The sequence below is a fragment of the Tachypleus tridentatus genome, chromosome 10 (genome assembly GCF_004210375.1).
Source record: "Tachypleus tridentatus isolate NWPU-2018 chromosome 10, ASM421037v1, whole genome shotgun sequence".
NCBI classification, from domain to species: Eukaryota; Metazoa; Arthropoda; class Merostomata; order Xiphosura; family Limulidae; genus Tachypleus; species Tachypleus tridentatus.
This window is the reverse complement of record NC_134834.1, coordinates 156,577,339-156,636,141: the sequence shown is the minus strand read 5'-3', so window position 1 is coordinate 156,636,141 and position 58,803 is coordinate 156,577,339. Positions and strand designations below refer to the sequence as shown.

The 58,803-nt window shown below is 33.5% G+C and overlaps 2 protein-coding genes across 10 annotated transcripts; both read right to left on the bottom strand.

Moving 5' to 3' along the window:
- Window positions 1–10,416: 10,416 nt before the first annotated feature.
- On the bottom strand, window positions 10,417–16,070 carry LOC143228247 (uncharacterized). The gene is made up of 2 exons (XM_076459537.1): window positions 15,438–16,070; window positions 10,417–12,327 (listed from the first exon to the last, which is right to left on the bottom strand). Exons 1-2 carry the CDS (start codon window positions 15,483–15,485, stop codon window positions 11,500–11,502), a joined length of 876 nt encoding a protein of 291 aa, XP_076315652.1. The 5' UTR covers window positions 15,486–16,070; the 3' UTR covers window positions 10,417–11,499.
- Window positions 16,071–30,053: 13,983 nt separating this feature from the next.
- Window positions 30,054–56,693, bottom strand: LOC143230712 (endophilin-B1-like). Of its 9 annotated transcripts, none has more exons than XM_076464738.1 (10): window positions 56,547–56,693; window positions 46,444–46,585; window positions 45,172–45,297; window positions 43,632–43,765; window positions 40,731–40,823; window positions 39,673–39,708; window positions 38,898–38,987; window positions 37,919–38,019; window positions 32,947–33,124; window positions 30,054–32,052 (listed from the first exon to the last, which is right to left on the bottom strand). In XM_076464738.1, exons 1-10 carry the CDS (start codon window positions 56,676–56,678, stop codon window positions 32,041–32,043), a joined length of 1,044 nt encoding a protein of 347 aa, XP_076320853.1. In that variant the 5' UTR covers window positions 56,679–56,693; the 3' UTR covers window positions 30,054–32,040. The 9 variants fall into 9 exon arrangements, with proteins under 9 accessions (XP_076320853.1, XP_076320848.1, XP_076320849.1 ...); XM_076464733.1 differs by having other exon boundaries at window positions 30,054–31,864; XM_076464734.1 differs by having other exon boundaries at window positions 30,054–31,864; window positions 32,947–33,103.
- Between the last annotated feature and the right edge of the window lie 2,110 nt (window positions 56,694–58,803).

Here is a 58,803-nt window from a genome sequence, read left to right as displayed (position 1 = left end):
AGTCCTTTTGACTGTGGGAGCGGTATAATGTTACGGTCAATTCTACTATTCGTTAGTAAAAGAATCGCCCATGTGTTGGCGTTGGGTGGTGATAACTAGCTCCCTCTAATCTTACACTGCTAAATTAGGGACGGCTAGCACAGATAGCTCTCATGAAGCTTTACGCAAAATTCAAGTCTAACAAAACTGCCCCTTTTCATGGTGCCCCTAAAATCTCATTATTATCTTTTAATTCTGTACAAGTCAAATGCTGTATGACAACATGTTATTTGCCGTTTTAAAGGTTAACATCCTCCCTAGTGCATGTATTTCCAAGTGAGTAGTCAATTAGGGCTCACTAAGAGGAGGTTCTAAGGAGACCCAGTCACAATATCTGTATGTCTCTTCAAAATCTGATTGAGTTCGTTGAGAAGAAAGAGTCTCAATGCAGATGCATAATAGTAATTATTTATTCATAAACACAGCTACTAACACAAGACATTAAAACAAAACATGGGTAGGTGGGGTTGTAGGAAGTGTTTTGAACTAATGGGAGAGAGAAGGGGTAATTGAAATCTTAGTGAATTCTTTCATTAGTTTAGGGGTGAGCAACTCCATGGCCACATGCGGCCAGTGGATAGCACAGTTGTGGCTAGCTCAAGTTTAGGATTCAATTTTTTACAGCATTTATTTTTATCGCAAATTTGGTAATCAGTACCTGCAGTGCCTTACGTCATCGCTAATGTCGCGCGCTTCATCACTGACACAGACTCCGCCCAGAAAATAAAGACAATTTAATTGATTCTGGCATTACTGCTGAAAAGAGAATGGCACGTGACTGGAAAAACGTAAAACGAAAAGTTAATGAAAGTTGGAAGTTGAAATTTGCAGTGGTTGAAGCAAATGATAAGCCAGTGTGTCTTTTATGTACCAAAGTTTTTAGGGATAATAAACTATACAACCTTAAGCAACACTTTAACAATTTTCACAACGAATTTGATGTAAAATTTCCAGTTGATAGCAAAAATCGTATGAATGAAATTAGCTGTCTGAAAGCACAACTTCGTGCACAAAAAGGGAGGCCTAGAAAGATTTTTATCATCGATAGAATTAGTTACATTAGCTAGCTATAAAGTAGCTTGGATTCTAGCTCAAAAAAAGAAATCATTTTCTGATGCTCAACTAGTAAGAGAAATATTGATTATGGTCACTGAAACCCTGTTGGAGAATTATGATTCAGAAATAAAAGATGATATTCTTCAAAAGGTAAATAATTTGCAATTAAGTCGAAGAAAAATTGTCCGCAGAATGCTAGAGCTAGCGAAAGATATAGAAAATCAGTTGCTTAAACAACTAAAAGACTGTTTGCATTTTTTTAGCACTAGATGAGTTAACGAGATTCCCACTGTCCCTATCTACTATCTACCGAAACCACAGCCAAGGGAACGGGCTTGGAGAAATCAGCGCGGAAAGAAGACCCTGTTTGAAGTATCCATCAACTTGGAACTGCACAGTTGATATTTTAGGTTGGATAGTAACTTCACGTCTTCAAACGAGGGAAGAAATGTTTGGCCTTTGTGGATTACGAGATCAAACGTGTGGGAAAAACATCTTTGAAAAATTTCTTGAAATGTCAAAAAAATTCAATCTGGATTTTAAAAAAACCGTTTTTTGTTACAGCAGACGGTGCTCCTGCCATGACTAAGTCGAAATTAGGATTTTGTTATCGTTTGAAGCAGCATTTAATTGAAAATAATGTGAAGTCCACGCTGCCGTCTTTCCATTGCATTTTGCATCAGGAAAATTTATGTGGTCAGATGTCTAAAAGTGATGAATTGAAAAATTTGATGGACATTGTTGTAGAAATTGTGAATTATATTAGAAGTGGAAGCTCTCTCATCCATCGACAGTTTGTTGAGTTTTTGAAGAAAAGCAGTAAGTGTACTTTGAGGATCTTACTAATTTTGTAAATGTAAGATGGTTAAGTAGAGGAAAAGTCTTGGAACGATTTACTTACTTATTTCCTCAAATAAAAGAGTATCTTATTGAAAAAGGTAAGATTGAAAATTTCCCTGAAATTGAAACCTTTTCATGACAGTGTGATTTGTACTTTCTGTGCGACATGATGGCTCACTTGAATAATTTGAATACGAAGCTTCAGGGAAGAGGTAAAATAATAAGTGAGCAATCACAGTCTACTCATGAATTTCAATTAAAGCTAAACCTCCTTGCGGAACAATTACAAAAGATTGATTTGACACATTTTGCAAAATTGAATAGTTTTCTAGAAAATAAGGATTATGATTTCTCTGATGCTAAAGATAATCTCCATGTAAACTGGATCAAAAATCTACCTCAATAATTTGAATCACGTTTCTTCGAATTTAAAAAAAAAATGAAATTGATATTTGAATTTTTGCATGATCCATTTCAATTTAATTTGGGAAATTTCAGTAAGGAAATTACATCTTTTTTGTCTTTGGACAAGTGTATATTTGAAGACGAAATGTTTACCATGCGAAGTGCAGAACACATAAAATGTTCTCTCAGAGAGATGTGGCTCACTATTCTGACAAATGAGAGTCTTAGAAATTTAAAGATAGTAATTTCAAAATTATTTTCCATGTTTAGATCCGCATGGGTATTTGAGTTAACATTTTCTACACTAGATTTTCTCAAGTCTAGATACAGATCTGGGCTAAGTGACATAAATTTATAGACAGAGCTAAGATGCTCATTGAGCACAGATATTAAGCCAAATTTCATGAAACTTGTTGATAAAAAACCCCATCAATTTTCACATTGAAGGTTAGTTGAAATGTAATTAATTTGATTAAACTAACATCTTTCTTTTTCTTGAATAGTGTGGCCAACACTGTTTTCATTAGCCACAGCTGTGGCCACTATGAAAAATAAGTTGCCCCCCTGCATTAGTTCATTGTGTGTGTGTGCCCCTTCTCACAGTAAATTAAACTACAACATTAAAACATTAAGTTAAAACATGAAACAAAAAGGTTAAAGCTCTGAAGTGAAAAGTTGAAGTCTAACAAAATCTTCAAGTTTGCTAAACGTTTGAATAAAGAAAGATTTGCAAAAAGGGGAGGTGTCTTTTTTTTTTAATGAAGAACACAAAAAGATCACACAAAGACAGTTTGCAACTCGTCAACCCTGTGGCTTTTGTTCACAACGACTCAAGAGCAAGAGCAGGAAAACCTGGTTGGCCAAAAGAGAAAGCAGTTCCATTTTATGCCATCAAAACTTATCTCTCCCGCAAGAAAATACGGTTAACTGACAATTAGTGAACTTAGGTCCTGATCTAAGATCGCAATAAATTTTGTATATTTACTTGAGTAACTTTCTGTGTCCAAAGTCATCTGTAACGAATCAAGAAATTTCAGATAATTTACATATTAACTAAGGAAATAGAGAATGCATGGTATCATTTTGTACCATAACATTACGACAATATCCATTTCAACATGAATATTCGTATATATTTTGTTTATAGTTATATCAGTTTTAAGTTGTTATGAACATAAGTAAAGATAGCCTCTATACATTTCTAACTTTAGAAAGATTAAAGAGTGGATGTCTTATTCAGATTGTACATAAGGACAGAGGAAGATAATCTATGTTGTGAAATACTGCACTAAATGATTTCTAATAGGATTAAATAATAATCCATAAATTATCGGCTGTGAACTTTTATTATTTTCCATAAATTAAAGGTCAATTCTTTGAAGAACAATATAAATTAAAACAGTTGTTAGTACTCGAACTCTTTATCTAACAGTTGATCTTAGTGCTACATAAGAGAGTGGAAGCTAGAAAATTTACCAGATTATTTTGAGATTATGTACTTAAATAAAGAAATGTTTTTTACACTTCAAAGTTTAGTTTATTTTGAATTTCACTTAAACTTCATGAGGCTTCTTCACACTAGCTTCCATAATGTACCAGTAATAGACTAGAGAGAAAGCAGCTACTTAACGTCACACACTACCAAATCTTGAGCGACTCTTTTACCAATGAATAGTGGGATTGACCGTCACATTATAACGCCCCCCACGGCTGGGGGGGGCGAGCATGTTTAGCGCGAGGCGGGCGCGAACTCGCGACCCTCGGATTACAAGTCGCACGCTTTACGCGCTTGGCCATGTAAGACTAAGAGAGAAAGTGTTTGCAAGTTAATGTAAATCTATGAAGCCAACTTTAATACAAAGAAAAAAAGAAAATTATGCTGAGTACACTAAACAAACTCACTGTTTACTCACAGGACAACTCATGTTCTTACTCATTAAACTAACTTATGAGTGAATTTACTCTCACATACAAGGAAAGGTAGAAGTTAGTTATAGAACCACTGGACGAATTGCAACGTTCTCAACAAGTAAAACTGTACAAAAGTAATGCGCTTATATTTTTGTCAAAGAGGAAGGTGCGAACTTTGGGAGTTTTCACTACTCTAATTAAAACAGCTTTTAATAACTTGCGGAAAATTCATAGCAGCAAACCATATGAAAACTAGTGACTGTCATTGAAGAACTGTCACAAAATTCTGAAAGTCGTTCTGTCTAACAACTACTTAAATTTATGAAAAACCTAAGTAATGTTTTTCTAAAACTGTTGAAAATCTCTGAAATTTTTACTGAAATTTAGGTAAACATATGTTCTTTCAGACCCAAATACTGTCTTATATAAGGCAATAGGCGTTCAAGGTTTTGACGTAATAAAATAATAACTTGTGCCTGTTAGATCAGTTAGCCAACTAGCATTAAAGATGAAGAAGTGGTTCACTTATGTTACTGATTGAGTCTTTGAAAAGAATTACTAGACCTGCTAATAAAAATGCGCAATGTAATTCCTGTAGAGAATCAGATATGAAGGCTCTTAATCTCTACTTAATCCAATTAACTCCTAGGTAAAATTAAGGTTAGAAACTTATCTGAGCAATACATGTTTCAACCCGGAAAACTATAGAGGAAGAAAAAGAAAACAATTATTAGGTGAAATTAGTGTTTTAAAGTAAACTCAGTAGAAAACATATAGTATAGCCCTATACTACAAAACTAAACATCCTTCGCTGTTTACAAAATGTAGTGCCATCTGTTGACGATTGATATTTACTTAAAATTAGCTTAGATTAAAACCGAAGGATGTTTAAAAATTAGACAACAATACAATTTAAATTATTTACATAATAAAGTTTAAAAATCAGGCGCTAATACAGATAGATACAGTGCAATAAACGACATTTTATCGGGTACATGAATACTGTCAATGTTTAAATAATGCAAAAGAACATAAACGATGCGCGAACTTAACGTGTGTTCGGAACAAAATGCTCCCAATAATCATGTCAAGTATCTAAAAATGTAAAACACTGTTATCATATAGCACAAAAGAAAATGTGACGTCATATTATCTTAGATAACACAACACTAGTTAATTAATTTTATAAATTAAAATATACAAAGTAATATACACTTTCAAACCGTATTTTGTCGATGATTTCAAAATCGCGGACACTTAAACTAAACTTTTCTCTCATAAGGAGAAAACTTTAATCCCGCAAGGTTGTGTTATTAAAAATGGTATAGTCTTAGGCATGACGTAATGTGTGATAATAAAATATAACTAACCGGGCTTATTAAACAAAAATAATAAATAATATGACACAAATTTTACGATATATATCGTTTATTACCAAATATTGCATTCTTCAATGACGGTTAAACATTAGATTCTTCAGAGTGTGATAAACATGGATTTATTTGCAGTAATAAAATAATTTCAAATAATATCATATGCTACTTTTATTAGCGAACTGAATTGTACGTTTTTGAAGGTTTAGAGCTTCTTGTTTTGAATGAAAGTCGTTCTCATATGAACGTTAATAGGTTGTTGATGAATGGTTTATTCTTATTTGGTTTATTAATTACACTTCAGAAATATATATTTTTAGTGGTTTATTATATATACGATGATTTAAAAAAAAAAATTATGAATATGTGATCAGTGCCAGATCAAGACGACCGTAAGGCCTGGTACTTTTTGTTCGTAGGCCCTTTTAGCCGTATAAGTTAAACTAAAGATTAACTTTCAAGGAAAACTTTCATGGACCTATAGTTTTCGTAGGCCCTAGGCACTGTGCCTATTGTGCCTAATAAATAATCCGGCGCTGTATGTGGTAACTGTGAAAGGGTTAAGGTCTCTCTATAAACGTGTGTGTGTTTTTCTCATAACGAACTCACATCGGGCTATCTGCTGAGCCTAGCGAGGGAAATCGAACCCATGATTTTAGCGTTGTAAATCCGTAGACTTACTGCTGTACTAGCGGGGCGCTCGCTATAAACGAGAATATTTAGTTGTATAATTCGCAATATAACCTTGTTATATTCCAAACTTTGTAAAAACAAAAGCATTTTAATTAAAAAATAAAAGACGTTCAAATTATGCCCAACAAGAAGAACTGTATATTTTACAAAGCAATTTAAACCATAATTATGGGATGGACATAACCTTCATTCCTCATCTGAAAAAGACGTAACTATTGCTTCATTGACCATGTTATATCAAATTATAACAATAAAACAAAGTAGAAAATGCTTCCAACATCTAAGATGTTTATGACCTACATATATACGCCCCCGCTGGTACAGCGGCAGGTCTACTGATTTTCAACGCTAAAATCAGGGGTTCGATTCCTCTCGGTGGGCTCAGCAGATAGCCCGATGTGGCTTTGCTATATAAACACGCACACACATATGTAAATTACCACGCAGCATTTTGAGTCTTTACTTAGGACGTCATAAAAAAATAACGAAAATTAGGCATAACAGAGAATACGAAGTTGAAAGAATAAAAATAATCAAAACTATTATTCATTAAGTGGAAAAAATATCAACAGAAAAAGAGAATAAAATTAAAAACATTTTTAATCAAACATTTTATTCATCAAGTTGTTTATTTGAAGAGAAAAATATCACGGAATTAACGGGCCAGAATTTTATTTATTGTTCTGTTTTGTTTTTTGTAACCAACGTGTTATTTTTAACCTTTATTTTTTCCTTCCAATTAATTATAATTCAGTTTTAGTTCCGTGTATGTATTCAAATCAAATCGATGGACCGTATTTAATAATTGATATTGTAACCCATGCTGATATTTTTGTAACTATTACAAATCAAAATAATTGTTCATCCTATATAACTAAAATTACTTTTAGGATAAACCACTGTTACTGGTGCGTGTATATATTTTGGGTAAATAATTAGTCGTTTCATAAGTTAAAGATTTGTTCAATTTATTCTGAAAATAAATATATGAGATATTCCCATTTCAAGAACACTCGTACAACCAAACGTTCTACGTAAAATATAAGCTTCCCACAAAATGTCGAAAGAAAAAAATAGTGTAGTGTCATCTTTCAGAACAGTATGATTAAATAAAAGGCTAATTATTTCAGTATCATTTGTGAACAAGGGAACCATCAGTCTTATAATAGTCGAGCTTCGTACTTCATGATTGAGACTCTAATTCGAGTTATCATCGCAAAAGAATCGAACTCGACCATGTATGACTCGGAATTGAACATAAATATAACATAGCATAATATTTATAAACAACAGTGGACTTATCTTGAACTTTCAAACTTCTAAATTAAACTAAATTATTGAATAAATTTTTTTTTTTAATCTTAAAGTCAGCTCTTATCATTCATATAGTTATTAGGCTTCTTCTTAAAGTCACTTAAATTTAATACCTCCGCAACATTTTCGAAGAAAAATAAAACTGTGATTAGAAGGGAAACATATTAGTACAATCAAAAGCTCGTTCGCTAGCACCACCCACATGACTCCCAAATTAACTAGACAACAGTTGTAATGCATTCGTTTTCCAAATATAGATAAATATTTATTGAAATATTGAAATACTTAGCTATGTTCTGTTTTAATGGTAGTTATGCTCAAATAGCACACAACAATTAAAATGCAGTTTTTAGGCTTATCTGACAGGTGAAAGTCAGGAACTTGTGACTTGGACTCGACGGTGATTTAGATGCCAATGATCGGACTTGGACTCTATATTTGAGGACTCGACTACAGATCTGGGAAATGTTTACTTTTTTAAAGAACTCCAACACAAAGTCCTTATAAAAATAAAATAATAAATATAATCACTCGTTTTTTTTAAAATTAAGATACTAATTCCTTCAAATATCTTTAATGATAAAAAATCAACTATATCGAATAGTTAAAATTATAAAAAGTAGAAGTTTTCATTTTTTTCATATTCTTCTTCTTCTTCTTCATGTGTCAAATCTGCGGCAGACATCGACGACCATGGCATGCCAGACTTCTCTGTTGTTCTCTGGGTAGTGGGTCAGAGCACGCTGTGACAAAGGAACAGTAAGGTGCTCCTTCCCTCCGCTAGCCCATGGGAGGTCCTTGGGCAAGACCGAGTACCCATTTAGCACCCCGTGTCAGGGTTACGATGAAGTCATGGAAGGCAGGTTGTGGACGAGTGTGAGGCAAATGACATAGTGTCATTAATGGTGCAACACTCAATCTGGCCAGGCAGATGACTCCAATCTAAGGAACAATGGCTGGGCAGAACGGTCCTGTATGGACACTGCTCCTATAGCAAGTAATTGCAACCTACTATAGGTACCATTTTGCAAAGAAAAACCTATGGCAAGCCAAACTAAAAAATTTTTCATATTAGATAACGAAAAAGATTGTGCATGACATCCGGCTAACTTAATCAATAGAGCATGTTCTAAAGTGATTTAGGTCGTGCTAAACGTTTGTTTAGTATAATTTTTGTAGAGCATGGGATACTTGATACCTGTTCAAACCCCAGGTTGGTCGAAGTATATTTTAGTTTTTCCAATCACTTTAAAGTAAAATCAGTGTTTATTGTAAGATTGTAAAACTCTTTATCTTGAACTCTAACCCCATTTTGAACAAAGTTTTGCTTGAATTTATTATTAAATTATTTTTAATTATTACATAAATATTATTTAAATATCAGTTATTAAATTAGTTGAACTTCTTAATGCATCCTTACGACGAAATTAATTAATTTCCATCGTAAGTTGTGTTAAGTAGATAAGCTAACGTAAAAGTATAGATGCTACTATTTACTTTGTCCATTTAGTTATCTCAGTGAATCACCAATAAGTTTAAAGACATACAACTCTAAAATCCAGGTCTCGACTCCAAGCGGTAAACAGAACGCAGATAGCTCACTGTGCAGCTATGCACAATGAAAACATCACCAGTGTTCATCACCCATTAAAAAAAAAAAAAAAAAAAGAATTTAAGTTTCCAACTTTTTATTGTTTTGAAATTTAAAGCAGACATTTTTATTTTATGCTGCCCAACTTTTATGTTATACAATATATCGTTTTTTTTTAGTTTTGCTCACGAAAATATTGACGTAGGTACGTTTGGTTTATTCTACTTTCGCTATATTAAAAACACATGTTTATATATTTTATAATAAAGAACAATATAATGAATAAGAATGAACAGTTTCTATTCCTAAAAAGACCACAACATTTGTCCACGAACAGCGTATACAAATGAAATGTTGGGTCACAAACATAATCGTATATGTATCGTATATAGTGGTTCCGAATTGTTTTTCACACGGTGTTTCGTATATATTGTACTACGATGGCCCCCAACTGTTTTTCACACTGTCTACTTCGGATGGCAGTCAAGGAACAGGTCTGAACTTGTTGAGCAATACGCTATTCCCCAAACACAGTTTTGTAATATTTAATTATATATAAAGACTACTAGATTGTTGTACCAATTACAAATTTTATAGAACTACAAATCAATCAATAAAAATAATTTGAGGTACTGATTACATAATTTATTTATACTGTGATTTGTTTCAGTTCAAAGCTAACTAAGCTCTGTCCACAGTGGGGAATTATATACCTTTTAGTTTTAATACTGGAGTTTCATAAGTTTACTGCTAACCCAACACGAGCCCTATGTACACTGAATAAGCGTTGTTTTGTATAACAAATATATGAACGTACGCAGAAACTTTTCGGGGTTACAAAGTCAAAACCAAGTGACTATGGACCCACCTATCTACTGTGTCTACCGAAGGAAATCAAACCCCTGATACTTACCGCTGTCTCGCCTGAGAACACACAAGTAAAATGCTAATGCAAGAAATCATTTGATTTCAGAACAAAAAACATTTACAAACATCCTTGAGCCCCATTGGCATAGTGGTGTAACTGCGAAACGCCAGACATCAGGTTTCGAAAGCCCATTGTGTAGCTTTGTGCTTAGCTTCAAATAAAAACAACGATACGAAATTTATCTATTTAACAGCATTTTCCGATTTATTTATTTATTTATTTTACAAAACCGATTTCAGCTTCTAGTTTGTAAGCCCAATAACCAATTTACATTTTGTCATAAATTAATCGCTACACATTTTAATAAAAAACAAAAATTAAGGAACTCCTTGGAGGGACTACGAAGTACACGAAGTAAGCTCCAGATAAATTCTCGGTGATTCGGTCATAAGCTCGAGATCTTAAAACGTTGAAATTCTGTTTTCGATCCCTTATGACGATTACAGCGTGCATAGTCCACTGTGTAGTTTTGCGTTTAACAACAAATAAAACCTCAAAGGAAAACAATGGTAATATCATGTCAAATCGAATAAATAGACAAGAAGCTCGATTCTACAACATTTCAGGCTTGGTTATTGACGAAAAGTAAATAAAAATGGGAGAATATTTTACTAATTCTCACAGTAAAAAGTAATTTGATACACAATAATAATAAAGAAGAATGTAGCTACTACAGAAATTTGAAACATTTCATCTAATCCACAATAATCTTCAAAATTACAAGATGTCTATTAAACAATGTTGTTGTCGTTGTTTTTACTTCATATGTAAGATGACGCAAGCTGCCCATTAGCGTTGTTATTAAGTTTTTCACGCTGCACTAGCTTCGACAGTTCTCTGTTCCAAGCACACCAACGAATAAAACAAAAACAGTATAGAATGAATATGAGTAGTGTACGAAATCCAGGTTAAGCATTAATACATAATAATCATAATTAAGAAATTTACGACTAAATATCACCCATAAGATGAATGATTTATCCTGTATACAGATAATAAAAAATCATGCACTCGTTCTTTCTTAAATTTGTTTACTGTTTTATATAAATATTATTACACTTGTATAACAAAAAGAACAGGGTTAAAGGCCAAAGTTGGTATTTTTTTACAAAGTGATCAACCACTCTTTGAATTTTTATGGTAATTTTTTGGTTTGTTTTTAAACTTCATGGTTGAATCATAGCATTTAATTGCTATAACCAGAAGTCTTATTAAAGAATCGTATAAAATAGTTAACATTCCTTGTTATTTACTGTCATTTGTGTGATGCCAGTATGTAAATCCGCGTTAAAGTACATTTCACAGATATATTCATAATTATCGTAACATCATTGCTTAGTTTCATTACATCACAACTGAAATAAATGAGCAGAAATAATCTTTATACCCTGCGTTTCAAGAATATTATGGCCCTTGAACATATGAAAACTTTTACAAGGCTGGTAACGAGTATAATTCTCTTGACATTTCGGTAAAACTTGAAGGACATTTTGGTTATTATTTTTGTTCAATGGAAAAATTTTCTGAGATTTTAATCTTTCACAACTTTTTGATTTTTCGAATATTTCTTTGCCACATGTTAATACTTCTGCACTTAAATTTTCTGGATTATTGCACTTCTGGTCATGTTCAATGTTCACTTCGCGCTCTGTTGACTCGTAATGTTTAATCATATGGAACTGTTGGTGCTGCGCATCAAGTACACAATTATTTTCTTCTTTGTTTATGTTTATTAATGAATCGTTTTCACTGTCAAGCTTAAGAGCACTCTTATCTGTCCCTGCCTGATTTTGAAGATGTGAAGCTGTGTCCTTTTTTTCTTGCTGTGATTGGTCACAGAAAGAAATGTCTAGCTTTGCTTTTCTCAGTGATACTAGTTCTGCTTCCTGTTTTCTTATTAGTTTGTCTTTTTCCAGTAAAAGTTTCTCGATTTGCTTTTGTTCCCGTTGCATTCCACTTTGAAACAAAAGTAACTGAGAAATTATGCCATTCATTTCTTTGTCTTTCTGTTCCAATACTAAGGTAAGCTCCTGTTCTTTTCTCAGGGCACGAGTTTTCCAGACTAGCACCAGGCGTCGTGTTTTCTGTACTTGTGACGTCATTTGAATCTTCATTTGGCGCAACTCACGCTCCCTTTTCATCAGTCGTGTTGTTAATCGAAGGACGTCAGCCTCGAGCTAAGTATAAAAATAAAGACAAGCGTTTAGAAAATTACAACATACACGACAGCTGAACATATAAGTTAATGAAGTGTATTTACTGTGAAGGTGGAAAAGTTTTTAGCTATTAAATATCAAATAAAACTACAAATTTCTCAGACACCAAAGCATAAACGTATACAACGACGACAAACTCACGAACTATGCGGCCCGGCATGGCCTAGCGCGTAAGGCGTGCGACTCGTAATCCGAGGGGCGCGGGTTCGCGCCCGCGTCGCGCTAAACATGCTCGCCCTCCCAGCCGTGGGGGTGTATAATGTGACGGTCAATCCCACTATTCGTTGGTAAAGAGTAGCCCAAGAGTTGGCGGTGAGTGGTGATGACTAGCTGCCTTCCCTCTAGTCTTACACTGCTAAATTAGGGACGGCTAGCACAGATAGCCCTCGAGTAGCTTTGTGCGAAATTTCCAAACAAACAATCACGAACTATGATGAACTTTAAATATCTCAATTGCTACTACCAATATTCGGCCTAAACATATATATGGCACAATGTAAATCACACAATTTAAGCTACCAAACAGTAAGTTTTTTCGACAACTTTATCTTCCAATTTATTCTATTCTCAAAAATATGACATTGATTTCTCCTTTAATTAACAAATGAATATTTGTGAAGGTTTTATAAACAGTGTTTTCAGAAAGTTGCCTTTGTTGTTTTAACACTCATACGAAAAGTGGGGCCTAATAAGCCCATATTAATTTTAATATTTAATATTTAAATGAAATGGTAATTTCATTTAAATACAAATTTATTAGCCTAATATTAATAACCTTTCAAGTTGCTCTGGGGCCTATTAGGCCCCACTTTTCGTAGGAGTGTTAAGGCAACGCTTCTCAAACGTTTTCCCTATGTGACCCCAATTTCAGAAATACCTATTTACGCTATCCCAGACAGAAACCAATTCACTCACAGGGTGATTTGCATAGCTTTTCAATCCAAAACAAAAGCTTGCCTAATTATATTTCCTCACGCTCCCATCAGATAATGTCTTGATCTCACAAAGAGTTGCACCTACCCACGCTGTCATAATGTGAAAAACATTATTGTGCCCTCTTTAGTTTAGAAACTTGCATACAACTGTAAGGTATTTTAAGATTCCTTAAAACTAGCATTACACGTCGTGCATTTTTTTAAATCACATTTCATACACTATGATGCACGGTACATCAGACAATGAAGCAGTTGATTGTACATAATTCATAAAGTCTGTATTTGTAGCCTAAATGCTTTATGAGCTTAAATGAATTAGAAACCATCATGAACAAAGTAAAATATATAGCGCAGTATATATAGTGTTATATTTAGGTAACGTTTGTAATTATACAGAATTTAAATAATAAAAGCAAAATAATAAGACTTCTAATTTGACAAAAAAAAACAACAACAAAAACAACTTAAATCTGCTTGTAACATAATATTGTTGATTCAGCTGTTACAAATACTAAGGTTACGTATTTATAGAATTAGTTCATACATATACCAAACTATCATGATAATCGAGAAAAAATTATAATGTTTGCTTTTTTTGTGGTTGATGTCAAATCATATTCACTTGAAAATTGCTATGTCCATGTGTAGCGTTGCGTCACTTGATGATTTGTTAAGCCTTTAGGCATACTTAGCCCTTGCCATCGCGAAAACTCGTTATTGTTTTTCCTAGGATTGAATAAAGAAAATGATGTAAATTAAAGCTTTAAAACGAGGTTTTCATTTCCAACAGACTAAAACAAGTGATTAAGATAATTGTGAACAAAGGTTAGGAAAGTTAAATAAATATATATTTAATTATTTATTACTTAAGCTATCACCAACATAGGAAGAGAAAATTATATTTCTATGTATATTTAGATATAATCTGTTTCAAACCTAAAAACGTAAATTTTATGTACTAAGGTGATTTTCTTTCACTTTACTAAAGTAAAATAAGACTATGATATGTCGCTGCAAACGCTCAGACTTGATTTAAAATTGTTCATTATCGATGGAGTCCACATATTTAGTAATTCTATGTATTTGCTTATAAAGAATCGACAGATAAAATGTACACTCAGTCATTTTCTACTGAAAATAGACAGGAAACACCAACAATTATTAGTGGATTTTAGTGCAGTATTGTTGCTATTTTTCTTTAAGTTTTTCTTTTATGTGACTCGAATGCCATTAGGGATACTTTAATATGAAAAGCCATAAAACATTTTACAACATACGCCAAAAAATGCCAATGGCAGTGAATACGAGACCCCCGCTAGTACAGCGGTATGTCTCCGGATGTCCAACGCTAAAATCAGGGGTTCGATTCCCCTCGGTGGGCTAAGAAATTGTCCTCCTGGTTGGGGGTTGTGCAGTACGCTAACAACCTACTCACTTCAAAAAAACCAGCCTGTTACAGAAACCGCAGCGATTGCGGCCCTATGTTCCTTAAGAAATCGAGTGGCATATGATGATGACTGAGTACGAACCTTGTATTTAATTCTGGGTTTAAAGATATTTACATAACTGTACTCTACTAGTTAATAACATATCAAACATATGCTTATTTACTGTTCAATAATTCGGTTTTGAAGACAATTTTACCGACAGTTTTATTTTTGTTAAGCCAATTGTATTTAGTGGTGTAATTAAAACTAAAATTTTCTGCAGGGTTGCGTTTTTTTTCACCCCCTTCTATTTCAGAAAAGGGTCGTTAAAAAAGCATGAGAATTATTTTCCTCTTAGCTTTATCAGTTTTCAGGTTAGACTTCTCGATTAGAAAAAAAAAGGTATAAATCTGACATGCCGTTGATTATACATAATTTTACGAATACTAAGAGAAATTACTGATGGTGAATGTAAACTATTACTGCAAAAGTGCACTTTGCAGTATCAGTCTTGGAATGTCACTGTCTAGAGAGAAAAAATTTAAGAGCTGGGATCACTTTTCATCAAATTAATTCGTTTGTATTTTCGGACATTCTAACGTTATAAGTATACTTTTTTATTACATATATAAAACTAAAACTCTTGACAAAGCTCACTACAGTTGAGAGAAAGCATGAATAATATGCAAAGAGTATTTCACGTACTTACCTCCCAACAAGGACGAGATTCAGCCTCGTTATCCCAAATTTCTGTCATTCTGCAGCTGCTTGAGTTCTATAATATCTTCTGAAACAGACTTGTCAGCTACTGGAACAAGTAGTTGTCTGTAACTTTATTTCAAATACTTCAAAAAATCGCAGGAAGTTTTTGTGAAATATCCTTATTACAGACTTTACTTCATGTTTTGTTCTCGAACTTTCTGAAACAAGTTTTCAGTCTTATTTCGTGATTCTATACTTAGTAGAACTTGACAAGAGTACTATTAGAACACTTGTGACAAATACTAATTCTATTGCGCGTTGTCTTAAGTACGGAAAATTCTTGTTAATATCCTACAACTGAAGGATAAGAACAATAGTTTTGATGTGTGAATACCTGGGCTTTGTACTTTTGTTCTGTAAAAGGTTCAATGTGACCATGCGGGAAACCCGTGACCGCTTCTTGATTCAACGGAGGAACAACTCTGTTCGGCCTTCAGGCTAACCAGAACCAGTCTTTCCACCAGCTGGGATATTCTCAGCACAGCCTTCTACTCAACAGCAGGAATTCTACAGCAGCCCCTACCTTGACCAGACAGGTCGAGACAAGTGTTAAGGTGTGGATACAAGTTCGGTCAGGTGTTATATTAATCCTTTGAACATACCTATAAACGAAGAGTAACCTTTTCATATTTACTTGCATGTAACTGAGCGTACGCAAATACAAGTTTGGAGGCTGTCATAAAATTAAATGATTCCATGACGAAACACAGAAATTAAAAATTAATTAAAGAAACAGCGATATCACATGCTCTATTAATGGTGTACACTGCAATGATAAAACATACATTTACATTATTTGCAAATGAAACAAATAAACGTAGGTTTTGAAATTAGAATGTTAAGCTTTATCTACCAATGCTATCAGAACGTTCAATGGTTTAGAGTTAAATAAACTGGTTGAAACATTATGAAAGTTATAATCTAATAGACTGATATATGGAATGCTTATAATTCTTCAGTGAAGAATTACTGTCACTGGTGTTCATTGCATCATATTAAACACTTAAGTTTTTATCTGCTACAACACTCAGTAGAATTTTCTTATAAATTGTTCAAACACCAGACATAAGTTTGTTATATTTAAGCGTTAGATAAGGTCAAGTATTGGATAGAGTTTATAACCCATTATTCTAGCAGTTCTATATTCCAACATGGGTTTTAATGAATTGTAGATAAGAGTTCATGTTTAGTATTCCAACATTCTATATCAGGTTTAACAGCCGTTGATTTGTTGGCACATAAATTCATTCTGTCAGTTCTGTATTTTAACATTTTGCTAGGCTTAATAAGAAAAAAAACATTGATGTAGGATTTAGTTCGTGTTCAGCATTATTGTATATTGAATCGTTCATTGTCATGTTTAACGTAATTTAATTGTAACTTTTCCTATTATTCCGGTAGTTATGCAATCAACAATTCCAATTTATAGTATTTAAAATATGAAAAACCTACGCGTCCAATCGTACATACAATAAAAAGTATATTGATCAGTCTCACTTTCTATAATTTATTGTTTGGTAGTAAATTAATTAATATTGTTCAGTTCCTCTTTACTACTAAACCATATTACCCACAAGTCCAAATTTGTAGCCTTGCTTAACAGAATCGTTATTTGAAATGTTGCAGAAGTGATTTCATTTCCAGTAATTGGCTACTATGTAAAATGTATCTCATTATTTTTGTTATTTGTGTATTAAATTTAAAGCAAAGTGTTTACAACTATAAGACACGTAGCAGTTGTTAAGAACAAGTATCAGTTACTTATTACACAATCAATTATACTTTCTTTAGTCTTGTATAGAAGTTATATATTAAATTAATTTACTGTTTAGCGCATTTATTTTGTGTCATTTTGAAACCCGAAAACTTGCTTTTCTGTTTAAAATATTTAACGATGCAACAAGTCATGCAGAAGCACAGTTATCAAAAGTTAAAATTAAGTTTTTAATGGTTTGTATAACTTTGTAAGCTAATGAAAACTGCTGTTTCATTAATTAATTAATTCTAGATAAGCATTTGTGCAGTCATGACTATTTACTACAAAATTTCAAAGTAAACTGATCTATTTCCATAAACCCTCATTTTTGTGTACGAACACACATGGTTGTTCTCTCTGTATTTTTAACCCTCCACGTATTTCATACAGTTTACTATCACTAAGGTTCATTACATCATATTAAACACTTACGTTTTTATCTGCTACAACACTCAGTATAAAAATCTGAACTAAAGGTTAAGTGGAATCACTAATTTTTATGCAAAACATTCTTGAGCAATAGTTAGTGGGAGTAACTGAAATATTGGTGGTGTTTTTAATTTTTTGTGTTCATTGTTAGAAACCTTGTATTGTAACCAATAAAGTTGTTTATCGGCAAACAATTTAGTTCATAAACAGTTTAGAAATACCTACTGAAAAGACATTGGCGTCCATTAGCCCCATCGGATTTAAGGTTAAATAACTGCCATTTCGTCTGCATGAGACATAGACTAACAGAAATATCCCACATTCATTAGATTCCTGAAGAACTGGAGTCCAGTAACCCTTAAATCTACGGTCTAACATAGGAATGTGAAATAAGATTATGCCTTATAGACTGCCAGTTTTCCTTTTGTTGACACATGTAAATTTACCAGTGTTGAATTCCCCACCAGAAATTCTCCTAACCGCACTTTAAATTATTTACGCTTTTACTCTTTTTTTTTTTCAGACAAATCGCTCATTACTTCTACGGTATGCTGAGAAATGTTTCGAGTCAGCGCTCTTTACGTTTCCTTCGAAGAATGTATTTTCCTTAGGAATAGTCACACCTATTCAACTCTTTACGGGTGAATATTTGTATGCAATATTTCTGTAAAAAATAAAATTATATGAGTAAACAGAAAAAAACACGTTTGTTTCTATTACACTGTATAACGTTTAGCGTTGTTTCTCTGCATATTTACTACACGCGCATATATAATATTAAATATGTAAGTCTCACATCTTGAAGGTCATAATGATATTTGAGTCAAAACTTTAAAAGTTAGGGAGTTATACTTTTTACCTTTCACTACAAGAAACTCAACCAATCAGTTGTATGTAACTTAATTACGAAACTTTAAAACACCAGCATCGTGTGTTAGCAAATACATCTTAGTCTTATTTCATCCTAACATCTGCAGTTGTACTGGTACGCTTGATTTCAAACCACACTGCATTTTCTAGTTCAATATTCTGTTATGTCTCGACTCTTCTGACAGGCTTTGTGATGTTTTTGTTGTCCTATTTCGCCCAAACATTACACTCAAATAGAGAAATTCCTCGATACAATTTTACCACTGGCTAATTCCTGACATACTTTTACACCACATTCCGCAGCAGTCATGTGTCTAGGTAACCTTCACCGGATTACTATCCGCTGTAGACAATGACCGGAACTTCGACAGAAACTGGTTTTTCATGACGTTATATCCCTACAGATACAGGACATCACCGCGATAGTCTTTAACCTACAAATGCTGACGACCTAATTGGTATGTAATATCCCGATGAAAAAATATACCTTTAACGATATAACTGGACAATTTTTTTTTCCATGTCATCGTGTAACGGTTGGCGTTATTTGCTTCTCTACTCATGTTTACAGGCAGGATCATGAAATTTGGTTTACTAACTAACGTCTGACAAGATAAAATGTTAAAAATTCATAACTTTATTATTGTTTTTAATCATCATTACGTCTTACTAAAATAAATGAAGAAAATCTACGCTGGACTACGACAATAATGGTAATGAGAGAGGAGATGCGTGCGTATGTTTTCTTATAGCAAAGTGACATCGGGCTATATGCTGTATTCACAGAGGGGATTCGAACCCCTGATTTTAGTGTTGTAAATCCGTAAACTTATCGCTGCACCAGCGGGGTACATAGAGAAAGGAGATACAGGAACAACCCTGGAAGACCAACTAGCTCCTTGTTGTCCATATGTAATAATAATATAAATCTAAACAAAAAAACACATGAAACTTTGTCATTAGACAAAATCGCGTAAACGTAGATATATTTTTATTAAAATCACAGTGATAAACGATATGAACTCATCTTAACAAGACTTCAGTTTCAGCGTAAAATAAAATCCCACAAGGAAACTTGGAATTAACAAACACGAGCTTCTTCCTGCACTAGGATACCTAATATGGTATATTTTCTGCATTCAGTTTCATGGTAACTATGATCTTTTTCTTGTTCAATGATTATGTATATGTGTCACTAAGGTCAATTTGGGGATCATTTGGCCCGTACCTCAAGTTTAGACACTCGTAATTTTTTGGCAATTGTTAAACTTTGCGAGTTGTTTTATATTATTGTTTGTTAGTTAAGCACAAAGGTGCACAACGGGTTACCTGTGCTCTGTCCACAACGGGTACCGAAGCCCGGTTTCTAGCGTTGTAAGTCCACTGGGAGTTGTTTTTATGTGTTATCCAAACAAACAAAAAATGTGACACACAGCTTAGAGATGCAAATTGTGTATACTAATTATGTTTCACTTCTGTTGGGCTAATGACCATCCTATTTCGTTTTCATGTGTCATCATTTTTTTATTATTATAGTCAGGGGTCTCAAAAGTTAGAAGTGGTCAGGGCCTTTCTGAGAGAACCTGTGTGGTATGGCATTAGCAACAGAAACAATTTACCCGAGGTCTAAACTGGTATGATAACCACATAGTACATTAAATTTCGAATTTATCCTAAAGTCCAGACCCTAGTGACGTCATAGCTACCTACATCCATGACATGTGTGTATACAGTATTGTTTTCTTTTTAATCTCAGAACGGCTGGTAAGGGTATTAAGCAGAGAACAACGTTTCGACCTTCCCAGGTTATCAATAAAAGTGTTAATGCCCATACAAGCCATTCTGAGATACATTTTTATTTCAAGTGTATTTCTCATCATCAAGCGGTGTCGTTTTTTATTACGTTATTAAAACAGAAATTTGTAAATCACCTAAAATTATTTTTAGAGTAAGCCACTATTACAGAGTAAGACTAAAATTATTTTTACAGTAAGCCACTATTACAGAGTAAGACTAAAATTCCCAAAATTCTGCTGCTATCACTTCTCACAAGAACAAACAAGAAAGTGAATCTAAGTTTTAACATAGTTGTTTGCAGAAAACATATCTTTGTTTAGCATTAAACAAAACCATCTTAACTTAATGTTGCAAGCTGAATCAATAACAGTTATCAAGTGGTATTCCACTCAATGCGTCCGATAGGTAGTAAATCCACGTAAGGTCAAAACCGGACAGTAACTCACCAGATATCAAACTTTACGCAAGCTTCTCTCCCAAAGATCATTTTATTTTCATATAGGTATGCGATTAATCTGGGGGTTGGGGAAGTTTCTGATAAATATACAAAATAACATACGTGGTATATTATAGCGGAACCATTTTGGCTAGGTCAACAAAGCCAGCTGCTTCGTCTCTTCGAAGTTGCTTATCTAGGCCAGTCTGCTCTAAAGTCGAGCTGGTTTACACGATCAAAATAAAATAACACGCCTGATTAAACTTCAGAAACTGTGGCTTTATATTAGTTACAAAAGAGGCCACCGTATTTTTGTCTTTAAATGTGAAAATAACGTGGCTACGAAAACAAAACGATTTACAGTCCTCACTTTACACAAGGATAACATAGTAACGCATTAATATTTGTTCCATGTGGTTTGACAAGAACCGTTACTAAAATCTTGACTGCTGGCTCCAAGTCAGGTATTTTGCTCTATCCGTTGGACCAAGATTAATTCTTGTGCTACCGCTCGGTTGTCCTGGTGACCGTATAATATAATGTTTTACAGTTGTCCTGGTGACCGTATAACATAATGTTTTACGCGAAATCAGGACTAGGTCGAGTTACTTTTGGTCTTGTGTACCACAGTTGTTTTTCTAGTATTTTTTTTATTTATACATGAGAACAATAGTTTATTTTATTTCATATAAATATACAAAGCTAAACACAACAGTCATATAAGCTAACCACCCCTAACGTAGTACGGACAGACTGGAGTACTTTAATCAAATAGTGGGATTTGACATTTTATAACATACATACGACTCTAAAGTGCAGAAGGCAATTTTTTATTTTTATTTTTTTTGCGACAAAGGGACTGTACTAAAGGGACATAGACTGTAATGCTAATCATTAGACCACGTCTATTTATAAACTACACTGTATTTCTGAAATACAATTTGTTTTTGAAGTCAAAATAAGCATCATCCCTGTATTCAAAAACTTTATGTGATCACTAACATAGTGGTTACACTTACAAAAATGTGACTTTTGTACATTTTCTTAAATAAATTTCTTATGATATTTATCTTTAAAAATAAATTTAGCAGTGTAAGACTAGAGGGAAGGCAGCTAGTCATCACAACTCACCGCCAACTCTTGGGCTACTCTTTTACCAACGAATAGTGGGATTGACCGTAACATTATAACACTCACACGGCTGAAAGGGCAAGCATGTTTGGCGCGACGGGGATGCAAACCCGCAACCCTCAGATTACGAGTCGCACGCCTTAACACGCTTGGCCATGCCGGGTCTTTTCAAATAGAAATTGGAATTAGAAAATACACAGATTTCACAAAAGTCTTAAACATACATCGGTCATATTCATAAATGTCAACATCTAATGTGTTCGCTCGACCTTTTTCTTTCAAAGATATGATAAACGAAAACAAGATAAAAAGCGGAATAGTTTCTTACAGCACAGTAAATTGTATAATGTTATCATAGATTCCTTTGTTCTTTGAACAGCCACAGTAAAGGGGATATTTTTAACTTGAAGTTTTAAGGGCAGCACATTGTCTCCTTTAAAGTAAATTTCAGAGGAAATTATGAGAAACCCTAAAGAGACTAACAACAAAAGTAAACAACACAAGTGTGTATGAAACTAGCACATTAATACGTTCCCATGACGATGAAATCGTGAAACTGCAAACGAACCAAACAGGAATGCAGTTAAGTTCGGGTTTGTTTGTTGAATTTTAGCGCAAGGCTATTAAATGGTTAGCTACGCCAGAAATCCCTGCCTTTGAAGGGACAAACTAAATGAAAGGCAGCTTGGCAACACTACTCACCACCAACTACTGGATTACTTTAATCGCTTAGTGGTATTTACCAAAACATCATAGTACTCTTACGTCTGAACCCGTGGTTGATGACGGGTCTCTTTCTCACGACCCACAAACAAGGAGTCGAGCGATTTAATCATCAGACCCAATAATCAGGAACCAAACTACACATTATTTTGTGTAAGAATGACAGAAATCCATCAGATAATTAAAAATTGATCACCATAGCATTACGTTACATTATATATACAAGAGCTGTAATAATCTCAGAAAATGGAATATTGAATTTTATTAGCATCTGCGTATCTAGACCGTGCCAGTTTTCACTGAAAGAGATAGTCACGAAAACGTAACGAAGAAGTGTGTGTTTGTATTTTTATAGCAAATCCACATCGGGCTATCCACCGCGGGGAATAGAACCTCTGATTTTAGCGTTGTAAATCCGTAGACTTACCGCTGTACTATCGTGGGGCTCTCAATAAAGGAACACATATTACTAAAATATTACTCTATAATTATAAAGTCATAATATTCTCTTGACTGCAAGGTATGCATGACACAATTCTTGTTTTTGGTAATTATGCCTTTTTTGGGTTTTTTTTTTAATTTCGCGCAAAACTACTGGAGGGTTATCTGCACTCGCCGTCCATAATTTAGCAGTGTAAGACTAGAGGGAAGGCAGCTAGTCATCACCACCCACCACCAACTCTTGGGCTACTCTTTTACCAACGAATAGTGGGATTGACCATCACATTATAACGCCCCCACAGCTGAAAGGGCGAGCATGTTTGGTGCGACCGAGATTCGAACCCGCGACCCTCGGATTACGAGTCGAACGCCTTAACACGCTTGGCCATGCCGGGCCAGCAGCTAGTCAACAACACTTAAAGCCAACTATTGTCCCGCTGGATTGTGGTATTTCATCGCTAACTCCAGAGTGTGGGGTGTAATTTTATTTTGGCATGTTATGGGGTAACGAGACGTGAAAGGAGATCCACAATCGCGAAGGTTGACTACTAGGCCACGCTTGACTCCAAGATAAAAATTACTATACATGTTACTTGGATTTTCACGTCGCTTTAGCTAATATACAATACAGCAAAGCACGCTTTGGATCACAAGACCTCTACTTCAAATTTATCGTTTTTTTTTTTTTTATGGTACGGTGCTGTTTTTATTTGTATTATACAATTACCGAGAGCCGTAGTGTATGTGGTCCTTTCTTACGATGTACACGCTCATGGTTTGCAGATTTTTACGGCTTTCGTGTGTGTAGTTTGTGTCATTCAATGTCATGATTACTATATGCATGGCTGTCATAATTGATATAGCCTTGCGACTCCATAACCATTACTGGACAGAGCGCAAGTTTTTCACATTCCACCCATTAACGGTTAATGTGTCGTTTACCTACATGTCCTTATAACTTATTTCTAGTTCGTCACCAGTTGATATGAAGTGTCGAGTATCTCTATAGAAACTTAACCTGAACTCTGCAATCAAAAATTCCTCTGGTGAGTCAAATACAAGCTCACGAGCTTGCAACGTTAAAATATAGATTTCAATTCCCTAAACTTAGCATATATATGTATCAAATTTTGTAGCTTTGTGCTTAAGAACAAACGAACAAAATGTGTAATTGAATGAAAACGCCTTCTGTTGTTTAATCATTTATAAATAGTAAAATAAAGTAAAGTAGAAAATAATTAATCCATGTTAATCTCATTTAGCTAAAAGACGTCGTATCAGGAAAAAAACTTGACTTTATGCATGTCTTTAGATGTACAAAGAATAAAATAAAATACAATAGAAAATATTAGACTTAATTAGAAGGTGGTAAGAATAACATACTAGTCTGCTGCTAAAGAAGAGAACTCTACCTTTCGAAAGTGCTGGGATTATAAGTTTTTTTTTCATCATTTTGTATAAATATCTATTGAATATACATGTTTTTCTGCCATCATAAATGCCAAATAAAAGAACATTGGAGAAAATATTAACATTTTATTAAGTAACAAAACGTTTCAAGTCAACCCAATTATTTCAATGTTTGTTCTTGCTAATCAGTATCCAATCAGACAGAGAAATTTCTGTGTAATAGCAAACAAAATAAATGTAAAAGTTAAACAGTTGTCTCCAAATGTCCGTTATTCACTGGGCAAAGTTGCACTATTTGCTCTCTTTCCACCAAACCCTAAATTATAGAGAGGGTAGAAATGTTGAGTGTGCAATTTACATCTTGATCTGGGAAGCGATTATTATTTGGTAATTATAAATTTGTGATTTCTATTAAGAAGTACAAAACAAATATACAACACTTTAACCTCTTGACCTAACGAGTAGTTTAAGATAATTATCAACCTACTAATTATACTTTGTTGTGACGTTTCGACAGCTGTCGCAGTACCTCCTGAAAATCGGTATTTCATATTCTCAATACCAGAAGTGAAAGGAAAAATATTCAAAAAAATAAAAAAATTCATTGGAATCGGTGCAACAAAACTTGGACTCTTTGAAATTTAGTTATAGACATTACGTGCATATTTGAAGATAAAATGGGGCAAATTATCATTAAAATTTGATGTGCTTATTTTGACAATAGCTTTGCAACGTCTATATATGTAAAAACGGCTGGTATGGGTAGAGAAAGCTCTATGTAGAGGAACGAACAACGTTTCGATCTTCTTTGGTCAGCCGGTTTTACATATATATTTTTCTCCACAAGTGGGTTTTCTCGTTATCACGAGCTCTCCAATGTAGTTTTCACTGAAAAAGTCTTTACTGTAAAGCTGTTTTTGTTTATATCCATGAAGTACGCAAGATTGATGAGTTCCCAACAACCACGTTAACAATTCTATCAAATAGAAATACAGTGATGGTGTTGGAATCAATAAATTAACCAGGATGTCTTTATATGATATTGCATGAACACCAATTTCATTCTGTGTGTTTAAGGTATGCAATGGTACAGATTACTTGACGCTGAAATAATTTCAGTACACGTGACTTGTCACTCTTCCAGACAAATATTCTTCTCAGTTATGTTGTATACTAATTTGCCAATGACTTTGTTTGTGTACTCTCACTTGTTATAAGACGTGGCACTATGCTCATCAAGGTTAAGGCACAGTTACGACATAATACGTATGTTCGTACCTCTGCGTCCCGAGTGGTTTTTTGCTCATAACTTAAAAGGTATCACGAGTAGGCGAATAGAAGTATAATATATTATAAATATTACAATAACACACATCTACATAAAAGTTTATGTAAATTAAACGACAAATAAACTGTTTATAAACAAATAACCAAAAATAGGAGCAGAAAGTGTTCGTACAGTTCAGAACGTGTGGCAAACTGATATTCCCGTAAAATTTTTTGTATGGTTTGGCGAATAAACTACATCATACCATTCCAGAATTAGACACTGGGTTCATAATTATTGGAATTTAGCCAGCAAAAAATGTACTTCCAGCAATTTAGCGCAGTCTCCGTCATTATCTACTTGGTCATCATGGCGAACAGGAAACAACTGTCCACTGATAAGTTAAAAAACCGTATTGTAAAATACAAGGCTCGTGTGTCTCTTTCTGGTATTGCTACACAACTTAATGTGCCAACGTTTACTATTCAAAGCATAATTGCCAAGTTTAAACTTACAGGATCAACTGCTAACCTCCCTCGTTCCGGACGCCCCACCAAAATTCCAGAGATAATCAAGAGGAAGGTTCTCAAAGAAGTTAGTAGGAACCCTCGTTTAACACGTAATGACATACAGAAACTGGTAAGGGAAACTGGGGTTGAACCTCTACAGTTACGAACATGTTACGCTCTTCTAGGTTCAAAGCATACCGTCCTCGTAGAACTCCACATTTAAAGTATGTTCATTTAGAAGCACGATTGAGGTATGCAAGAAAGCATGTAGATAAATCCTTTACCTATTGGAAGAGTATTCTTTGGTCAGACGAGACTAAAATCCAGCTTTTCGGCCACAATACTTTTCGTAAGAAGGAGGAACGAAATCTTCCAAAGAACACCGTCCCTACAGTTAAACACGGAGGTGACTCGATCATGCTAAGGGGTTCCTTCAGCTCTTCTGGCGTAGGCAGCCTTCACCGTGTCAACGGAATCATGAAAAAAGAAGAGTACGTTGATATATTAGGCACTTATATCAAGAATGATGCTCGGAACTTGCGGCTTTGGCGTCGTTGGATCTTCCAGCACGACAATGACCCTAAGCACACATCGAAATATGTGCAATCCTGGTTGCAGAGGAACCATTTAAGCGTTCTGGAGTGGCCATCGCAATCACCCGATCTCAACCCAATTGAAAACGTTTGGTATGAGTTGAAGACAAGGGTTCATCAGCGCCATCCAAAAATCTTGCAAGAGTTAAGAGGCCTTCTGTAAAGAAGAATGGAAGAAAATACCAGTCGCGTACTGTCAAACGATCATGGAGGGCTATGAAGAGAGACTGCGCCAAGTAATTCACCTGAAAGGCTATACAACTGACTATTAAAGTAGACGCACGAACACTTTCTGCCCCTCCTATGTTTAGTTATTTGTTTATACAGTTTATTTGTCGTTCAATTTACATAAAAAGTTATGTAGATGTGTGTTAATATGATATGTATAATATACTATACTTTCATTATCCTAATCGTGATATTTTTTTAAATTATGAGGAAAAACCTACTCACGACGCAGGGGTACGAACACTTTCTGTCATAACTGTGTAACTTACTGCAGATGTCATTCTGAACAGTCCTAAGCCCCAAGTTGATCTACATTTTCTTTTTTCCAATACCATTAAATTCAAAAGATATTCCCACCTTTTAAATTCCAAATCGCCAATTGAGTCACGTTTATAATCTCAGCATATGAAAATTTTGTGTCAGAATGGACTCTTTTTACATACTCTTCCCACAAGCAATCAATTAAGATGTCAAACTTTAGTTTTAAAATCCGCTGCAACTTTATATTGACTGTTTGTCACAAGTAGTTGATACGCATATTAAGAATCATTTTAATACGACATACTCAAACCAATGTAGTCTGTTTGGGTGCCAGGCACACAATGGGCTACCTGAAATCTATTCACCATTGAACTATTCGATTTCAGAGCTTTAAATCTATAAACGTTCCACCTACCTAAACCACTGTTTAATATCTTATTATTAATATTACAATTGGAAATATTAGTAACTGTGTAAACGCTAAAAAAAATACAAGTCATAAAAATAATTTTAGATTTCAATATCATGTTAAAATTAGCTCTTTGATCATGATGGTGGCTACATAACACTTTATTTAAATTAATAAAAATCTACTAAAATATTGCTTTAAGACCTCGTGTTAATGTTGTGTTTATATTATAACTTCTGCTCATACTGTACTCAGTAAATTTGAAAACAAAATTAAAACCTTTATAGCACAAAAGCCATTGTATATTATTCTATTCACATTCATCAGAGAATCACTAAAAGATAAATAAAAACATTAACAAATATGTAATACAAAATATACGCAGATCAAAGTCTTTTAAGTTACATGTGTAATAAACATCGCGAGAAAAACTCCAAATTCGTGTTAACCAACAACGTAAGTCAAAATCAGCTATTTTGGCAGGATTCCTAATCCAAGATTCTAATTAATAATTAACACAGTATAAAAATCATTCACAAATATTAGATTGTCCAGAAATAAATGTCGGAATTCTCACGATGGTATTTAGAAGCTGAATATTGAGTAACTTATCGTTGGTTGTTTGGTTTAATCATTTTCTCACTTACAAGGTATCCTAATTGTCTGCTGTTTCAACTCTACTCAGAGTAAGTTTCGCAACCCTCAAGGTAGCAAGGACAAGAATGATTTTCGTCTGATTTTACTGAAACTACACGAAACATCAACCATGCATTCGATCATGGATCTGTTACTTAACGTACAGTTCAGCGTCAGTTCCGAAGGTTTCAACATGGAGATGAAAGTCTGGAAGACCACGAAGGTCGTGGAACGAAGCCATCTTTAGATGAAAACACATTAAGGGAAGCAGTTGAGACAGACCCTCATACAACAGGACGCGAGCTTGCAGAAAAGCTAGGCACAAGCAAATCAAGCATTGCCAACCACCTGAATGTAATTGGTTTGTTTTGAATTTTGTGCAAAGCTACACGAGGGCTATATGCTCTAGCTGTCCCTAATTTAGCAGTGTAAGACTAGTCATCACCACCCACTGCCAACTCTCAGGCTACTCTTAAAATATCAAATACCAACAAATAGTGAGATTGACCGTCACATTATAATGCTCCCACGACTGAAAGGGCAAGCATATTTGGTGTGACAGGGATTCGAACCTGCAACACTCGGATTATAAGTCGAGTGCCTTATAATCCGAGCAGAGTGCGATTGGAAATAAAAAGTTGGATAAGTGGTTTCTGCACGAGCTGACTGAAGATCAACTAAATTGGCGTTATAAAACCTGTCAAGGCTGATGCTCCAAAAAAATATGGAGCATATTTATTTCCCTACATAATTTCATTTTTTCAAGCACTTTGACAACGTTTTGAACAATACGAGATCTCAAAACTAGGCAGCTGCAGGAAAAGCTTTCAGGGAGTTCATTGACCACAAAAACTCTGATTTCTACAGCAAAAGCATAAACAGCATCGTTACACGTTGGCAAAAGTGTGTCGAAGAAAATGATACTTTGATTAAAGCATGTTCTACAAAATTGGTTTATACTTTTAAAAATTTCGCAGTTCAAAAGCATTTATTTGTGGACAACCTACTACTAATGGACTGTAACTTCTAAAGTATTTATGAAAAATAAACTTTTTTCTGCATACTACCAGATGTGTGAGATATACCTTAAAGTGGTATATGTGATCTTCAATAACTTGTACTTTGACAAATCCTATTTAAGCTAAGTTAAAAATGTATTTAATAGCTTGTTTTAGGGCTTGTGTATCAGAATCATCCACAAATGATATTTCCATTTTTGCCTTCTATGTACTACATTCAGTAAATTTTAGATTTACTGAGGCTGCTCAGTGAGTTACAGCACCACAAAAGATTAGGTTTTCTTAAAGAAAAAAAGCTGTCTCACTATCAGACAGAATATGCTATGTATAATAAAAAAAATCACTTCTTTGTTAAATGGAACTAAGCTGATAAGTCAGTTAGCCTTTCTACTAGTAAATGCTCTCATTTGTAGAATCATTTGAAGTTTGTTTAAAATAAAGTTCACATACAGCCAAAATCCCTATATGATAAGTGTTTCTAGTAGCTTCTTGATTATTTTAATACTTTGATTACAGTATTGATACTGATAAAGAACATCCTGTAGTAACAACTTTATATGTTAATGAATATTTGATTCATAAACGAAAGTAATTCTGGACACTTTATTGCATCATGACTCACTGTTATGCAAGATATTTAACAATACACTCTTCTCTCTTTTTTTATTCAAGCTCAATTTACAATTCTGGTAGATATGCAGTCCTTTCAATGCCAAAAACATTAAATTGTTGTAAACAACTGAAACAAAAGAAAGGCAAGTTTGCCTTACAAATGTAACACAGATAAAATGTGCTGAATACTTAAGAAATATACATTTAAACACTTTTTTTGTCTAAGCTATAGCTGTCAAACCCATAAATAATTACTAAACTTTTTGAAATATTCCTTAGCATCAAAATGTGCTCTTTTCTTTTTTTTTCATAAAGTACTGTTCAGATCTAACATTCACTGGTTCCAAAATGCTGATTAGAAACCTAACCATCCTATAATTGTTTTTTTAAGCTACTTAACATACAAAACATAACTGATATACTTCCACTGCTCATATGTAAAAGAAAAGATTTTCACTGCAGTGTATGCATATTCTACCCATATTTAGTAATAGTATAATACTGTCTTATTTGATTTATCACTTAACAGTCTTTAGCAAATATCTATGTAACCCAAACTTATTTAATTAAACTAAAGATTTATATACAATTGTAAGTAAAAATTAAATTAATAATTCTTGGTTATCAAAAACAATGTTGTTAATCCACTTTTTAGTACTATAATTTCTATTCATAAAGTCAAGTTGAAAATTACAAGTAAATAAAAGACATTAAAGATCCAACCATTAAAAAGGCCACAGAAAAAAATATGCTAAAATTTGTTATCCCATCAAAAAACTTTTCCCTAAGCACTATCATAAGAAAGTTTCAAACTATACATGTTCACCATTTCACAAGGGTAACGTTTTTTAAACATCTATATTCAAAAGGATAGAGCAAATTCATTCTTTAAATACAGTTCATTTTCAGAAGGCACAATTTATGCAAGTCCAGTGAAATTTTTTTTTTTTTTATGAAAGAACAAGAAACACCTTCAACAAACATGCACAAATTACTAAACTTCATAATCCTAAGTTGTTTATATTAATCATGTACATCAAGACAACAATCAGAACAATAAACAAAAAACAACTGGAATATTACAACAAAGCTCTAATGTATTCAAACTTGTACGCTCACAAAAATTCTTTAGTTTAAATACTTGATTGAATTTTCAATTAAAAAGATAAATTAGTTTAAAAAGGCATGCTTAGATGCTGAAAGAATGAGCCTGATTTATATTTTACAACATTAACCCATTTAATTGGAAAGGTTAATTTTCTGGAAAAGTGTTCATTGGATTTAATTTAAAGTTGTAGAAACATGAAGGTCAAATTATGATAATTTAAACATCAAGCTTATGCCAAAGCATATTATAATTTTATATTTCTTAAAACAAATGTTAAGTAGACCATTTTAAATATGTAAAGCAATGAAGTAAGTATATCAAGCAATATGTATTATAAAGCATTGTATTGTATCACTTCCAAACAATTTGGCTTTATGCTCATAATGCCAACTGTCAACTTAAATTTACTAGCATATCAAATGAAAGTGATGAAAACCTTAGAAAATGATCAAACAAAATTATCAATACAACAGCCAAACAGCCTTAAGCCCAAGTGCATTCAGAAAAGTGTAGAACAAGTTATTTCAAAACAATAACACACATGAAACTGCCATATCTTCCCATTTTATAAAACATTATATTAGAAGTTCAAGCAACAAAAGTTTATTGAAAAATGTAGTTAGGCTTAAAATTAGTTCAGCATTTCGAGGTAGGCTGTGGGCACTTTGCCTTTCTGTTTTCCACGTTCACCTATCATCCAGTCTGGGTCCTGCCCTGGTTCCGATGTCACATATATCACCTGTTAAAGACAGTTGCTGACTATAATTTCGTGTATCTGTTTAAAAGACACTATCACAGGTGAGTATACTGCTAAATAAATGTTCCACCAGCTAAGAAGTTTCTGTTACAAACATTCGTATTTCTACATATGGAAATGCTGATATCTTATTGATGAATCAGTCACAAAAAAATGGTTCACAGTTCCACCTACAAATATATATTTTAGTATCACAACATAAAACAGGACCAATTGCTTTAAAATCAAATACAAGTTGAAGATTTAAACTGTTTTAAACTGGTTAATCTAATAGTCATAAACATTTTAAATTAACCCAAGAGTTAGGTCTCTTGTTTTTAGCAAATACTGTATCATATAATAATAAAATCATATTAACATGTTCTGCTGCTCATTAAAATTGTCTTTTTGTTTAAAATTTTGTTTTACTATTACTTCCACGCACACATACACTTAAACTATTCAGTCATGATTTATTGTTTTTTGCAGCAAAAGTTGAAGTCGCTTACTATAATGAAACCAACATTTCATAAATCTTTAAAGCAGAAACAGTTGATTTTTACTTTGTCACATTAGTTGAAAAAACACATAGAACTGATAATCTAATGAAGTTTTTGTACATTATTTTTTGACAAAACACAAAAAATATGCATTTTTTCATTAATATCTGTTTATCCTTAAACAATTTTGAGACCATTGTAGACAGATTAATGGATTAATTTAATTACTTTTTGAATGAGCTATGAAAAATGAAAACCTTTAGCCAAGAGGAAGGACAGAAACTAAGAATTATGATGTATGGCAAACAAGTCTTCACTGAATGGTTATGTTCATTCCTTGGACATTGGTGGTAAAGAAATCCTTAGTAGATTAGCAAATAAAAAAAAATACAGCTTTGTTATCAATTGGTTCTCAGAATTTCCTTAAGCTTTTTCTACATGATCTACACTTCTTATTGATATTTTAAAATCAAAACCTGCATGAAATGCTTTATTTTCAACTCCAACTCCAAACAAAATTTCAAAAATCCCAAAATGTCTTAAAAATGCGCTAGAAAAATTACACCCAGGTCTTTGATAACTTACTTCATCAGCTAACAAAGATAATTCTGACTTATCATGAGCATCATAATCATAAAGCACTCTAGCCTGTTTTCTCTTGTCATCAGGGGCTGGTGACACTGGCCCAGCATTTGCAGAAAATGATGGGTAAATATTCTGGAATGAATCTGTTGTTCCACCACTTGAAAGAGCCACAGACATACTTAACAAAGAATAAAATTACTTTGAAAATTATAATTTTTCTTTTTCTTCTGGATAATAGATAATAGAATACAAAAGTGTTAGAAACAAACTTATCAACAATATTCCTGTCAATGCTAAAGTATCACACTGGCGTAACTAATACAAGAAACAAACCATATATTTATCAGTATTATACAATTTAAAAAAACGTATTCTCAATTCCTTTTATAACACACATTTACCAATATTTCTACTCAATCACGTGTTTTAACTAATAACATACATTTCGGATAAACAAGTAACAAGAAAAGTTAAGGAATATCATAAATTTATAAAGTACTAAATTTTCTTCTGTATTTTCAACCATACATATTCACTTCTCTATAATGTCAATAATGACATCCAATAGAGAAGGATTTGTTAATTCATGGTGGAAAACTGAAATACAAGAGTTACAGAGCACAGGTACAGTAGCTGATCTAAGAAAGCCTTATATAAATAAGAACATCAACAGCAAAATTTGAATCAGCCACAAACTATATTATTTTATGGCAAGTTTAAACAAGAAAGTACAATAAGTCAAGTACCAGAAAGTTATTGGTACTTTTTCTGTTATTTTGCTTTGCATAACCTGAATTACTGTATTTTGATGGTGGGTTTGACAAAATTTTGAAACTACTGAACACACAGTTTATTTAATCAACATTACTGTTGCATCACACAGAAGAGTAATTATGACTTTTAAAAGTAACCTACTGTAACAGTTCTCACTCTACACACTACCTATAAATACATGTTAACTCAATTTGCAAGTATGTGCCTTCAACTGAAAGTCTAGCTAACAGTACCAAGCAATGGTAAACATTCTAATCCCAATTATGCCACACATGGTGAATGCCTATGTATGTGTGCATATATACAACTTTAAACTATTTACAGTGGGCTCATAAAAGACACACACACACACACAAACAAAGACTCAGAGACAGAGCCCCTAAATGTCTTGACACAGGTGTACTTGTGTCCCTTACACACCCACTGATGACATTGCTAAAACAGCCTGTATCAGATTTGAACTCAAATACACTGCAATACAGTAACAACTATATAAATTGCTTAGCATGTAATGCATTGATGATAGCAGACACTTGTCATACTTGTGATGAAATAGGATGTAATTATTAGATTATGAAGGCAAACCTTGGAAAGTATGGGAATGTAGAAATAACATAAATCCTCAACAGCGAGGTGATGCAGAGATCCCTATTTCAATGATGCTAAAAATTATGTTTTCATTCCCATAACAGGTAAAGTCAGGGAAATAATTCCTGGATATAAAGACTGCCAGTAACAGCTAGTGACTCTTTTGTGGTTGAAGTAGTGCATTTTCCTCAATGTAATATACAGTGGTTCCTCAGTTCTCAAATGACTCCCTTCTCAAATAACTTGGTTTTCAAACATATTGTTTGAGAAAAACATGTATCAGTTGTCGAACATAAACATGGTTCCCGAACCAAGCTGTCGTGGCCCGAACCCCTGAATGATGACCCAAACGACCCTTTGACCATTTTCGGCCCACGCCAAGCTTGCCCAAAACATATTATCCACACCTGTCGCTCAGTCCACACCCCCGCTAAAATCTGCTGTGGACATTCTCGTTTTTCTTTTTGTTGTTTTTTTGTATTTCTAAATATTCTGATTAAATAAGCCACCATGGGGTCAAAGAAGGATAATGAAAGCAGCAAACCAGAAAGAAAAGTTGTTGGAGCTACAATAGAGGTGAAAAAAGATCTCATAGTGAAGTATGAGAGTGGTGTTTGCATGTCTGACCTTGCTACACAGTTTGGTATGGTGAAGTCTACAGTCTGCACCATACTGAAAAATACAGAGGTCATCAAAAGAGCTGATGTTGTAAAAGGAGTGACAGTGGTTACGAAACAAAGATCACAAACAATGGAAGAGGTAGAAAAACTTGTTGATTTGGGTGAACGAAAAACAGTTAGTTGGTGATAGCATTTCTGAGACCACCATTTGTGAGAAAGCAAAGCAGCTGCATGCTGACCTCTTAAAAAAACACCCCTGGAATGAGTGCTGCCTTTAAGGCTATTAGGGAATTGTTTGAAAAATTTAGGAAGAGAAGTGGCATGCATAGTGTGGCGAGACATGGGGATGGTGCCAGTTCTAACAAAGACGCTGCTGATAAATTTGTTAGGGAATTTAAGGGCTATATAGAAGCTGAGGGTTTTATTCCCCAACAAGTGTTCAAGTGTGATGAGACAGGCCTCTTTTGGAAGAAAATGCCAAAGAGGACCTACATCACCAAGGAGAAGTCACTGCTAGGACACAAGCCAATGAAGGACAGGCTAACTCTATTGTTATGTAGTAATGCAAGTGGGGATTTAAAACTTAAGCCTTTGCTTGTGTATCATTCTGAGAACCTGAGGGTTTGTAAGAAAAATAATGTCCTGAAAAGTAAACTAAATGTCATGTGGAGGGTTAATAGTAAAGCATGGGTAACCAGGCAATTTTTTTATGGAGTGGGTCCATGAAGTGTGCCCCAAGTGTAAAGAATTACATCATGGAAAAACAGTTGTTACTCAAGGCTTGAAGGATGGGTTGGTGGAGGAGTACAGTTTCATTACAGTGAAGCTCTTGCCCCCTAACACGACTCCTCTCATTCAGCCTATGGACCAGTAGGTCATATCAAACTTTAAGAAACTCTACACCAAAGCACTGACACAGAGTAAACCCTCAGAGAGTTCTGGAAAAATCACTTTAATATCCTCCATTGCTTGAGGATCATAGACAAAGCCTGGAGGGAAGTGTCTTTGAAGACCATGAACTCAGCCTGGAAGAAATTGTGGCCAGACTCAGTAGCAGATAGACTTTGAAGGCTTTGAGGCTGAGCCTGTTGTCGAGGATATTGTCTCACTTGGCAAATGTATGGGCTTGAATGTGAGTGGTGATGATGGGGAGGAGTTGGTGGAAGACCACAACACTGAGCTCACCACGGAAGAACTCCAAGACCTTCAGAAGGAGCAGCAACAGAAGGCAACTAAGAAAGTGTCTTCAGATGAGGAGAAGGGAAGGGAGGATGTTCCTAGTTCACTAATCAAGGAAATGTGTGGAAAATGGGGAGAGTTACAAAGTTTTGTGGAAATATTTCACCCTGACAAAGCTGTAGTAAACTGCAGCATAAACCTTTTCAATGACAATGCTATGTATTACTTCAAAAACATTTTAAAATGCAGGTAGAAACAAACCTCATTAGACAAGTTTTTAGTGAGAAATAGGTCCAGTGAATGTCAAGCAGGTTGTAGCAGTGCAAAGAGACAGAAAAGAGAAAGAACCCCAGAAGGAGAATTACCTGACATTTTTATGGAAGGTGACTCCTCTTCCAAACAATAATAACCCTCCTACTCTCCACGTTCCTCACCACCTTTCACTTACACCATCAGCTCTCCTCAGCACAGGTAAAGTGCAGTTAAATTTTCATTTATTGTTTTTTTTTATTGTGTTTATAGTTTTTGTGGTTGACTTTATGCATGTCAGTATTATTATACAAGTATAAATAAGCAATATTTTTACTTAAAATGCTTCATAATGCATAATTTTTGGAGGTCTGTAATGGATTAATTTAATTTACAGTATTTCTTATGGGAAAAATTGATTCGGTTTTTGAACAGCCTGCTGGAACGGATTAAGTTTGAGAACTGTTCAGAAAAACAGATCTTCCAAGGAGGAGAGTTGAAATGTGCAAGTGTTATACTCTCAAATAATGTTCAATACTAACTGTAAAATCAATTTAACATTTATATTGGTAAAAAAAAATAAATACAAATAAAGCCATGGTTTTTAACACTTTTTTAATTAAAGATAATACAATCCAAAAATTAAATTTCAACTACTGAGTATAGTACACCACTTGAATGTTATTTCATTATTTCTCAATTGTACTCGCTTATTCCTCAAATTAATACAGTTTGATATCAGTAAATTAGCATTTCTTAAGATTTGGCTTGTTAAGCCTCACCATGACTTACACATGGAAAACTAACAACAGTCCCCTTCAACAAAATCAAAATTTGTAATCTAGTTATAGTGCATGATTCATTTTTTAAAGACTAATACTGGTTCTATCAACAGTTAATAACCATACTAAGTTTGTCACTGCCTTAAAAAAGCAACGAGTTCATAACTTATATAATTTTCTTCATATCAAATTTAGTATGCAGCATCTATGTTGCTGAGTTATTGTGTTATTAAATACTTCTAAATAAATTCAAATTAAGTTTTACACAATCTCCTTTTGAGAAGAATAGTAAATTACAATAGCAACATTTTAGTTGTAGGCAATAATGAATAACTTTCTGAAACATTAAACTTTAATAGATCAGTGGTTTTTATTTAATTTTTCCAAAGAAAAGGAATGCAAGTTATTTTAATTAAAGCTAATAGTTTAGAAATATTAATACAGTAATTATAAAGTTTCAAGGTTACTAGATTTTAAAATGTAATGATAAAAATATTTTAATAGATTTTTAGAACATCTTAAAAGTATTCTTATAAATTTTTGGCCTTCTGATTTCATATTGTACAAGAATGAAAAGGTTTCATTAATTGATACACATGTTGTAAAACTTATTTTCTTTTGTTGTAAAACAATTTCAAAGAGCAACCTAAGAATACAGACAGCAATATACAAAAATGTGCCATTAAAAGTGTACAATTACAATGCAAAAAATGATGTACGAAAAAAGTTAGGAAGTTCATCATATTTAAGGCATACTGTTATAAACATGTTAAGTTTTACCTGGACATCTCTCTCTGAAGGTCAGCTACGTACTGCTGAGACTGTGTGAAATACGACATCTGTGCTTCAACGAAGTCGTTTAAACATCTAAGATGATTAGCCTTAAAAACATAAAACATGCATTAAAATTTTTATTCTGTAATTACTTTTTACTTCCTTCTAGATTTAAGAATTAAATCTTTACAATTAAGAAACATTTTTAGCATCAATGAATTACTGTTTAGTTTACAGTATTTTTAACATATTATCGCAGTTTCTTATGATTTGGACAACTGCTAAAAGAAATAAAAAATATAAATTAGTCTTGCAAATACTATTAATAATGCTTTATGAAATTGACTTTTCATGCCTGTTGATCAGATATTTAATGGACTTGTACCCAACTACCTCAAACAATATTGTTAAAAACAAATGTATCCTTTGTTCTGTTTAGACTCACAAAATAATAACTGTTTACAATAAGAAAAATAAAGCTTAAAATTAAACAAGCATGCTATTATTCAATAAATGAAATATATATATAAACAAGTTGTAATTTTAAACAGCTGTAGAGCCTGAAATTCTTTTATGCAGTTCTATTTCTTGGCTCCAGAAATACCAAGCGTAGAGCACATGTACACCTGATTCAATTTCATTACTATCTGGATCTCTACTGGACTACTCTCAAATAGAAAATCTTTCAGGCAGGATTTGTGTAAATTAATTTATGAAATCTTCGTAGTGGTCAAATACATCAATTGAAAGGGTTTGACCTCTTGAGTTCAAAACAGTAATTAGATCTCAAATCAGTCAAAAGATGACAAGCTACATGCTAAAAATTTGTACTCAAGCATACAACTCAGAGCCATACTCTGAACTGCTATGCCACAGTTACAAATACATTGAAACATGCTGTTCATTTTTTCACAAATTACAGAAATTCACAGAAGAATCAAAATATTTCTGATAAAAATGCATAAATCATACAGAAAATACTCACATGTGCACTGCTGACCCCTTCTAAAAGCAGTTTGGTGATTTCAGCTTGCCTATCATACTCAGCTTGGGCTACCCGAAGCTCTTGTTCAGCCTAACAATAACAATAAACAAGAAACTGTAAGACAATAACTGTTTTTTTGTTGTTTTTTAAGAATTTGCTCAATTATTACTTACTTAAAAAAGTTCAGAAAATAACTACATATGTCAAGAAGATCTTCTAATTATAAAATGAACAACTTAAAATGGTCAAAAGAAATAAATTTACCTAATCAAGACTTGTACATTTTGGAAAAAAAATCCTAGGGATACAATTGTGAGTAATCTAACAGATATCTAATAGAATATATCAAATAAAAGCATAAACAAATATAATAATTCTGTTGTACATGTCTATATTTTTATAATCATCTTCCTTATAAATAGACATGACCAATGAAAATTCCCAGAATGAAATATCTTATTAACTAAAAAAAATGCTTATGCTAAGAATGTCATTTAAGTTAACATAAACTTTCACCTTTTTATAATAAGAAAATGATTACAAGCACCAAGTACAAAATAAATTATTTAAATAAAAATTTCTATAACTTTCTTATGCTGAATTTCATTTAATGCAAAATATTGTACATCTTACGTGATTTCAAGATCACAAAAACTTTTTGTCTCACAAAATTAACTATAAACAGCATACTTTTCAAAGCAACAATAATACACAGTTACTAAACAATTTGGTCAATGCCACTTTAAGAATATAATTTTCTACAGCATCACTTTACCTGCTGAACCTCCCTTTGAATTAGGTCAGGTTTTGTCTTGTAATAAAAAGAATAACATTTTTACAGATTAAGAAATAACCCATAGATAGATCATATGACTATTAAAGCAGAATTGTAAGAATGGTACGTTCTATGGAGAATGCATTTAATAATAAAGTTCTTATAATTACCTAGAGACAATAAAAAGTATGCAATCCATAAACAGAATATACCATTTTCCTCTTTTTTTTTCTTGAATTAAATTAAAAAAGTTAACTTCTTATAGATAAAGTATTTAAAAGCCAAGTAATCTTGTGGAAATAAGTAATTTTACAAGATACTCAATATCTAAACTCTTCAATGGACAGAATACTATTTCATCCTCTATGTTATACTTCATTCCTTTACCAAGTGTGCAGATCTGTTTTATACTAACCATCACCAAAATAACTGAGACACTAATCTATGTTCAAAATCTTACTGTTGTTTTCTAGCACTTAAAAAAATTGTTCTGATATTTTTCTGAAATTTTCTAGCATTTTCAGGAGTTATAGATATTCTACAAGTTTACTAATCCAGTTAAAGAGGTTGTAATTTTATATACGTTTATAGAAATGTCTCATCATAAACTCCAGTTTGCATTAAAGAAAAGTTAAGAAAAATGATTTTATATGATCTTTCAATTAAAACCTGCCTTTTTTAACATGTAAGTATGCCAAGATATAATTAACAAGACTGATGCAAGATTAAGCCTTACTTTGATAATTACTTCTTATCTAATTCCTTTTATCAAAGTTTATTTGAAACTCCAACATTGTATTAGATACAAAGAAGAGACAAATGTTTGAAAAGAACTTAAAATTGCTACAAACATAATATTAAAGAACAAGCTTATGCCAATTATAAATCCAACAAGAGATACACAATTTCAAAGTTGCATAAAAAAAAAGGTACATACACTTTAAAATTACAGACCAACAGTAAAGCCTATATTAAACTGAATGATATATTAACTTTCTAGAGGAAAACATTATTTACTCACAAACACGTTATAAAAAGGTACAAAATTTAAAATTTACATTTGCTTGTGCTTCCATAGATTTGGCTTTTCGTAGCCTATTCTTGCAGGCATCCAAGTCAAGTCTCTTAGATTCTAATATTCTTCTTTCTTTCTAACATATAGGAAACAAATTCAGCTCAAATACTTTGAATGATAACATATACCACTCTTTTAATGGAATTATAAAACATTAAATTTAAGACCTATGAGTTCTATGATCCTTGTTCTTTTAAAGAAAATTAATTAAGGTTATATTACACTACTACTGACATAACAGCTGAAAAATAATGAAATTCATTTCAATATGCCTTTCCCACACAAAATTTGCAATACCAAACTTTAAAATAATACTTGAATATATTCCCCACACGACATTCCACCAAAATAAAATTATAACTGAAACACTGAGATTAAAAATAACAAAAAATAAAAATTCTTGCCTTAATTGTTGAGTTTTGGCTTCCTGTTGGAATCATTACATTTCCCAAATGCATAGACAACTTGTCAATAGCTGATAAAGCCAGGAATGTGTAAACTTTTAACAGCCTTGAAACTTGTTTTGAGTTCAAATAGTTTACAAACATCATATGTTCCACTTAATTAAATGAAAATTTCTACAGAAGTTAACATTTTCTTGAATTAAAGGTGTATTTATGATAGATATTTATCTCCTCTCACAAAATAGCTTTTCTCAATTAGTACAGCCCTCTATTGGCACAAGGTTTCAACACTCATCACTAGCCTTCCACCTCCTGTTTATCCACATGTAAATAGAGGTGTGACACATCCCCCGTCAGAACCAGGGTCCCCTTTGCATTTAATAATCACTATGAGGTTGGTCACAAAACCTGCACCACATATCACTAGAAATATGGAAGCTGAGTGAAAATATAAGGAAGGGAAGTATCTATCAGAAATATATTTTCACTTTAGGAAAATGTTAACTTCTGACACAATATCTTACCTCCACTCACAGAACAGTTAGAATCTCACACTGAACTGGTGGAGGGCCAGTGAAAAAAATTATCTTCCTTTAGGAAGCTCCCAAAGAGAGACCATAAGATGTGAAACAAAAGAAAATATGACACCTTAGAGGGAGGTCACCATATCTGATCCAGGTATACTCTCTACTCTTTTATGATTATGTCACAAACATAAAATGTGGAAAAACATGAATGAATACCATAATACAAATTACTGATTAACCCTTTTGCTATGGACTCAGTACAATATAGACAAGTTCATCTACACATTTGCAAATATTAAGTATCTGCACTATAACTTTTGAGACAGCATCTGTATCTTCACAAAACTTGTTATACTTTTAGTAAAGATTACAAGCTTTTTGTACACCAAAAATCATTTTTTAAACAAAATATCTTTACTAAAGATTTGTTTCTTAAAATAGTCTGTTTCATTATCAGTCTGAGTGCAAAATGATTTCATGTTATGAGTAAATAAAACAAAAAAAAAAAATTCTTTATCCCCCAAATCTCGAAATCTTAATCTCTGTAACCTCCTAAGTACATTTCACACATCTGTTTTCAGTAAGACTTTATATTTTGTTATTTTTTATACTCTAACTATGTGGGGTCATAAATATCATAAAAAAATTAAATATAAATTAAGGATTTTCTCTTGCTAGAATGACTACATATTATAACACAAAAATACAAATGTTCAGTCTAAGTAGCTTAAGTTTCATAATGCCATATATTTACATATATATTATATTATTATACTGATCTTTCAGTCATGTCTAGCTAACATCACATTATTTGCATTGACATGGTATATGAGTATGTGCACTCAGGTCACATGTCCAGTAACATACATCACTTGATCCAGTACAATGGGCAACTTAGACACCTGATTTTGTAAAGCAGAGCTAAAACATCAACAGAGTCAATCAACCAACATTCAGCAGCATCTGAAATTGTAAAGTCTACAGCAGAAAAAGTCTCAACATTACACAGCATCAGAGAGAGGCAGCAATTCCTGTCTGTTTTACTCACCATGAGAGTACAGTCTGGATAAAAATAATTATTATGAAAAACCACTAAACAGAACAACTAGCAGTCTTATAGAACACCTCATCTCAATGGTATGCAAACCTAAGCCTGCAAAGTAACTGTTTCAATATAGATGACAGCTGAACAACCAACATCTGCCTATATCTGAAATTGGAACTCAGATCTGCAGGAGGAAAAGCTACAAGGTAATTGACATTGAGCATAGTAATGGGATGAAAAGTGCATATTTTCAAACACAAACCTGATTAAGCACCACTTGCCAAAGGCTGAGGACTCACAATATACTATCAAAATGGCCCCTCTAAATATAGAAATAACAAGAAAATAGTAAAGAAAAACTACATCTGTAGTACAAAAGAAAGTGCTAACAAATTTACGAACACAAAAAGTACACCTGTACAGCACTACTGTCAATCGAGAAGTGATTAACAAATGCAATACAGAAAGGGTGGTGGTTATGATAGGAGTTGCATCATACTCAAATTTGTGGAGAGTTGCTATATAATCACTTACATGTGGATATGCAAAGCATGAGATAGAAAGCCAGTGGCAAATGTCAAAAATGTGCACTAACAGAGGGCAATATTTATTGAGAAGAGCTATTTTTAAGAGGTAAGATATCATATAGGAAATAAAAACAATGATTTACAGCTCATTCACAATAAAAAAATAAAACAAAAGTATGGTTACGAGAAAAGCAATAAGTGACTTGGAATTCAAAAGAAAACAATGTTTAAATCCACTGAATGTAACTGTTTAATCTATTTACAGAACTTTTAAGAATGCCCTAAAACGATTTTATTTGTACTAAAGTTTTCCTTTTTGGATAAGTTTAACTCTGTATCTGTACATTCATGTTCTCAAATATAATAATAAATATTATTTACTTGGAGTGTTTTCATATCCCCTTCTAAAAACTTTCGTAAAGGTTGAATAAAACTGGTGCTTGCTATTCGAACAAACTCCTTCTCAGCTTTTCCTAGTTTTTTCTGGGCCTGTCCTACTTTTATTAAAGTGCTACCTAAAGAAGTTTAATGAAATGTAAATAAAACACTACTATTAGACTGTATATAAGTAAAAAGCAGCTTTCAGAATTTAGTCTTATACTGTTTCACACCCAAAGAGAGACAAAAGATTTTACGTATACACACACACACACACACGTTAAATCTTCAAATATACATAACTTTAGAATGTACCACTAGAAAAAATCAAGTTTGTGTGTTTAAGAGTAAATATTTTTGATAAAGTTCAGCTATTACATAAGCACACCCATCACCACCCACAAAAAAACAAAAATCTACATCTTTGGTTTTCATATTTAAGTGCAACATACAACACAAACATTGTAGCACTTGTTGGTATGTACACGTACATGAAATATCAGTGCTGTTGATTTACTTAATCAAAGATAAGATAATTCATTCAAAAACTTCAAATAGCTCACAGAAGGTTAAAAAAAAATGTATTTGGCACAGATACAGTAGTAGACACAATTACTTTCATAGATGAATAAAATTATGCCACATGTTCAATGAAAATAATATTTACATACATAGCCATAATTGCTGCATATTCCAAATAAAATGAAAGATATGCTTCTGTTTACTGTCAATGTTGTAATAAAATCTAAGCACAGTAGTAAAGGAGAAAATACTCCTGTTTTATTCAAAAGGTCTGCACACTGGCAAAGTTATGACTGACATAATTCAAGATCAATATGTTAACAAAAAGATAATATACATTAATTTGAAAAAAATATGCTAAAGTAAATCTCCAGCTGAGGTACATGGAAGCATGAAGTCATGGTGTTTCTATTTTACAAATGCAAATGGGTTACTTTCCACAAAGGATTTATGTCACAACAAAGTCCTATTTTGTCTATTGTTAGAACATGTAAAAAGAAGTTGCTATATCTTATGATCGAAAGTTAATTTCTCAAATGTTTTATTATATTTTTCCGATAGTTTATTTAAACATATTGATATGTAAATTCTTTAACAAATAAGAAAAAATCATACCTTGGATTATTTCTTTTTCTTATATGTAATACAGAAAATAAAAAAAAATTTATTAATTTTACATCACAAATTTTATTATTTCTCCATGCAAAATTTTAATGCAGTCCACATACCATCATACTGAATGAAGTGAAAAAAACTGACCAAAAGTAGGTAAAACCCTTCACTTTCACATAAAATACATTTGAATCCATAGCAATAGTTAGCATAATTAATAGCAATACTGACAGTTTTTGGTTTTACATTCTTGTATGGCTCTTATTTTATTAGAAACTTTGTAATAAATTCATGAGCCTACAAACAAGTAGGTACATAAAAAGTTTATAAAAATGTGTAAATATAAGATCCAAAGAAAACCATACACTGCTAGAAAATGCCAGTACAATAACTTATTGCATTTCCTTACCATATGCAGTTCCTGGACCAAAATCTGAACCAGCATCAATCATGTCTTGTCCCAATGCCTCAAAATTAGTCTGTCGGTCCCGCTTCCTCTCAAGTTTTTCAAATAAATAATCCTCAACCTTTGCATCTAGGACAATAAAAACAATTTGTGTAGAAAAAAAATAAGACTTAAATGTTCATAAAATATTAACATATAGTAAGTATAAACAAGAAGAGTTCATTTGAAGTTATCTAGAATATGTTTTGGATTATAACTTGATAATTATATTCCATTAAGATAATGGTTTCATAAGTCATCCCATTCTTCACTCTGAAATATTGAAAAAAACTAAATAATTCAGAGCTTTAAGGAATTTAAAATCTCTAGTAAAACCCAATATTTATACATTAAAACACTAAAAGTAATAACACCCTGTAAAACCAGTAAGTAAAAAAGGATAAGCAAAAAATAAAAATAAACGAAATTAAAGAAGTAATACATAGTTAAAATAAACTTACCAAAGACAGAGGTGGCCCCTTTTACTCAGTGTGTTACCAATAACACACACATACAAACACATAAACTGTCACATTTCAGATTATTTTAAGGAAGCTCTCTAGTGGTTATTTAACATTTATTCAAAAAGCAATAAAATGATAAATAATTTTTCATGTTGAATTTAAGTATATATGCAATTAAAGAGTGTAATGAAATCACAATGTCATAATCAAAAACTGCAACACACATTATTCTTTTTTATTTCATTAAAAATATATATATTTTACACACAACTTAGCAATATTGCAATGGTACTTTAATAATAGAGTAACTTAAAGGAGCAGAGAGACTAATAAAATTTCTAATCTAAAATCATACCATAAAATTTGCTCAAATAATCATTTAACTAAATAGAAAAAAACAGGCAATTGTGTGAAAATGAAGTATCTTCAAAACACTAATCACACTTCATAACAGCAATAAGATTTATATTTGTTAAAGAATGTCAAAGTATTCTCTTAGTATTTACTACTGTGTATATAAAGTAAAAATGCCATACCACAGTGTAACAAATGTGAACCATGAACAACTAGTATCCTTATTCAATAATACAGACATTAAAACCTTTTCTAATATAGCAACTATGTGGCCACTAAATGTGTTTGGATAAAAAAAAAAAAAAAAGACATTAGATAAATCACTTAAGTAATGTATGATGTCCTAATTATTCATTAACCTTCAGAAAATGCAATTTAAAATAATAAATAGGTTACATAAAAATATAATAAAAATCACTTGGATTAGGTTGAAGAATAGCATCTGTTCTGGATACAATTCTCTCTGTCCAGTGTTTGGTCTTATCAGCTCGTTGAGCCAAACTTTCAAAATGGGCATCAAGTTCAGTCTTTTCCGAGGTGCCAAGCTTTTCTTCTGTATACTAAAATATAATAAAACACTTACATAGTTAAACAGCTGTGTATTAATAGTGTATTAATTTCATGTGTTTTAGTAGGTGCTTTTCCAGCAAGGCAACAAATATGAATGTACTACCTAAAAAAGTACCTATTTGTCAAAAAGGTTTCTTTATGTATAATGTTTGTGAGGAAGTACTGAAACACAGAGACTGACAAAATATTAAATTATGGTTAATAAAAATACTAATGGTCACTTATTGCACCATTATTGAAAAATGGAAAAAAGCTCTATGTATCTATTAGTTACATAACTCAACCAATTTAATTTTACATACAACAAATATGTTTTAAATATTCATACAAGTCTAACGTAGAATAGGTTTACTTAGTTACTTCAAGTTCATCCACTAGGATTTAGAATACATTAACTCATTTGCTACCATGGGTACATATTATGAAAACTTCATGCAACCTCTGTTTCTTACTCAATACTTTTCAATCTCAGAACATAATCACTTGTAAAATATTCCAGGCAATAAGGTAAAAAAAAACACAAATTGTGTTGATATGATGAGTGATAAATGAGATACTAGTAATTAAACACATGCTTCTACACATACCTACAAAGAAACTGAATCTCAAGCAATCAATTCAGCCTTACACCTACCACCATACTGGTACAAGTATGTTGATGATGCAACTGCTGGATACGAGGTCTGTTCAAAAAATACGCGGACAGACGTCATAAAACAAAATGTACTTTATTTAGAAGTTACAGGTCTGGGACCCCTTCAAAGTACTCTCCTCCCCAATGCACACACTTATCCCAACAGTGTTTCCACTTGTTGAAACAGTCCTGGTACACTTCTTTTGTAATGTGCTCCAGCTCCTTCTCAAATCACCCCGCTAGTACAGCAGTATGCATTTGCCTTAATCTCTATGTGGCTTTGGAATCGTCTCAAATCTTCTTCCTTTCAAGGGTCTTTTGAGTTTGGGGAACAAGAAAAAATCGCAAGGAGCAAGATCAGGTGAGTAGGGAGGTGGGGAAGAACAGTGATCGAGTGTTTGGCCAAAAACTCACGAGTTCTGAGGGCTGAATTTTGCAGCAACGCGGTGCATCTTCAATTTTTCGGTCAAAATCTCGTAACAAGATCCAACTGATATCCAACACTCTTCAGCAAGCTCCCTGACAGTCAGACATTGATTTTCCCACACCAGGGTGTTGATTTTGTCGACGTGTGGGTCGTCAGTTGACGTGGAAGGACGTCCAGGATGCTCATCATCTTCAATGGACTGTCGACCATCCTTAAAACGTTCATGCCACTTGAAACATGCCGTAAGCTTCATAGCAACATCACCGTAAGCCCGTGTTAAGCATAGCAAAAGTTTCAGTCGCAGATTTTCCAAGTTTAACACAAAATTTCACAGCAAGTCGTTGCTCCTTCAGATCATTCATTCTAAAATCCGCCAAACGAAAAAAATCGCACTTCACTTTAAGCCGCGTAGCTAATACACAAATGAAGATATTTGCAATCGGGAAATGGCATCGTAATCAGCTGATCTGTGTGAACCTAGCAACACCAAGTGGATTCCCCTGGAACCAACTGGAGCCGCTCAATTCAAACAGTCCGCGTATTTTTTAAACAGCCCTCGTACACAGTTTCTTTTGTATATATATAAAAAATCAACCATGTTAACTCTATACATTTCAATATTAAGTTTACCTGTGAACAGGAGGAACTAACTAAACAGCATTTCTTAACCTCAAGATCACTAGAACCAATACCAGTCCAAACAGAAATATACAGAAAAAATCATCCATACTGGATTATACATTCACTGGGACTCAGTACATGAAACAAAAACACTCAACATATTAAGAAACCAAATAAATACAGCAACAAAACTATGCTCATCCGATAAAATTAATGATGAAATCAACAAAATAAATCAACACTTCATTAACATCAACAAATTTCCTTCAAAAACTGTGGAAAAAAATTATATGCCCACACCTAGACCAACAACAAACAATGAATCCCAAGATACAGTAATGAAATGATGCATGTTTAAATTTTGCAGACATGGATGATGATCCACCATTAACCATGAAACCAGTACAAATGGAAAACATGACCTCAACTGATACATAAGAGGCATTCCATGACAAGATTCATGTAGTTGCACCTACAATAGAGTACAAGTCAAGCAAGATTGTACTTCAAAAAAAAGTTGAGTCATCATCTTGGTGTGTGACTGCTAGAGCTGCTAATAATTTTTTTTTCTTCTTAGGGTAATAAGACTGGAAGCTATCACATCTGCTACATGATATGCCATTGTTGGGATTTTGCAATCCCAAGTTGCTAGCTGACTCTCTTCAGAGGGTGGAGTAGTTACTTGTTTTTATCTTTCTTAAACCAAATTGTGATGTTTGTTTATTTTTGGGAACTGGTAATACAACCCATTTTATTAAAATAAAAAACGTGAAACTAGTTTCACTTGATTACTCAAAGTGGTCACCTAACTCATGAAAAAACATTTTGTTGCAGAATTTTGGTGCCATCATACAGATCCACATCACAAGTTTTAATACCTGATCTTATAAATGTGTATATAATAATATGGCAGTTTTGTCGCTCAAGATAACTAAACTATTGAAAATGTTTTAGAAATTTGCAAGTATCATGTATTTCAATTTAAAGGAAGAGATGCAGACACAATTCATTTCAGAACACTGCTCCTTTCCCTCTTCAGATGTAATATACTTTTAAGCACTGCATAAACAGAGTTCTAGTGAGTAGGTATTTCCTGCTAAAAGCAATGTATTTTTGTAATATATGTTAGATCTGATTGGCAATCTTCAAGATTTTGCTCAACAGGATATTCCAGCTCTAATGGAAAGTCAGCATCAAAATTCAAAGCTTCATTCACACTTTCAACTTCATCCAGATATTTAGCCACTCAGCTTCCCTTTTCTCTCTCATTTGCTTGATTATTTCAGTTCTGAACTTCTTGTAACATCCCCTCAAGGTGGATTCCTTTACATGGTGAGTGGACCTCCCAGAGATGGTTCTGTACTTTCAGTTTATCTCTGGGATCTAAACATCCAAACTTTTTTATTCCGGAGGGACTAGAGAGGTTTCCTGGATCTCCTAAGTCAGTCAAGAAACTATGTTCTGGGGACATCTTGGTGGAAACGTCCACCCCAAAACAGTGAACTCATCTTGCATTTGAAGGGCATTAGGGATAAACCCATGCTACTTTGAATTTCTTAGAGTTATTGTTGAGAGGGATTTGAAGAGCATCCTCAAGTCAGAGATCCTTACTGGTTTCTCCATCCAAGGAATTTCTGCACTGAGACATATCACCACTCACAAGGACAGAATTATGCTGCTTACCAATGTTATAATTTTGATATTTATATAACCACGTTCACCTACTGCTGTCAAGGCAGGTTATCTGAACTGCAAGGTACAGCCATATATTCCCAACCTTCTCAAATATTTCCAGTGTCAGCAGTTCGGTCACTTGAAGATGTCATGTTGTGGTTCTTTGACATATATTTGTTATAGTGGCAAAGACCATGATGCCTATGAGTGTAAACTGGACCATCAATGTGTTAACTGTTGTGGTTCTCACTCCTCTTACTTTTGTTTTATCCTTATCCTTAGGTGGGTGGAGGAAAAAGAGGTACAGCATTTGAAAACAGTTCACAACATTTCTTATCCTGAGGCTCAGAAGCTACTGTTTCCACCTCCATCTTGGATATATGCTGCTGCACCACACTCCACTGCTTCAGTGGGAGTGCAGAAAGATCCTTCTGGGACTCCAATAGTTGTTTTCAAAAAAGTGCAGTCTTTTGCCCTCTTTGTATAAGCGTGTTGACAAGTTCACGTCTACTTCTGTGTCTGTTTCCACCATTCCTTCCAGTGACTGCTTGAGTCCTCTTGCTTTGGTCTTGGCACCTAATGTATATTTGGGCCCATTTTCTTTGACCTTTTTAATCCTAGGAGACTTTAAAGAACATAATCCCCTCTGAGATGGTGCTGATATTGATGGGAGGAGTCATTCAGTAGAGCATATGCTCCTGAATCACAACCTTTTATTTTCATGCACCTAGTCAGTCTGTTACTGCTGTTGATCTCTGTCTGCTCCCCTTCACTTTCGTCTCACTTCTCTTGGAGGGTTTACAGTGTCCCACATTTTCCTATCATTTTGAAGGAGACTGGCTATGGTCAATGCCACCCAATCCATGTGCTTAGGTGGAAGCTGGACCAGATCAACTGGCCCTCTTTCACTGCTCTCTCAGAACTTGATCATGCCATTGTCTATATGGCATCAACAGACATCTGCATGACAGCAGTGATTGACTGTATTGTCTAAGTGACTGCTCAATACATTCCTAAATCCTTGACACATTTCCATGGTATCCTTGTTTGTGGTGGGATCCTGCCTACCAAAGGGCATGGAATGCTTAAAAACAGGCCTGAGATACCTTTTGTTGGTATCCCACACTTTCAAACTGCATCGTTTTTTTAGCAGGCTCGCACCCATGATCAGTAGGTGACCTCAAAACCAGAAGGAATCTTGGATTAAGTTCACAACCAGCATCTTTTGTGCCACCAGTTCCAAAATTACATAGGACATGATTTGGAAGGTCAGTGGGCAGTACACTTTCTTCCCCCTTTTGATTTTGCCCTCCAATGGCCAAGAAGCTGCTGGTGCCTAAAGCATTGCCAATAGTCTCCATAAAATCTTTTCTTGTGCATTTAGCTCTTCTGTTTTGTTCCATAATCAGGTGATTATGTGGGCTCTGCCATGTTTTGTTGTGGTTTGATGGTTTCACACAGGATCGCTTCTACAGTTTCTGTGTTCAATGCTGAGTTGTATGTCATTTATATTTCCCTGGATCACGTAGAAGCTTTGCACTACACCAACTGTACTACTTATACTGATTCTCTTAGGTTTCTACTGGCCCTAGAATCACTTAGCATTGGTTCTCATGCTGTTTTCATTGATATCCAACATTGGCTGGCCCATTTTCCTTTATCTTCTATTTCTATCAGTTTTTCTGGATACCAGATCATGTCAGTATTTGTGAGAACGAACTTGCTGACATCACATCTAAGTTTGTCTGCATGGTGCTATCACTGCTATACCCATACTATATATGGGCTACAAACCTGTATTCAAGGTTCAGCTTTGTGCCAGTTGGCAGTAGACTGAAGCAAGCCTCATCGTAACAAGTTTTTTCAGATCAAACCTTCTGTTGTTCTTTGGCCATCTTGTTTCCTTAAGGATCAAAAGGAAGAACTTGTCCTAGCAAAGCTCTGCACATTGGTCACAGTTTTTAACTCATTGTTTTATCTTGGACTGATGCACCAATGTGTGGCCTTTGTGACATTCAAGGCACAATAGCTCACATTTTATTGTCATGCCATCATTAAACCTCTGAACAATAGCACCATTTTATACATTTTTTTCCCATTAATTTACCCCTGACACTGGACAGTGTTACTGGCAATGGTGACACTTGTGTTTAAAATTTTTAAGGGCCATTGGCCTTTTTAATTCTATTTAAGTTTTTACCTGCTTTTTGAAGTTTATTTAGTTTTACTTTGATTAATTTTTACATTTTACTTTTATGTTGTTTAACCAGCTGTTTGGCACAGTCACCCCAGTTGCTTTGCACCAGTAAATGCCAATCAACCAACCAATATTGTAATAAATGACTCTTATAATGAGTATGAACAAACTCATTGCATGTTTTTCAAAAGTTTCTTCAGGTTAGATTCTTTTGACATGCCATCAATTACAGTAGCAAATGCTATCCATGTATACACTGCATGGTTCTACTGGAACTTCACATTGAAGTTTACTTAACATTCAGTGGAATTTTTTGCTGTTTACATTGAAGCTTATTTTACAGGCTTTGATTTCCACAGAAAAATCTTCCATTACATAAACTCAGAGAAAACATTTTTAGACATCATTCTGTTTTTCTAAGCAACATTTTTTTACACTATAAACTTTTGCAATTAAGCTGTGCAAATAAACTGACTGAAAGCACTGAACTTGTCTGGACACATTATGACAGGCTACAACTAACTACAGCTTACAGACTCTCATTCTTTGCTGTTTCCAGATTAAAAGTTATTCTCTGCATATAGAATCTTGAGAACAGTTAATCAGATAGCTTGGCAGGTACAAAATTACTTTCAATTTTTTAGTAATATCAAACAATGAATAGTCACAACTTCAATGTGCACCCTTCCAAAAATGTCCATTTTGAAACCAGTCCAAGCATGTTGGCTTATTAAAAGCCATGAAGTAATTTGGAAGTGAGGTGAATGATCCAATTAAGTTTACTGAGCAGGTTTCCAATGATTATCATTTGTACGTTTCCATAGATTATTGTGATTGTTTTATAATGGAATGAAAATGTAATGAGGACAAACGAAACATAGCACAAAGAAAAGTAGTCATCAAACATTTGCATGTCTGAACACAGACAGCACTGAGGAAAGAAGGATGTAGGATCATGTGCTAGTGCTCACGACGTTTACTACATATGAATGTCACATTACCCTACTACTGATGGATTGCTACAGCATTATGACTGTTACATCAGAGACTGAAACAACACATGCAGCAGTGAGAATTTGTTCAAGGCACAAGAAATTTCATGGCAGTTGCACACAAGGTAATAGCTCTAGGTAGTTCTGAAAGAGAAGTAATATTTCCAAATGTAAATTTTATTCTAAATAATTGGGATTATGGTTAAAAACATAAAAAAACCTCCAAAAACAGTGATATCCAGGTATGCAATCAATAAATTAATGCTTTCTATTTAGTTCACGTTTTAGCTTATAATCTTCAATATTCTGGTTAGACTTGAATATTAATTTATCTATATTTTATGCAATTATTACTTCTGTTATTTGTAGATAACTTGCTTTGAACAAAAGTTATTAATATGATACCTAATTCAGAATAATAAATTGTAACAACCAGAATCTATATTTACACATCTGTGTGTGTATACTCTAGTACATTTGTGTTTTATTACTAGATGTTGGGTTTCTATCTAAGAGTATTACAAGTAGAGTTACATATGTGTTAAAAATACTGACAATTTGACCCATACAAAAGTTGTTGTAATCTTCAATATTAAAATTAATTTTAGAAATTTAATTTATTTCTACAATACAATACCCATCCACATATCTTATGTATCCAGTGTATCTGTGTGCTGTCCCTCATTCTTGCTGCATAATATTATGCAACACCACGTTCTGCGAGACATTTTCCTCAACATAGCAAGGGTTATTGTTCCAAATGCCGTGATAACAGCTGCCTTCAACTCATCATTAGTATTATAATGTTGTTTAGACACAACATATGGATGGGTAGGAACTTACAGGCCACCCTGTATATTACCACAGTTAGTAATATCTTACCTGTTTTGCACGGCTTATAGCTCCACCAAAATTTGAAGACAATTTCTTTCTAAATTCCATGAGGACCGATATACCAATACACAAAGAAAAGCACTTAAACATCCAGCACAGTACTACACAAGCCAAGCAATTTTGAAATGCAGCTGTAGTAATACAGCTGCAAACACCTGTTATCACGTCACATTTGCCAGTACAGTCCAATGCAAATGTGGCACTCTTACTGGTGGACTGTAACTCACAATAAGCCTGTGCTGATAGTCTCAAAAACAGTACTTTTAGATGAAACATTTAAATATAATAGCCTCTTCCATGTTTGTACTATACAAGTTTATTTTATTTATTCATAAATCATACATTATACTTAACATAAAGCTACTGAGCATGCAATGTTGCACCAGTCAAGCCTGAAACAACTTGACAAGTACATGCAGGAACTTACACAGTTTCATACACATATTCCTAAGCACTCTCAGTGTGCATCATTTCTATCAGCTTAAATCACATTCTGCTATATACATATCTAAACTGTGACAACACAAAAACCAATAAACACTTTTACAGTTGAATACAGGACTCTCACATTCATGTATAAGATATCCTTACACTGTCATAACACACTAGCCTCTCTCTATTAACCCCAGTAATGTTACAAAAGCCCATAAAGTACACCACCAGTATCCTAATAAAGTGAAAGAATGGTTATAATACATAAAACAATACCCACCTTTACACTTTCATGAGAATTATTTTCAGATTCAAAGTATATAAAGTAGAGTGAGCCATCACCTCTTCTCTGAATATAACTCTCAATAAAAAAAGCTATAAATCACAAACTTAAAATTAAAAACCTGATGACCACATTACTGATTTTTCCTCTTCTTGTAATGTATGTGTACATGCACATTTCACTTTCAAATCTTAACTATAAAAGGCACTATCTATCTATATATATACACACATACATACATACACACACACACACATACATAAAAGCCACCCTGTTTGCCTTTTGTCAGTAATGTTTGATTCTATCTTGGTAATGTTCAAACTGGCTCAGTGGTCTGTCTCATGTGCAAGTCTTAAGTTCAAACCCCAGTCAATTACAAAAACTATGTTATGGTGGTTATAGTGATCATCAAATGAAAGTTTTACACTCAAATCCCAGTCCAATTAGGATTTTATGTAAATTCATTTTTATTATTATATTCATCTGTTTATACATTTATTATCATATGTACATACTCTTTGAATATTCAGAAAACATGGGATACAAATAGAGATTAAATTAGGGATGATATCATTACATAACTAACATGAATACATTATTATTAATAGTTTTCACTATAAGAGGTTTTTAAAAACTTGCAAACATTTTGAAAAAGTTATACCTTCTTGCAATTTTTAGATTTTAGCTTGTATCTAAACAAATTTTGAGGTTTCATTGTACAGACCACATTTAGAGTACTGTGTTTAATCTAGAGATCCTTATCTTAGGAAAGACTAAATTGTTGAAAAGGATTAAATGAAAAGTTACTGGAATGGTGCCTGAGATGAAAAGATTGTCATATGAGGAGAACCTGAAATTTCTAACACTATTTGCCATTGAAAAAAGAAGTTAAATGGAATGCTACTTGAAGGTACAAAACAAGGTATACTAATAAATTCTCACTATGCTTAAGGGCATTTTGCTAGAAGAGTGGCATTATTTATATAAATTACCACATAACTAAGAGAGTATCATTACCAAGAATCTTCAAAAAATCTTAAAAGTTTTCTTGGATAGACTGAAAGGAAAACATTCAATGAAGAGGAAAATTTCAGAAACAATAAATGTAAGTCCTAATAATTTGTTAAAACAAGCCCCAGTGAAAATTATTCAAATCAAAACATTGGTGTCATTTCCCCTCAAAAACAGCTATTAAACATTACTGTATTTTTAAAATTTACAATCCTGTACTACCATTGGCAAAAGCACATCCATTTTGTGACAAGACCTACCTATACTGTATCATGTTAATGTATTCACTCTGAATTTGATATAATTACCATTATTTTTATAATCACACAAATTTAAATATCAATTGAATCGTGATTATCATATGGAAAAATGTTCTATAAAATATTTATTGGGACCTTTTTTTTTTTCTGTGCATTAATAACACCGATTAGACTCACCTTTACAATTTTATATCATAAATTATAATTTATCACTTTTACTGTTATGTTAATATATCTACTCCACGTAATTAATGTATCATAACTTCTACTACTGTTTTTTTTTTTTTTTTTGGTACTATTAATATTAGTATAAGCACTATTAACGTACTGCATACTTTGCAGTTAATTAAGAATAGTTGTTATGTTTCTGCAAGGCTTATCAAGTCAAGCTAATCAAACCTTGTACTGTTGTAGTTGTACCACTTCATTTGTGGAATAATAGTTTCCCATGACCAAAATTGTCAACAATAAAAAAGTTACAAGATATTATCAAATAATTGTATGATATACTGAAATTTTCTGATACCTGAACAGCTCTTGAAAATGCTGTAGCTGCCTCTGAAACAAAGCCTTTAAAAGATTTAACACCAAACTCCATCATAACCGGATATACGCCCGTGTCATCACGCCATGTTAACCGAACATAAATAGGTCTCATTTCAGTCTTATCTGACGCCGCTGTGATTTGAAAAAAATAATAATAGCATAAAAATTATGCGAGTAACATATTCATTATTATATTTTGCTAACATAATCTTTTGCGATAATTTACAATTATATATTTTTTAGAAACATATAGTTTTCACTATTTTATTTAAATCTGGTGAAGCACACTATTACAAAGAAAATAAAACAGTTGCTGTTGTTTGTAATTAAGCACAAAGGGCTATCTGTGCTCTGCCCACCATAGATATCGAAACCGGTTTTTCGAGTTGTAAGCCCGCAAATTTACCGGTGTGCCACTGGGAGGTAGAAGATAAACCTACAAACTAATAGCCACAGAGAAAAGTGAACGTTTTATCCATGAGCTGACTAACACTGCCTGAGAGAAACAGTAAAATAAATTATGGCATTTCTCTTTTTAAAACGTTCCTCAATAATTCATGTGCAATTAGTCCAAGCATTGCATATGGCCTGAGTATTTTCAACTTGACAAGTTTTGTTTGACGTGTTATAACACACGTACATATTTCATTATCTCAAAAAATTGGTTTTTTGTTGTCATTCAGTTATGTACATTAACCCTGAAGAAGCCCCATGGGCGAAATGTTGAGTTAAACTTGGTTTTGGAATTTCGCACAAAGCTACTCGAGGGCTATCTGTGCTAGCCGTCCCTAATTTAGCAGTGTAAGACTAGAGGGAAGGCAGCTAGTCATCACCACCCACCGCCAACTCTTGGGCTACTCTTTTACCAACGAATAGTGGGATTGACCGTCACATTATACACCCCCACGGCTGGGAGGGCGAGCATGTTTAGCGCGACGCGGGCGCGAACCCGCGACCCACGGATTACGAGTAGCACGCCTTACGCGCTTGGCCATTCCAGGCCTGTTGATTTAAACAAAAATATATTATTTTATATTTTTCTGGAGTGTAAAAGGGATTTTTCCTAACTTTTATCAAAGTGTGAAAAATTGTTTTGATCATTGTGACCACCTCATCCATCCTAAAAGGTTTATGTTTGTTTGTTTTTTGAATTTCGCGCAAAACTACTCGAGAGCTATCTGCGCTAGCCGTCCCTAATTTAGCAATGTAAGACTAAAGAGAAGGCAGCTAGTCATCACCACTCAACGCCAACTCTTGGGCTACTCTTTTATCAACGAATAGTGGGATTGACCGTAACATTATAACGCTCTCACGGCTGAAAAGGCGAACTTGTTTGGTGCGACGGGGATGCGAACACGCGATTATGATTACAAGTCGCACGCCTTAACCCACCTGGCCATGCCGGGCCCTTAAAAGATTTTCACACATGAGTACTCATCCAAAGAAATAAAATTCTTGATGACGAGAAACCTACTTGAAAAAGAAATGTATCTCAGAATGGCTGGTATGGGTATTAACAATTTTATTGATAAGCAGAGAATAACGTTTCGACCTTTCTTCGCAAAAGGTGACCTGAAGATGACCTAGAATAGTCAAAACGTTGTTCTCTGCTTATCAATAAAAGTGTTAATACCCATACCAACCGTTCTGTGACACACATAAACAAAACCTAGCAATTATTCATGTGGTGTCAGCGCTACAAACACACTATATACGAGATGTGATCAAAACGTTCTAAGACTTCACTTTTATTCCGAAGAACGATGTACATACATCAATGTTATATACTATCCCCCTTCAAAGTAATCTACCCCAGCTGAAACACTCTTGTTCCAACGTTCCTGCCATTTTAGGAAGCAATGTTGAAAGTCTCCACTATTATGCGACTAAGTTCTTCTTTCACATTATTATGGATAGTTGAAATGTCATCAAATCTCTTTCCTTTCAACTTAATTTTCATTTTTGTGAATACAAAAAAAATCAAACGAGGCATAATCGGGAAAATGAGGGAAGTGTGGTATCACAAGAATATTTTTTTTCTGCCAAACTTTATTGAACAGACACAGCAGTGTGTGAAGGCACATTGTCATGCGGCGGTTTCTTCTAACTTTCACCCTCAAGCGAATTAAGACCTCTTTATAAAAGGCCTGGTTAGCTTTCTGGACACTTAAAATTTTCTTTCACCTTAGCGACCATTTCAACAGTGGACGATATCGACGGTCGCTCAGAACATGGGT

Bases quoted from the DNA above. Each gene is read 5' to 3' on its own strand.
- LOC143228247 (XM_076459537.1), bottom strand. From the start codon at position 15,485: ATGACAGAAATTTGGGATAACGAGGCTGAATCTCGTCCTTGTTGGGAG. The intron at 12,328-15,437 runs GTAAGTACGTGA...TTTTATACTTAG, and splicing joins AATCTCGTCCTTGTTGGGAG to CTCGAGGCTGACGTCCTTCG.
- LOC143230712 (XM_076464733.1), bottom strand. From the start codon at position 56,678: ATGAGACCTATTTATGTTCGGTTAACATGGCGTGATGACACGGGCGTA. The intron at 46,586-56,546 runs GTATCAGAAAAT...ATTATATTTTAG, and splicing joins CATTTTCAAGAGCTGTTCAG to TATACAGAAGAAAAGCTTGG. The intron at 43,766-45,171 runs GTAAGGAAATGC...AAACTTCTTTAG, and splicing joins TGGTCCAGGAACTGCATATG to GTAGCACTTTAATAAAAGTA.